The 72089-nt window shown below is 41.0% G+C and overlaps 2 protein-coding genes across 2 annotated transcripts; one reads left to right on the forward strand and one right to left on the reverse strand.

Moving 5' to 3' along the window:
- Positions 1 to 14: 14 nt before the first annotated feature.
- Positions 15 to 13119, forward strand: LOC148826789 (uncharacterized). Its single transcript, XM_088926254.1, has 3 exons — positions 15 to 591; positions 10715 to 11668; positions 12170 to 13119. The coding sequence occupies exons 1-3, from the start codon at positions 15 to 17 to the stop codon at positions 13117 to 13119; spliced, it is 2481 nt and encodes an 826-aa protein (XP_088782380.1).
- A 16115-nt stretch (positions 13120 to 29234) lies between these two features.
- LOC148826790 (uncharacterized) lies at positions 29235 to 41695 on the reverse strand. Its single transcript, XM_088926369.1, has 5 exons — positions 41663 to 41695; positions 41117 to 41456; positions 30651 to 30970; positions 30125 to 30212; positions 29235 to 30052 (listed from the first exon to the last, which is right to left on the reverse strand). Exons 1-5 carry the CDS (start codon positions 41693 to 41695, stop codon positions 29235 to 29237), a joined length of 1599 nt encoding a protein of 532 aa, XP_088782495.1.
- Positions 41696 to 72089: the final 30394 nt, after the last annotated feature.

The following is a 72089-nucleotide window of genomic DNA, read 5'->3' on the forward strand; positions in this document are numbered from 1 at the left end:
CGACTCTGAAAAAAATGGAGAATCTGTTGCTTAATCTGAAAACTGAGGCGCACTCTTTCGTGGAGACTGTGCTTAAATCGATCGTGCATGAAGTTTCGGAAGTTTTCCGAAACCGGACAGATGATTCCGAGAAGTCGATTGAAGAAAAACTCCGCCGGATCTCTCAGGTTCTGGCGAGACGGGTTATTAAAATCACGTCTGTCGAAAACGGTTTCGGGGTCGAAATCGCGCAAATGAAGCAGGAAAACGAGCTTCACTGTTTCGTGGAGGTTTTGCTCAAATCGTTCGTGTATGAAGTTTCAGAAGTTTTCCGAAACAGGATGTCTGACTCTGAGAACGAGTTTCAAGACAAACTCCACAGCGTCTCCCAGATCCTGGTGAGTCGGGCCGTGATTAATATCACACTGTGTGTGGAGGACAGTTTCGGGACAGAAATAACGCAAATGAAGGAAAACGAGACCTTTAAAGTGCGACTGCAGCTGTGGGAGAAGGAGTCGGGAGCAGGAGGAGATCAGGGAGGGACGGATCATGTTGGACTCATGCCTCCCTGTGAAATCACTGCAGAAACTAATGAAGAAACGGAGCTGTCGGGTAAGTGCGATGACTTATGTAGTAATGTCTGTGTTTAAAAACGGTGTTTTTAACTTCCTCACTGTTGAATCTGTAGTGGAGAGATGCAGAGCGAAGTAGGAAAGGTTTGTGATGTTGCCGAGGGATTCTTTTCTGCGAACTAAACTAGTTGTGGTCTAGTTATATTCTCATTAAGGTTATTGCTGTTCTTTGAATGTGGCCAGAAACTCGGTTTTGTCTAAGTATTATTGAATTTGTCATCAACTGATACACTTTCTTTATGTGAAAACCAATTTAGGAGACTTTGGAGTCTTGGAAATATGTTTGTGGGCAGATTATTTATCGACGTGGCGGTAACTATCTCTTCTGTGCAGTGTTTATGTACCTTATTGTACATTAAAGCAGTGTCCAGTCAGCCAGTGTGTCTGTATGAACCCCTATCTCTCTCAGTGCAGTGTTAATGTACTGGAGTGTCTGGTCAGTGTGTCTTTATTAACCCCCCTCTCAGTGCAGTGTTCATGTACTGGAGTGTCCAGTCAGTGTGTGTGTATGAACCCCTCTCTCTCAGTGCACTGTTAATGTACTGGATTGTCCGGTCAGTGTGTCTGTATTAACCCCCCTCTTTCTCAATGTAGTGTTAATGTACTGGAGTGTCCAGTCAGTGTGTCTGTATTAACCGCCCTCTCTCTCAGTGCAGTGTTAATGTACTGGAGTGTCCAGTCAGTGTGTTAAATACTGGCAGTTTAGACAGAACAAATGTTTTCGTAAAATTACATCCCCGACTGTCCTCTGCTGCCCTTTTCAATCTTCTGCTGAGCACAAAAGAGTCTTAAGAAAATGATTACATGATCAGCTTCCCCTCCTAGACCCTGTTAATTGCTGCGATGAGTTATTGCTTTGTGCTCTGTTTTGCCATCTTCTGAATATAGTCTGAGGAATACCCAATGATGAACTAATGTAGCTGGTGTAGTAAAGCAGGCTTAATTATTTTAGAACCACTAATGTCAAGACAGCGCTTGCTTTTCCCCCACAATTGGAAACTAAAATATTATTTTTTATGGTTTTAATACGTGCATATTTTATGTAAAACAAAATTACATAAATTGGACAACCTTCGGTTCAGGAGCAAGTAAAGGTTTATTCCCTGCCGGAAAGAGAAGAAACAACATTTCAGCTGTTGAAGAAGGTTTTGACGCCCGAAGAAGGCTCCACAGCCGAAATGTTTATTTTTTTCTCTTTTCAGCACAGGAATAAACCTCTACTTGTTCCTTTGCAGCCTACGCATGCTGACGCAGCTCCCCACCTGAATTACTTTAAGTATTCATGCTGTATATATTATTTACATCTGTAGATTATGTGTTACTTTCAGATTCATCCTGTTTGTGTTCTAGGTTTTGATGTACAGATTTGATTTTGTCACCCCATTTTGATAAATATAATATTGGTTTACCTGCAGTATATTTTGTAGATGGAATATTTAATAGTAGACGTATTCAGTAGTACAAAGCTTTGAGGTCCTGCCTAGTTTGTGTTGAAAGAAAGCGAATGAATGAGTTATTTTCCCCAGACTGTGATTTGTGTACCGGGATAGTCGAGTTGAAATGTATTTAGCTACGCAAAAACGGCGGTATCACCACGTTTTCCTTTGTTTACTTCGCCCATTTGGAGTTCAGTCTGCTAAAGATGAATGAACACAACGTGTCACTCCCTTTTGGTTCGGGGACAGACGCGATGAGATTCAATTTCATCAGCCTGCGAATGGAGAAAGGAAAACAAAAACATATTTAAGAAATTCTGTCCACATGCACTGAAGTCCACACTTCTTACGCTGCGTCATGGAGATGTGGACCTGGAGGAAGGGCTTAGGGTACAGTTTGGAAATTGGGACGTGGTCTTATAATGTTAGTGAATAGGGAGGACAAGTTATGCCATGAATCAATAAATGTGTGTTGAATGTCTTATAAACCCTCTTAACATTGACACAGGAGCAGGATTTGTGGCTGCTGCGGTTCGGAGCCTCGCATTGTCTTGCAAATGTGCTCATCTGTGTGACAATGAACCCTTTCTCAGTCTGTCTGGGGGGTGGGGCTCAATCTACTGTCTCCCTTCCTCGATTTAACATCTGATTCGTCCTCACTACCACTACGGGCTTAAGAGCTCATGAATTTAAAGTGAATATTTAACAGGCTGTGATATGTATATATAACCAATATAAATGTCAATATAATTTACATATTACTGAGAAGTTATCATCAGTGAATGATTTTAAGATTTTAATGATAAATATCTATTGTACGTAGTGACTTTAAAATCTTTGTATATAAAATTTCAGATTAAAACAAAGTTTTTGCATATTCTTGTGTGTATATATATGGTTCAGCCACAGAACCAGGAGAACATGTCTCCTTCTTCTTATAATATTATTGTGGTTTTGTTTTTGTTACTGAGAGATCTTGGTACATAGTATATATATAAAACCATTTTCCATTGTAATTCAAGGTTGTGGATCGCTGAAAGTCTAACACACAAGAGAGAATGGTGATATACATAGAAAAATTGGTACCAGATGATTATTTGTAGCGGCTTCCTGAATATTTGTCCCACAAGAGACACTTTTTTGTTGAAACTATCAGGTTTTGATGTACTTTCATGTGAACTCTTGCTCTTAAGATGGTAAGAGATTGCATCTGGTATTGCATGTAATTAAATGGTGATATTTTTATTTGCTCTGTTTCCTATATAAGGAAAATATAGTATTTGCTCAGTAGAGGGGCAAAGTTTTTAGTAGTGTCGTGGGAATTTTCTCTAAACACTTAAACACGCAGGAAGAGATTCTGCATTCAAATAGTATGCTCTGTGAAGTTGCCCCTCCTACAGACAGCACAAACAATGAAACCCACGTGATTTGTTAGTGCTATGTTTGTGCCGTTGAACCTAGCTTCTGTGCTGCTTTCGTTCCCAAGATATAGCGCTTTGTTTTTTCGGGGTCGTGACGTCACTCAGCCCCCTTCAACGTCGTTGGGGAACCAGAACGGTCTCAATCGTTAGTGCTGTGTTTGTGCCGTTGAAAGTAACTTCCCAGCTACTTTCTTTCACGAGATATAGTGCCTTCTTTTTGGGGTGTTGTGACGTCACTCAGCCCCCCTACAACGTCTTAGGAGAACCGGACCGGTCTCATTCGTTAGTGCTGGGATTGTGCCGGTTTGTGCCGTTGAAAGTAGCGTTTGTGCTGCTTTCGTTCCCGAGATATAGCGCCTTGTTTTTCCATTGATCACGTGACCATGCACAGTGACTTTGATCTCGAGTAAATCCGTCAACTGAGTTAAAGCACTCTGTTACCAGCGCGAGAGTAACAATTCTGCAACTTTGTTCCTCTGTTTGCCCAGGTACGGGGGGGCGGCGGTGGATTTTGCATTTAATATCATTATCTTCTATGCGTTTGTGTGAACAGGAAAATTAAATTTGTCTCCAATATCATACCCGAATTAGAAGAGTTTCAAGTGTAGCCTTAAAAAGCGACATTAGCAAACAATTGTATGTTCTTACAAAGAGGCTTTAACAAACAAGTCTTAATACCTCATAGCATTGTCCTTTTTTAAAAATCTGAAGAAGTAATCAGTTTCATATTGTCTCCGTCTTAAGTAAACATAGGCATCAAGGGACGTGTGAAGATTTGACCTGTCTGTGTAGCCACATATTTAAAAAGACTTGAATTTGCAACTTTCTGAACCATTGTTGCTCTTTTTTATGCAAAGCCAAAGTGAAAAGGAACCAGGACTTCAGGACTTTTTTTTTAAAGGGGCACTATGTACAAAGTTTACACAAGTTCATCACACATCCGAGAAACAAGAGTCTTACCATCTCACACATGCAGACCGTGGCAATATTGGAAATTATTTTTATTTTCACAGAACAGAAGTGAACACATATCTAGGTTCTTTGGAAAAACTGGCATTATCCACGTGTTTGTATTAACAGGGGTCTTATGCACAAACATGAAACGATTAGCTCACAGTTCTTTTATTTGTATTTCTGGTCAGTCCTTGGTGTAGAATACAGCATGAGGGCACACCTTGAGCTCTGAAGACACAGATATGACTGCCTTTGTTAGATCGCCAGATTTCTCCCAGGTGAAGTCGTGCCTTTTGCAATATGCAATGTAATGACCCAGGACAGGTGGGCAGAATGCAGTGACACCTCTTAATTTGAAACTCCCATTTAATTCCAGGTTATGTGGAAAATCTGAAAGTTGACTCTCAAAGATATTTTGAGACTGGACAGTGTTTTCTTCATGACTCAGCCAATCTCCCACGTCACAGTCAATGACAGGATGTTGCCCAGTTGACAAGCTGTGCTCTACAGTACCATTACACAAGATGTGTTCTGATAAAGCTGGGTCACAAACTTGCATTTCTATCAGAGTGTTCTGCACATCTGTAATTTGAACAAGTGTTAACAACACTTTTGCTATGATTTCTGAAATATTACATTCAGCTCTCACTTATTGTAGCTCTGACTCTGTTTTCATTGCACCAAAGATGTCCCTCACAATTTTAGCTCTTAGAACATAAACATCTTTGTGCACACCTTTCTGTGCCAAATGTTTCACCAGTTGAAATATTTCTATGCTATCTACAGCCTGATTAACATAGCTGCTAGAAGACCTACTATCACAATAGTCACTGCATAGGCACTGACATCAAATGCACAAGTGTTCAGTACATTCCACTCACTTTTACTGGGGGCAGGTCTCTGCTGCTTCCATTCCTCATCAGAGCCACTACAGCCTTTTTCACATGAATAGAACAATCTATGTTGTAACCACTCAGAACGAGGCACAAGATAAGAAGATGGTTTCTGTTTTTTAGGTGGTGCAGCAAGCCCTCTCCAATTTTCCAAACAACTCAGATTTGATGGATACACCAGTTCTTTGTCCTTTTTGAGCTCTGTCTGTTTTTCAGAACTCATAACAAGTGTTCCGCTCTGCTGTTCTAGAGAGCTGGATGTGGTAGCACTGATAATGGCCCTCTCACACTGCTGGGAAACACCATGAGCACCCATTGATATTCTCATACCTTCTATGGGTGCTAGGTGCTTCATAAGGAACCTGTCAACTCATGCTTCAGCACTGATTGTTTTAGGATTTTGAAATCCGCCTCCACACTGGCTGAACTTGCAGTGATGTTCACACTTTTGAAAAGTGGAACCATTAAGCCAGTCCAGAGTGGGAGATATCAAGCAAGCCTGGTGAGATGAGGAACAATCTCCGGTAGGAAATGCAGGTTATGTCTATCACCACTGTCCACAGCAAGCAACCTGCATTCTTCACAGATTTCTGTTTCCCAGTCTTTCAATGCTGTCGGGCATGCATCAAGGGTCCAGCTTGGCTCTTGGTCCCCAGTTGCACCTATTTTTTCTAGAATTTCATCAGAAGGGAAAACATCGTATCCTTGTGCTATTTTTTTGTTCTAAGTGTGAGGTTTTAAGTGTGATTTGATCTGTTATGCATGTATACATTGATTCTTTTTTACCTTTGCAGCCCTGCAGCACTTGGGTATATTCTTTTGTCAGGTTATGTCTGGCAGCACAGCCTGAATGTTAGTACTGTTAAGTTCCTACCCTCCTAACAGTGCCTGTGGGTGATGAATCCTGGAATGAAGGGCAAATATGTAGAATGAGTACTATGGTGCAACAACATACATTGTTTAAAATACAAAAAAACAAATCCTGTCCTCACATCGACTTTCGTAACCAAACAATGTGTAAAATGTTTAACAATGTCAGAATAACAATGAACAATGCAGAGCTTTAATCCAGTACATTTCCTTGGTCTCTTAAGTGTGGTAACAGTGTAACACACCAGATGATGCATTTTTATACTTCCTTAATATACTCTGTTGTGTGAGGGGATAACTTAATAAAGCTCACAAAACTCATTTTATCCTGTTCTATGCTCTGTGAAGGCAGACCTTAATCCATTGTCAAATGGTTAACTCTACTACATTTACTACAATAGTGGAATCACCAGTTTCGTGCCTGCTGCTTCTGGGACATGATACAATCAATGTAAACCGTGCAAACATTCCCAAAGATGCTCAGAACTTCACAGAGGCAGGTACTTCAACGTGCATTATAAACCCCTCTCCCTCTCTACAGGTAATCGAACAATAGAAAGGCAACAGCTCCTTAATAAGCTATTGCATGCAGAAGGTCTGATATCTACTTTCATACACAATTAAGAATTAACAATCAAAAATCACAAATATGTAGTGCATTATCTGGAATTGGACCGCTCAAGGTTTTAAAAAAATCAAGCAAATGATGAGTAGTTTAAATCCCCAGAAAGAAATAAAGATGAATGCAAAACACTGTATATTGCTTAGAACTGAAGTCTCAAACAACAAATCGTGGCGAGCTTTACACTTCTCTTTTGTTAGCTCCATGATGTCACCCTTTAATCTTAGTGTTCATGTGATGGCCAAATCCCTAGCTAGACCCATGGCCCGGGTATTATGGGAAATGTTTAATGCAAAGTATAGAGAAGTCCGATTAACACTCAGAAATGTAACAAAAAATGAATTTCACCAAACCTGGCTTAAACTGTGCTTCTTCCCAATTTTTACGTGATTTATAATAATATCCTTTCAGTTACATAGTGCTTCTCTGGAAACCCCAGTGAAAGCGCTCTACAGGTAATGGGGACTTCCCTCCACCGCGTAAATGAAAATAACTAGGTTTTTTACATTGTTATGGATTACAGTTTAAGTGCACATCAAAAAGTCTCTGTATATGTAGATAGAAATTGATAAATTAATATTTTTTAGAGCTGCCTACTCACGTTAACTGCAAAACCAAGGCCCATCACCACTTCTTTCATTTATGATATGTTTTTAAAGCATTGCATTCACCACTTAATCATTTCTGCTTTCACATCAGCAATTTCTAACATGTCAGAGATTTTTTGGGGTTCAGTTCTCCTTGTAACACTAACAGAAACAAAACATTATAATTTAATTTCAGAAGTGTGACAAATCCTTCAAGTTTCACTTGCATGTGTAGAAATATCATGATAACGGCAAATGCAGCTTACTAATTTTTGTGGTATTCCCCACGATATAAACAAGTTTCTCAAATATCTTTACTTTAAAATAAATTCATGGGAACGTCAACGTTGCATCATAATTACAGTATAGCATTTCTAGTTTGTAAAGTAACTTACGATTTGGAAGAAGAGGTCTTCGCCAGAGATGCAGATAATAAATCAAACATCAACTGCAAAGGCTGGGGTCAGCTGATCAAGAGATCACAATTGAAAGATCTGGTGGTCTTGAACTTGCGGTTTTGTATGGTGCCGACGACACAGAGTGACGTCACGGCCAGAAAAAGAAGGCGCTATATTAAAATGTAAAACATCCACCCCCACCCGACCAGACAGAGTCGGAAAACAAATTGCATTCATTGTTTTCATCACATCCAGTAATTTCAGTACTGAGTGTGTTGGTACCTGTAAATGTCCTTGCAGTCATATTTGTGTATTCAGAGGTCAAGGTGTGCCCTCATGCTGTATTCTACACCAAGGACTGACTAGAAACACAGATAAAAGAACTGTGAGCTAATCGTTTCATGTTTGCGCATAAGATCCCTGTAAATACAAACACGTGGATAATGCCAGTTTTTCAGAGAACCTAGATATATGTTCACTTCTGTTCTGTGAAAATAAAAATATTTTCCAATATTGCCGCGGTGTTCATGTGTGAGATGGTAAGACTCTTGTTTCTCGGATGTGTTATGAACTTGTGTAAACTTTGTACATAGTGCCCCTTAAAAAAAAAAGTCCTGAAGTCCTGGTTCCTTTTCACTTTGGCTTTGCATAAAAAAGAGCAACAATGGTTCAGAATGTTCCAAATTCAAATCTTTTTAAATACGTGGCTCGACAGACAGGTTGAATCTTCACACGTCCCTTGATGCCTGTTTATTTAAGAAGGAGACAATGCGAAACTGATTACTTCTTATGATTTTTAAAAAAGGTCACCGCTATGAGGTATTAAGACTTGTTTGTTAAAGCCTCTTTGTAAGAACATACAATTGTTTGCTAATGTCGCTTTTTAAGGCTACACTTGAAACTCTTCTAATTCGGGTATGATATTGGAGACAAATTTAATTTTCCTGTTCACACAAATGCATAGAAGATAATGATATTAAATGCAAAATCCACCGCCTCCCCCTACCTGGGCAAACAGAGGAACGAAGTTCCAGAATTGTTACTCTCGCCCTGGTAACAGAGTGCTTGAACTCGGCAGACGGGGTTATTGGAGGTCCAAGTCACCGTGCATGGTCACGTGATCACCGGAAAAACAAGGCGCTATATCTCGGGAATGAAAGCAGCACAAATGCTACTTTCAACGGCACATACACAGCACTAACGATTGAGACCGGTCCGGTTCCCCTAGAACGTTGTAGAGGGGCTGAGTGACGTCACCCCCTGAAAAAGAAGATGTTATATCTAAGGAACGAAAGTAGCTGGGAAGTTACTTTCAATGGCACAAACCGCCACAAATGCAGCACTAACGAATGAGACCGGTCTGGTTACACTACGATCTTGTAGTGGGGCTGAGTGATGTCACAACCCCGAAAAAACAAGGCTCTATATCTCGGAATTGAAAGCAGCACAAATGCTACTTTTAACAGCACAAACGTAACACTAACGAATGAGATGAGTTTAATCATTTGTGCTGTCTGTAGAGGGGCCAACTTCACGGAGCCAATTAACCCCACTCTCTCAGTGCAATGTTAATGTACTGGAGTGTCCAGTCAGTGTGTCTGTATGAATCCCTCACTCTCAGTGTAGTGTAAATGTACTGTAGTGTGCAGTCAGTGTGTCTGTATTATGTAAATGTAATGTATTATTATTATTTCTGTATTCTTACTTTTTACACAGTAATTAGGTTTCTGACAAAGCTTGTATATCTAAAATCACGTATTATCAGAAACCCACTTAAACTCTATTATTCCTCTATGCTTAAACAACCCAAATTGATTGCGAGAATACTAGACGTGTGGTTGTGTAGCTTAAGGCTTACAGCTTTAGCTTGAAGCTTTTAAGATCACATGGCCTCAGCTATCATTACTATGTTAATGTTACTCATATATACATCCATACCAAACCTTATGCTGATGTGGCTGTCTCTATTCTAATTGCATCTCTGACATAAGAACTTGGATGACTCAAAATGTCCTTCATCTTAACTGTGACAAGACTGAAGCCATGCTTATTGGCACCACCCATCAACTTTGTAAAATCAGTGTGAAACCCTATCTGTGGATGGTCTTGTACTTGAACTTCAGTCTAAATTGAAAAACTTGGGGATGATATTTGACGTTCGACCCACATGTGCAGCGTGTTGTCAAAACATCTTTCATTCCCCTCAGAAATATTGCTCGACTATGCCCTGTGTTATCACTAACTGTGGCTGAAAAGTGTTGTCTAATCTTGAATCGACTGCTGTAATGCTCTACTCTCTGGGGTTTCTAAATCCACATTGAACAAACTCCAGTATGTCCAAAATTCAGGAGCCAGAACCCTGACCACGTCTAGTGCAAATGATCACATTACTCCTATCCTGGAGTCCTAGCACTGGCTTCCTGTCAAGTTTCATATCCACTTAAAAATCCTCCTGCTCACCTATAAGACTCTCCATGTCTTGGCTTGGCACCTCCATACTGGTCTGATATTATCACCCTACTCCCTACCTTGCAATCTTCGCTCTTCTAATTGTGTTCAACTATTTGTTCCCCAGTCTGTCTACACTCTATGGGTGACATGGCCTTCTCCTGTTTTGCCCCAAGCTCTGGAACTCTCTCCCCAAGGATATTAGAGAGTCACCTTCTCTAAACTCCAAATCCAGACTCAAAAACTTTTTCTTCAGAAGAGCCTTTATTTAACTGTTCTGTACCCCTCTGTTCCTACTGTACTTAGTACCACTGTCTACTGTCTCCTTTAACTGTGTATTCTCATCGTGCTAATTTTGTGTATTTTTTGTAATTGGCATTCTGTAAAATGCTTTGAGAAGCCACCTCTAAAGGTATAAAGCTATAAAATAGTTTTTTCTTATAAAGGTCGTGTCTTCTTGTCCTGTGTTTACAGGCTCAGAGGCCAGTGTTCTTTCCGACGCTGGGGAAAGGGCTCTCCTTGAACAGCAGGAGGAGTGGGGCTCCAGTCTGATGCAGGAGACAGAGCTCACTGCCGCAGCAGGGAAAGAGGCACTTAGTGAGCAGCACACAGACAGCAGACAGAGTGTGGAGGATCTGGACTCTGTGCCCATGATGAAGACGGAGCCTGAGAGTGAGACACCTGGGCTCTTAGTATGTGATGATTTCACAGAGAAGATGAATAATCTGGACACAATCAATATTACACAAAGTTGTAATGAACTGGGCTGTGTCTCTGTACAAGAGCACAGTGAAGAACTGGATGTTTTAAATCTTACAGAGCAGGATATGGATCCCAAGTTGATTGACCCTGCAGAGCAGCAGACTGATGTCCCTGGTGAAGAGAACAGTACTGAGTTACAGCACCGAGAGGAGAGTCAGTACAGGGAGGAGCAACAGCAGGTCCTACAGGGCTTGATAATAATTAGGCCTTGTTCTGTTCAAGTGGAGAGACTGTCACTGCAGAGTCTAAAACAATCATATGATCCCTTAGTATCTGACGACTTTACACACAGGTTTAATAATCTGGTTACTGAGAAAATTGTTGAAAGTTTTAATGAACTGGAGAGTATGTCTGTTCTTGGGCAAAAAGAGGAACAGCTGAATGAACTGGGTGGTTTTAGTCTCAGAGAGCTGGGGATGGAGTCCCAGATGATTCACACTGCTGAGCAGCACACTGAAGGACACGATGGAGAAAACAAATATCAGTTTCAGCACACAGAGCAAGACCATTCCATGGAGCATTTGCAGAATAAGAGACCCCAGCATGATCACAGGATGAGGAAGAATCACTCAAGGCCTTGCTCAGATGGAGTGGACAAACTGCCATTATGGCACAGGGAGAAGCAGCGTTTCTGTCAGTCTAGCATTTCAAAACCCTACCAGCACCTACCAGGAGAGAGACAGTTCAGCTGTAGTCAGTGTGGGAAGAGTTTTATTCTATCACATGACTTAAAAAGGCACCAGCGCATTCACACAGGAGAGAGACCGTTCAGTTGCAGTCAGTGTGGGAAGAGTTTTAGTCAATCAACTAACTTAAAAACCCACCAGCGCATTCACACAGGAGAGAGACCGTTCAGCTGCAGTCAGTGTGGGAAGAGTTTTAGTCAGTCAAGTAGCTTAATTATCCACCAGCGCATTCACACAGGAGAGAGACCGTTCAGCTGCAGTCAGTGTGGGAAGAGTTTTAGTCAGTCAAGTACCTTAATAACCCACCAGCGCATTCATACAGGAGAGAGACCGTTCAGCTGCAGTCAGTGTGGGAAGAGTTTTAGTCAGTCAAGTAAGTTAGTAACCCATCAGCACATTCACATAAGAGAGAGACCGTTCAGCTGCAGTCAGTGTGGGAAGAGTTTTAGTCGGTCAAGTAACTTAGTAACCCACCAGCGCATTCACACAGGAGACAGACCGTTCAGCTGCAGTCAGTGTGGGAAGAGTTTTAGTCAAATAAGCCACTTACAATCACACCAGCGCATTCACACAGGAGAGAGACCTTTCAGCTGCAGTCAGTGTGGGAAGAGTTTTAGTCAGTCAAGTAGCTTAATTATCCACGAGCGCATTCACACAGGAGAGAGACCTTTCAGTTGCAGTCAGTGTGGGAAGAGTTTTAGTAAGTCAAGTCACTTAAAAAGGCACCAGCACATTCACACAGGAGGGAGACCATTCAGCTGCAGTCAGTGTGGGAAGAGTTTTAGTCAGTCAAGTAAGTTAGTAACCCACCAGCACATTCACATAGGAGAGAGACCGTTCAGCTGCAGTCAGTGTGGGAAGAGTTTTAGTCAGTCAAGTAGCTTAATTATCCACCAGCGCATTCACACAGGAGAGAGACCATTCAGCTGCAGTCAGTGTGGGAAGAGTTTTAGTCGGTCAAGTAACTTAGTAACCCACCAGCGCATTCACACAGGAGACAGACCGTTCAGCTGCAGTCAGTGTGGGAAGAGTTTTAGTCAAATAAGCCACTTACAATCACACCAGCGCATTCACACAGGAGAGAGACCTTTCAGCTGCAGTCAGTGTGGGAAGAGTTTTAGTCAGTCTAGTGACTTAAAAAGGCACCAGCGCATTCACACAGGAGAGAGACCGTTCAGCTGCAGTCAGTGTGGGAAGAGTTTTAGTCGGTCAAGTAACTTAGTAACCCACCAGCGCATTCACACAGGAGACAGACCGTTCAGCTGCAGTCAGTGTGGGAAGAGTTTTAGTCAAATAAGCCACTTACAATCACACCAGCGCATTCACACAGGAGAGAGACCTTTAAGCTGCAGTCAGTGTGGGAAGAGTTTTAGTCGGTCAACTGACTTAATAACCCACCAGCGCATTCACACAGGAGAGAGACCATTGTAGCGGCAAGGTTACTCTCTCCCTCATCTCAAGTGGTGCTTGATAGAGAGAGGCCATTCCATTTGGTTCACATTTAAGGTGTTTTTCTAGCTGATAAGAGTGTTCTGATAAGGAACAACTCCCAAAGTTGAGACACGTGAATGGTCATCGCTGGTGCCTCACTCTCTGGGAGATTCCAAGGGAGAGTCTCATCCCAGAGTTCATGGTTACTCATCCTCACACGGGGCAACAATAAATGTAGGCATCCTCTCACAAGGCACCAATAACTGTAGGGGTTTGTGCATTTACTGGGACAATTGTTAATTGTATCAGTAAGTCACAAAATGATTCTCGAATGCCCATGGAACTTTCAACCAATGAGCAACCGTAGTTCCTCCAGGTACAACTCCAGCTCCTCCTGGACATCCTCAGACTCAGCTCAGACAGTCACGTAATGGCCAGTATGTCCCAGTGCCAGGACTTTTCCTTGTTCTAAGAGTTGAGAACGGAGGTTGCCAGCGCGTAACCAAAGGATCCACCCGAGGTTAGCCCAGCATCAAGCCTTGTGAACCCACCGTGAACGCTCACCTGATCAACAAGTGAACTACGGTCGGAACTGTGGACAGCTGAATATCAGTATTCAGGACTCGCGCTACATCGGGAACGAACCGGTCTTCTTCCTGTCTAAAAATTGTGCAAACTCTGCTAGTTTCAGCCAACACTAACTAGCCGGTCTTCAGAGAGCATCAGCAGCGCACTGCAGCAGAAATCTCTCCCTCCTTCTCCTTCTCTCACGTGGAACCAGCACTGCCTTGCACCGGGCCAGAGAGCGCTGATTGGACACGGCAACAGCCTGCCACTGCTTCTTTGTATCCGCGGGAGATCTGAATCCCCATAGAGCGGATGAGTATTCAACTTTCTGCATTACAGCTCGAGAATTCAATGGTTACCTCAACCTGAGTTGATAGCAATTTAATTCCTATGAGTCATGTACTTGCTTTTGAGTATCTAATGTACAAGTTGTAACAAAGTTTATTTACAAAACAGTCTAAATGAATGATATTACGGAATGTATGTCTCTCTTGGTTTGTAACTCTTCGTGATTGAATATATACCTTTTGTATACTGCTAAACCCCTCTATAAGATCTGTTATGTTTATGCACATTTTTTGAATTAATAAATGTATTGTTGTGTATTAGCATCTGCGTGTGTGCGTTGTTTGAGTTATCCTGCAAGGTTGATTCTAATAGCCATCAAAAGAATAATTTTTGTGACTTGCTGCTACAATTAATAATTGTCCCAGTTAAGCACAAAACCCCTACATTTACTAGTGCCACGTGAGAGGATGCCTATAGAGTGAAGGACAGGAACATGTAAAATGATTAATATACATTAATATACCCATCCACTCAATTCAGGGTTGTGGTGGAACTGGAACAATCCTGGCAAGCAGTGGGTGCAAAGCACAGTATCGCCCATAATGTGACACCAGTCCTCCTGCAGCACCCAGGGGTGGTAAAGAACATGACAGTAAGAATACTTTCAAACAACAAAAAGAGTAAATTACATATATATGGGATTTTTACAGTTTGGTGTATTCATTTTTATTTTCTCACTATTACAGGTCGAGGAATGGATGCAAAGAAAGTGTTGTGTCAACACATGGGCACAAAAATGGTACTAATTGCTGTTAAAGAGCACAAAACCTCAAACAGCAACTATCTTCCTTTGCATTGAGTAAAGAAGAGGAACATGTAAGTTGATGGCTACGTTAATATACCCATCCACTCGATTCATGGTTGTGGTGGAACTGGAACAATCCTGTTCATCACAGGACTCACTCACACCACAGCCAATTTTCACAGAAGCCAATTAAAATCCATGTCAATACAGAGCAACAGACCTCCACCTCCATAGCTTCCATGTTGTACAGTATTTTGAGAAAATCTGGCATGTACCTTTCTTGCATTTTATTTGTGTTTTATCAGATGTTTAATCTTAAAGTAAGCTGTAATGCCCAGGTCAGCAGCTGTGAAGGGAGACAGAGAAGTTTTTCATTTCATCTGTGGGAAAGCCAATTCACAGTCCTTCCAAAGACCTGAGAAGACTGCATGAGAAGTAAGCAGAATAATATATTACTTTAATTTCTGTGGTGTCATGCCCCACACTCTACCTCGGAAACGCATTTCTATCCCTGTCACACCCCACACTCTCCCTCGCAAACGCCGTTGCATTCCCAGAACCACTGTTTCATAATCTCATCCCTGATTGAACCCATCACATTCTCACATGCACCAGATTCCTCAAATTCTCACTCCCTAACCAATTATCCAATCACACCCCTTTCCTTTCAGTATTTAAACTCCCCTCACACACATTCCCACGCTCACTATTGAGAAGCCTCTTGTAGTATTCTCCAGTGCGTTTCCAAGCCTTTCGACTGATCTCCTGTTACGAATCTTCTGCCTCCACCTTTTGACCTCGCCTTCTGGGTTTTGACTTTTGGATTGTTTTTGGATTTCTCTCATTGCCATACCCTTTACCTCCCTAATCGACCTTGCCTTCTGGATTGTGTCTTTTGGATTGTTTTTGGATATCTCTCGTTACCGGACCCTTTGCCTCCCTTATCGACCCAGCCTTTGGCTTTCATCTTTGGATCGTCCCTTTGCTACTCTGCGTTCTGTGGGATTCCTGTCACACATAAGGATTCTCCAATTCTACCTATAGGTTCCCTGACACAGACGATGGGAGTCCTGGTGTCCATTTGGCGGCGCAGCTGGTGAAAACGCTGCCTGTACTGTGTGTGTTGTGGGTTGCCGGTGTTTCTGAGAGAAACGGGCTGTTTGTGTGGGAAGATGCTCTTTCCTCAGGAGGGGAAAAGTCCATCTGGGGCTCAGCTGGAAGAACCGAGCTGGAAGGAAAGTTCTGGAAGTGCGCGTCTCCTCTCCGTCTGCTTCAGTCCCAGTTACTGCGACACCAGGACAGAACAGGAGTGACGAGCGAGTCTTCTTTCCTACACGGGGTATTAGAGGGGTTTTTAGGAAACAGAACAGAGAGAGAGAAAAGGACCAGTGGGAGAGAGTCCAGAAACTGACTGATGAATCTCTCAGTTCTTGTCTTGATCCAAGTTGTACCCCGTCCCAGTTTAAACTGGTTTACAATGTGGGATTTCTGCCCTGACACGACCCTACATGTGTCTCCACAGGAGACGGGAGTCCTGTAACGTGTTTTTAGACAGAAACCCGCCAGAAGAGACACATAAGAACCTCGAGGAGAGGTCAGAGTGGGGAGAGTTTCTGGACAAGTATAAAAACCCTGAACTTCGCTTTTGTAGCGGCAATGCTTGTTAATAAGACAGAATTAAGCGTTGGTATGCTCCTAAAGGAGGCCCCATCTCACCCTCCATCTCTGTGGTGCAGCCACAGAGAAAGAATTCATGCAAGCTGATTTAAGATGTTTTTCTTTTGATAAGAAGCAAGCTCCCAGACGGGGATGCAATTAGCTAAGCCTGGCTATCATGATCAATGGTCATCCACTGGCGCCTATCAGTCTAGGGAGTGCCGAATGGACATCTGGACTGCATTCCTAAGTGTCAAGAGTAAGTGACTTATATCTCACCTTGACCAACCAATCAGGGACTGGCAGGGCATGGTAATACCACGTGGGTCTCCAATGCCCGCCAAACTCTCAACCAATCAGCACACATCTGGGTCTTGATCAAAAAGGGAGCGCAAGCTCAGTTCTGGGCTCTCCTTGGCCATTTTCGCGCATGCTCAGAGACAATCACGTGACAGCTGCTGTTGTCTGCAAAAGGACTTGGACTTTGTTCTAAGCGCGAGGCCGAGGATCCCGTACGTACTCAGAATTCTACCAACGTGAATGCTCCGCTTGATCAATGGCAGCCTACAGTTGGACCCTTTGTCGACAACCTGAATAGCTTATTCAGAAGCAGCGCTGGACCGGGAACAAACCAGTTTCTTCCCAGGCAAAAGAGTGACTTGTGAGGACTCGCGGTCACACTCTGTGCATAGAGACTTTCTACTAGCCAGCCGGACTGCTGGTAGATCCCCTCGGAGCAACGACTGCCCTGCGCGCCGCAGTCAGATTCCTCCGCCCGTCCTACTCCGAGCTGCACCTCGACTGGTTGGCCGGTAGCCAGAGGACGCCGACACAACGCCCATTGGACAACCGCTGCAACAGAGGCTGCAACAGAGCCTGTCAGCTGGTTTGGTGTTCGTGCTGGGAAATTCCAAATCCAAAGTGGATAAGTAAACCCCATGTTCTACATTGTGTCTCGAGAATTTAATTGTACCTCAACACAAGTTGTTATCAATTTAATTCATGAGTAATGTATTTACTTCCGAGTTTAGAGTAACAGTGGGTAATAACACTGATTAGCGATTTGGTAACCGAACGATATATATTGACATATATTCTCTGTTGTGTATCTCTTTGTGTTTGCATCTCTTCGAGATTATATACCTTGTATATTGATAACCCTCACAGTAAGGTCTGCCGCTCGTATCCAGGCAGACTAGTATATGTTTGGTGTACAGTTTATATTAATAAATGTACCTCGTGTATTGAACCCGTGTGTGTGCGTTGTTAGTTGTTCTGACGATTGATTTTCTATAAGCCCCAACAAACAACTCGTGATTACTGCTACAATTGATAATTGTCTCAGTAAACTCATCAAACCACTACATTTAATGGCATCCCTGGGTGGGCAGTTTAGAATGAAATGAGAATCAATCGCACAGAATAACTGATATTGCTGTGAGTTTAAGTTCAGCACAGCACCACGGCTTCTATACGCGAATACCGGGTGTGCTGATAACTGCTTAAAGAAATCCCCCTGTTTTCAAGCGTTTAGTGTAACGTGTGCTGATTGGAAATCCATCTGCTCGGGTGTTTAGATTCCATATTGTATTTTGGTAAAAGAAAATAAAAGTAATACTCTTAAAGTTTCTCTGATGTAATGACAATGGCTGCTAAAATGTCTGAAGTGGAGTCGCTTATAAGTACTATTTCTAGCGATGACAATCCTGGTTACTGGAGCGGTATCGAAAAGTTGAACTTTGATGATATTGAGAAGCTGCAAGTAGATTTAGTAGCTAAGGTAGCGAACCAGCTTAACACAGGAGGGTCCGTGAACGCAATTCAGGTCCTATCGAGTTTCGCATTAAATCTAGCTAAACAGCTGGAACTGTCTTTGTCCGAGCTGACAAAAGCTTCAGGGAAAGCTAGAAAGATATAAGGCGGAGCGAGTTGAGTTGTTGGATATAATCAGAGAAAAGAGAGTGAAAAATGAGGAAAGTGAAGACAGACTCAGGGAAGTTTTAGGTAAATTAGATGACCTGTCTGCTAGAGAAACTGCGGCTGAGGTAGCTAGGAGAGACCTGGAAGCGAGCTTGAAAGAAAAAGAAAAAGAAATTGAGAGTTTAAATGAGCTCAGCCAGAAAAAGCAAAAGGAGTTAGATGCTGCCGTACTGGAAGCAAAACAGGCTAGATTCCACTTGCATGCCAGCCCACCTAGCAGCCCGGAGCACTCACCCAGCGCGCCGGGAGGAGGTTTCTCCCGGCCAGGGTCTGTGGTCGGATCGGCATGGGGGAGATTGCCGAGCCCTGCGCGAGACGCAGGGGCGATGCAATTCAGGCATAGACCCCCTGCTCCTGATCACGGCCGTCCCCCTGCCTGCAGAGAAACCGTAAAAATTAACCTCCACTCCCTGAGGCAGTTAGCCAAAGATGTAGAAAGGTTTGACCCGTCAGTGTCAGGGAATAATGTGGAAACCTACATCGATGAGCTGAGATATACTTTGCAGTTTATGCCCGGAGCGTCCGAACAGGAAAAGGCTATGTTGGTAAGGAAAACTACTAGCCGAGCGGTCCACGAGTGGATGTCTAGACAAGGACCGGAGGTCTGTAATAGCTTTGAGGAGCTGTGTCAGGCAATGATCGGAGAATTTTTGGCTTTTATCAATCCCATAGCTGCCGTGGCCGCTGCGCACCATATTAAGCACGAAAAAGCTGAAGCCCCTCGCGACTATTATGAGAGGCTTGGCGCACTTATTTTGCAGGGCGGAATGAAGAGGGTTGCGAAGAGAACATGAATTTCAAAGGTTTATTCATTGCTAATCTGCATCCCTCAATCAGGAAAATGATTGTGATGCACACTGATGCAAAAGCGATGAAAATGGCTGACATTAGAAGGTTGGCTCAAAAAGCCTGGGGAGCTGAAGTCTCTGCGTCCTCAGAGCGAAAACCTGCTAAAACGGCTGTGTTCGCCACTAAAGCCAGCAGGGTTGACGACTCGCCTCAGCTCGAGGGAGCTGAGGTTCCTGAGCCCGCTAAGCCCCAGCGCAAAATAGGCAGGCAGGACCGCACTAAGCGTCAGAGCCGCTGTGAGCGCTACGGGGAAGGCAAGGGCACAGGCAGAGCCTATCATAAGGCTGGACGAAGGGAGTCGACTGCAACCCGCCTGGCCAGGCTTGAACAAGCCCTGCTTGAGAGATCAGGACAGGGTAAACCTTCTGCACTGAATGCCGGAAGCGTGAATGAGCTTAGGGGGACCACGCCCCCTTCCACTGGAGGAGGCGGGGATCCATCCCAAACCCCTCCCTCAGTCTATCTGATTGGGTGGGAGGGTTCCTGCCTGGAAGAAGCCTGTGACTCTGAGTTGGGCGCTGACCCCGCCCCTGAAGTCAAAGAAAAGGCAGGCTTCCAACAATTCTTAGGGAATCTCAGCCAGAAAGGCAAAGCAAGGCGTATTTATATCAAGGTTTCTCTTGAAAACGTCTTAGATAGAGAAGCACTGATTGACACTGGGGCTGAAATTAGTTTGATGTTTCAGCGAGCTCAAACGAGTAGCTCAAAGGAAAAGGCATCAGACTTAAGGTAGAACCGTGTAAGATAGATATTTCCAGCTATACCCAGGATCATACCAGGATCACACACCGAGTGTGGGTGGCACTTAGGTTTGGGCCAATGAACGTGGTGCATCCTGTTTACATCTCTAGGTTTAAAACAGAGCCACTACTCATTGGCCAAGACCTGCTTGACAGGCTAGAGCCTCTGGTGGACTGCCAGCGTGGAAAATTGTGGGCTCAGGTCAAAAATCCTAAGCCTGTCGTACAGCAAAAAGGGGGGTTCAGTGGTTATGCTGTGATCACACAGTGCCCACTGAACACTATAGCTGAGTTGGAGGATCCTCCTGGTTTCTCTGGACGAGAAATAAATGTCTCCTCTTGCTTTCCAAAACTACAGGGAAGTCCTGCCCAGGCCAGCACTCCCACGGTCTCCCAACTACAAGAGCAGTGCTCCGAGCAGCTGCTTGACCCGCCAGGTAAAGCACACCCCTTTTTCATCCCTGAAGAAGAGTGGATCTCCCTGTCCGGTAATGAATGGGAGTCCTTTCTGTGCGCCCTGGTACCTCAGGGGGACCAGGACTACCACCCCATGGTGGTGGGAGGGGTCCAGGTGGCAGAAGTGCAGGTTGATGATGTAATTTTCAGCCTCAGCTCTGAGAAGTCCATAATCAGTGAAGGTCTGTTCGAGGACCTGTCGCAAAGCCGTCAGGTGACCCTGGTGACGCAATCACAGGTTCTGTGGTGGGCACCCCCACCTCATAGGTCCATTTGGAGCAAAGGAAGCTGTGCAGCTTCCATCTCCATCGGAAAAAGGAAGTTTGCTCACTACTTCCAGGTAGCACCTCAACTGACCCATTCGGTCTCTATTGGTGCAGACCTGTTGGTTCGACTGGGCGCCCAGCTGGACACAGTAAACAGTGTGCTGTGGACACGGGTGAACCCAGATGCCCACTCTCTAAGCAGCGACCCCGAGAACATTCGGTCAGGTCAAACGATTCCTCAGGCCTGCCAGGTAGTAAACGAATCAGACCTGATCGTTCCTGCGTCAACAGCAGGGTTTCCGGTACGCCTTGTCCTAAAGAAGGACAATAACTCCCCACTGTGGCCGGTGCTGAAACCCAATGGTAAGTGGCGTCTGACCATTGACTACCGGCAGCTGAATAAACAGGTTCCTTTGTCACGATGGCCAATGATCTACCTAGATCAGGAGTTAGCCAAGGTGACAACAGCGAAATATTTCACCACAGTGGATGTGGCCAATGGGTTCTGGACCCTTAAGGTAGAACCGACAGACCAGTACAAACTGGCCTTTTCCTTTGGAAACAGGCAGTTCACCTAGAATCGATGCCCCTTTGGGTATTCCAACTCCCCAGCGGCGTTCAACATATTTCTGCACAAAGCCATGAGTGATGCAGCCGCCAGGGGCAACCTGGTCTATGTGGACGATATTCTGATGCGGAGTCAGACCTGGGAAGAACACATGGCCGAGATCAGGCATGTGTTGACCCAGCTCTCCCGTGCAGGGGCCAAACTGTCTCTGGCTAAGGGACAGTGGTGTAGGACCCAAGTGGAGTACGTGGGACTATTGGTTGGAGCCCAAGGCATACAGCCACAGTCCAGCAGAGTCCAAGCTATCCAGAATATGAGGTCGCCCACTAACCTGTCTGAACTGCGCAGCTTTCTGGGAGTATGTAATTATTCCCGGCAGTTCATTGAGGATTACGCTGAAATAGCAAGGCCCCTCCACAAGCTGTTGCAGAAAGACGTGCCCTTTGAGTGGGGACCTTCCTCAGAACAGGCTGTGATGGAGCTGAAGCGGAGACTCGGTAGTGCACCGTGCTTGGCCTACCCTGACAAAAATAAGGTCTTCTACCTTGAAGCAGGGTTCTCAGAGCACTGCCTTGGGGCTGCTCTGAGTCAGGAATATGACCAAGAACGAAGGGTGGTAGCGTATGCCAGTCGAGCCCTGAGCCCAGTGGAGCAAAAGTTCTTGGACTGCGAGAAGGCCCTGTTGTCTACGGTCTGGTCGGTAGAACACTTCCGTAGTTAGGTAGGGGGACAAAAGATCATTATCGAAACCTGCCACCAACCTGTGACATTCCTGCATAGCCAGAAACTGAAAGCGGGCAGGGTGTCAAACAGCAGGATTGTGGCATGGATGATGGCCCTACAAGGCTATGAGATAGAGGTACGTTATGCACAGAGCAAGAAAATGTACCTGGGACAGGGCCTGGCTTTGGGCCAAGTGTGTCACGGCTGTGACACTGACATGGAAGCTCCAGAAATGATTCCCGCTGCTGAGCTACCGAACAATCATCGGTACTACGATGAGAACGTGGGCCAGGGCTTACCCATGGCCTATGTTGACGGTTGCTCTTTTCGCCACGAACAGCAGGTGCTAGCAGGGGTAGGAGTAGTCTGGCAAGACAATACTCCCTTTGGGCCGACCCGCTATAAGCTAGGACCAAAGACTAGTCAGTATGCGGAAGTAGCTGGGGTGCTGATCACCCTCCAGCAGGCCCTGACAAATGGCCTTAAACAATTTGTCATCTGTAGTGACTCGAACTACGCCCGACATAGCTTCGTGTCCCATCTTCCGTATTGGAAGGGTAACGGCATGAAAGATGCCCGGGGCAAGGAAGTAAAGAACAAAGAGTTGTTCCTGGCCAGTGACAAGCTCACGACCGAGGCTGGAATGATGGTTTACTGGAGGAAGGTGAAGGGACCCGACAAAGACGGGAATGATGAGGCCGACCGGCTGGCCAAATCTGGCGCCTTAGAGGGTGAACCCTGGCAGTTCCAGCAGGAATGGCTACCCCCAGAAACCGTGGCTGAGGTCAAGGCGGTCACCCGAAGCAGGGCTAGACAGGATGTCGGAGCTGACCCTCAATCTGTAGTGCTTGGGTCACAGGGTTTTAACACCGATCTTGCGGAAATGCAGAAACAGGACCCAGCAATTGGGCAAATGTATCAGCATATCGCTGACCCAGTGCGTCAACCTCTTTCAGAGCAGGTGCTGAGCCAGTCTCCGGAGCTGAAGGAGCTGGCAGAGGTGAAAGACCACCTAAAAATTATAAAGGGGTTGTTGGTTTGTGTACCAGTTGCACAAGGTGTCCCGAAGTGGGTAGTTCCCCGCTGCCATCGGGGGGTCATGATCCAACACACTCATGACGAGCCCTGTGGGGGCCACCGGGGAATCAAGGCCACGTACGACACTATCCGGCAGGTGGCATTCTGGCCTCACATGGGCCAAGACATCGGCGCGTATGTAAAGGGGTGTCTGACGTGTAGCCAGTTCCAACCATCACGGCCCTTGCACCGTGCACCACTCCAGAAAAAGGGCATGACATTCCCCTGGTCCAATCTACAAATGGATTGGGTGGGGCCGCTGGTGAGGTCATCCAGAGGGAACAAATATTTCCTCACTGTTAAGTGTGCATTCACAAAATGGATTGAGTGCCTCCCAGCACCCAACGACACGGCAGAGACAACTGCAGTGCTGTTGGTGAACCATGTGTTCAGTCGATGAGGACTCCCCCTGACCGTGGACTCGGATCGGGGAACCCATTTCACAGCTACAGTAATGGCAACCCTGTGGAATATGCTTGGGGTCAAGGCCCAGTTGAATATCTCCTACCACCCTCAATCCTCGGGCCAGGCAGAAAGGGCAAACCGAACGGTGGTTAGTATGCTCAAAAAGTTTGTCTCCACCAACAGTAGGGACTGGGACATTAAGCTGCCCCTGGTTCTGATGGCCATCCGAGCCACGCCCCATTGCTCTACGGGGGTCCCACCTTTTGAGATGATGACAGGTCGGAAGATGACTCTTCCCCTACACTGTCTTTATGGGGTGGAGGACCTGAGCACGACGGGGGCTGCTACGGCCCATCATTATGTGTCAGACCTGCGAGCACATCTGCAGGCAACCTTTGCTTTTGCCCAGAACAATCTGGGAAGGAGTGCAGAGGGTAGGAAAGCATACTATGACCGAAAGGCAGTTAACCAGGAACTCCAAGTAGGAGACAAGGTCCTGTACTTCCAATTTGCCAAACCCACAGGGGTGGCCCGGAAGTTCTTACCCAGTTGGACAGGACCCCACGAGATTGTCGATAAGGTATCACCGGTAGCTTATCGAATTCGGATTGAAAAAGGAAAGCAAACTCTGGTCTACAAGTGGGTGCATCGCAACCACCTCCGGTTGTATCGCTCACCTCAAATGGCGCCGGAGGACACAGAATAGGGTTAAAAGTCTAAACCCGATCAAGAGGGGGGTGCCCCTTTGTAGCTGCAGGTAGTTAGGTACTGTAGTGTAGGTCCTCCTAGGAAAATATATTCAAAATTATAGTGGAATTGTACCATGTGCCTCATCTGTGTTCCAGAATGGGAATCCTAAAACTGCCATGGCTGGTCCTGACAGTGCTGTGGATCGCCTCGACACAGCCCCTTGAAGTTGTGGAACCCGGTCCTCCTACCGGCATAGTCCTGCAGGACGCTCCCGGATTGTTGTTAACAAATTGCAGAACATATACTCAGCGAGTGTATGTGCGGCTGGACCCAAGTGATGTGTTTCGGAAGCACATCAACATGAACAGTAGGGTGTCCTATCATGGCAGGCAGTGGGCTAAGGATGCTGTATGGCGTGCCCAGCTAGACACTATACACATGCTCCGCCAGCTGAGGAAGGCAACAGTCAGCCAGGAGGAGATGACAGGCCTCAGCCGCCCCAAAAGGTTTTTGGGGGGTCTGATTGCTGCGGCCTCCGCCGTGGGTTCGCTATTTTCAGCTGGTCTGTTTGCTGCTAACACTGTCACCCTGACCACCCTGAGAAGGCAGGTGTCTGGGTTACTTAAGGAATTGCCAGAAATTCAGGACAGGCTGTATCAACAGCAGCAGCGGCTGGAAGGCCTAGGGAAAACCTTACAGGGCACAATATTAGCAGTAAACCTTCATGCAGCAGTGTTAAATAACACCCTCCACACCGTGGGCAGGATTGTCGACGTGTTACAGTGGGATTATGCTTACGTGCAACAGGTCAAGATGCTGATGCAGGATTTGCTTAGGGAGCTTAGTGCCACGATAACTAGCCTAGCCATGGAACAGATTCCAACTTACTTGGTTCCACTGTCCTTAGTAGAAGAAGTGCTTAGGACAACCACTTCTGAGATGGTGCAGCCATTACAGGTACATCTTGCATACAGTCTAGGCAGTGCCATTCCTATACATGTCAACCCCGAAGCCAAGGAAATAGGTTTCCTGTTGAACCTTCCCATCGTGAGTGGCAAGGATATCTATAGACTCAAGTCTATATCGAACGTTGGCTTCTGGAGGGGGGACATGCATGTGAAGTTGACCACCCCACCGCTCGTAGCTTACCAGGAGGATGATCCAAATTTGTATCTTGTTCCAAACCTGGAACTGTGTATATCAACCAAGGATATCCACTGGGTATGCCCAAGTAAGCTATTCCTTAGGGACACAACTCAGAGGTTGTGTGGTATCAGAAAGGGGGCTGCCACTGAAAAGTGTAAAGCCACAGTGACGAGCAGAAGTGAGGTTAACGAACCCCAGGTTGAGCAGGTGGGAAAGAAATGGCTGGTCAGCACACCACAGTTAACTGTTACAATAACCTATGACAGACATGATACAGCTACCGAAGTGCAGCTACCCAACCAAAGTTCCTGAAGGAGCTATAGTGCATCTCAACGATTTAGCACTGTATCACCTGGAGTCAGAACTGTATGAAACGGAACTCGAGATTGTGGACGCTTTTAGAGGACACAGCGTTGACTTGGATGAGAGAATCCAAGAGACAGTAAGTCTTGAGGGTGTACAGGTAGTCGAATTTGTTCTTAACGACACAAGCTTAAAAACTACACTGGTAGGTCCCAAGCACAGTCGTTGTGGATCCTCTGGGGCGCTAGGAACAATAAACGTGGTCATCTTGACACTGCTGCTGGGTAGCTGGATCATGGCTGGGGTAATGTGTTGAATGCTGTTCTCTTGTATCAAAGCCTTGCGGGGTAGTTTGAATGAGACAAAGGGAGTAATGGTTTATCACCGAAATCAGGTAACCACTCCCAAACGTCTGCCTGCTGCAGAGCTATCCGATACTGATAGTGAACTGCCGGAAGTTTAAGGTCTAGAGCTAATGATGATGCCCAAAGCCTCATTCCTAGGTACCTTATAACAGAGAGCAGGTATACGCAATGTTCTTTCCAACACTATTTCCTGTACAAATTCTCGAGAGGTAATGTGAATATTGGGTGGTAGAATCCACCGTGGTGCAACAAACATCACTTAACTCTGTTTTTGTTTGAAGGCAACAACGCCTCAGGACCTCGTGACCTTCAAAAAGGGGGGATATGTAGCGGCACTGCTGGTTAATAAGACAGAGTTAAGCGTTGGTATGCTCCTAAAGGAGGCCCCATCTCACCCTCCATCTCTGTGGTGCAGCCACAGAGAAAGAATTCATGCAAGCTGATTTAAGATGTTTTTCTTTTGATAAGAAGCAAGCTCCCAGACGGGGATGCAAGTAGCTAAGCCTGGCTATCATGATCAATGGTCATCCACTGGCGCCTATCAGTCTAGGGAGTGCCGAATGGACATCTGGACTGCATTCCTAAGTGTCAAGAGTAAGTGACTTATATCTCACCTTAACCAACCAATCAGGGACTGGCAGGGCATGGTAATACCACGTGGGTCTCCAATGCCCGCCAAACTCTCAACCAATCAGCACACATCTGGGTCTTGATCAAAAAGGGAGCGCAAGCTCAGTTCTGGGCTCTCCTTGGCCATTTTCGCGCATCCTCAGAGACAATCACGTGACAACTGCTGTTGTCTGCAAAAGGACTTGGACTTTGTTCTAAGCGCGAGGCCGAGGATCCCGTACGTACTCAGAATTCTACCAACGTGAATGCTCCGCTTGATCAATGGCAGCCTACAGTTGGACCCTTTGTCGACAACCTGAATAGCTTATTCAGAAGCAGCGCTGGACCGGGAACGAACCAGTTTCTTCCCAGGCAAAAGAGTGACTTGTGAGGACTCGCGGTCACACTCTGTGCATAGAGACTTTCTACTAGCCAGCCGGACTGCTGGTAGATCCCCTCGGAGCAACGACTGCCCTGCGCGCCGCAGTCAGATTCCTCCGCCCGTCCTACTCCGAGCTGCACCTCGACTGGTTGGCCGGTAGCCAGAGGATGCCGACACAACGCCCATTGGACAACCACTGCAACAGAGGCTGCAACAGAGCCTGTCAGCTGGTTTGGTGTTCGTGCCGGGAAATTCCAAATCCAAACACAGTGGATAAGTAAACATTCTACATTGCATCTCGAGAATTTAATTGTACCTCACACAAGTTGTTATCAATTTAATTCATGAGTAATGTATTTACTTCTGAGTTTAGAGTAACAGTGGGTAATAATACTGATTAGCGATTTGGTAAGCAAACGATATATATTGACATATATTCTCTGTTGTGTATCTCTTTGTGTTTGCATCTCTTCGAGATTATATACCTTGTATATTGATACCCCTCACAGTAAGGTCTGCCGCTCGTATCCAGGCAGACTAGTATATGTTTGGTGCACAGTTTATATTAATAAATGTATCTCGTGTATTGAACCCGTGTGTGTGCGTTGTTAGTTGTTCTGACGATTGATTTTCTAAAAGCCCCAACGAACAACCTTGTGATTACTGCTACAATTGATAATTGTCTCAGTAAACCCATGAAACCACTACACTGTCATGTTCTTTACCACCCCTGGGTGCTGCAGGTGGACTGGTGTCACATTATGGGCGATACTGTGCTTTGCACCAACTGCTTGTCAGGATTGTTCCAGTTCAACCACAACCCTGAATCGAGTGGATGGGTATATTAATGTATATTAATCATCTTACATGTTCCTGTCCTTCACTCTATAGGCATCCTCTCACGAAGCACTAGTAAATGTAGGGGTTTTGTGCTTAACTGGGACAATTATTAATTGTAGCAGCAAGTCACAAAAAATATTCTTTTGATGGCTATTAGAATCAACCTTGCAGGATAACTCAAACAACGCACACACGCAAATGCTAATACACAACAATACATTTATTAATTCAAAAAATGTGCATAAACATAACAGATCTTATAGAGGGGTTTAGCAGTATACAAAAGGTATATATTCAATCACGAAGAGTTACAAACCAAGAGAGACATACATTCCGTAATATCATTCATTTAGACTGTTTTGTAAATAAACTTTGTTACAACTTGTACATTAGATACTCAAAAGCAAGTACATGACTCATAGGAATTAAATTGCTATCAACTCAGGTTGAGGTAACAATTGAATTCTCGAGCTGTAATGCAGAAAGTTGAATACTCATCCGCTCTATGGGGATTCAGATCTCCCGCGGATACAAAGAAGCAGTGGCAGGCTGTTGCTGTGTCCAATCGGCGCTCTCTGGCCCAGTGCAAGGCAGTGCTGGTTCGACGTGAGAGAAGGAGAAGGAGGGAGAGATTTCTGCTGAGGTGCGCTGCTGATGCTCTCTGAAGACCGGCTACTTAGTGTTGGCTGAACCTAGCAGAGTTTGCACAATTTTTAGACAGGAAGAAGACCGGTTCGTTCCCGATGTAACGCGAGTCCTGAATACTGATATTCAGCTGTCCACAGTTCCAACCGTAGTTCACTTGTTGATCAGGTAAGCGTTCGTGGTGGGCTCACGAGGCTTGCTGCTGGGCTAACCTCGGGTGGATCCTTTGGTTACATGCTGGCAACCTCCGTTCTCAACTCTTAGAACAAGGAAAAGTCCTGGCACTGGGACATACTGGCCGTTACGTGACTGTCTGAGCTGAGTCTGAGGATGTCCAGGAGGAGCTGGAGTTGTACCTGGAGGAACTACGGTCGCTCATTGGTTGAAAGTTCCATGGGCATTTGAGAATCATTTTGTGACTTACTGCTACAATTAACAATTGTCCCAGTAAATGCACAAACCCCTACAGTTATTGGTGCCTCGTGAGAGGATGCCTACATTTATTGTTGCCCTGTGTGAGGATGAGTAACCATGAACTCTGACCTTGGGGTTGTAAACCACTTGGGATGAAACTCTCCCTTGGAATCTCCCAGAGAGTGAGGCACCAGCGATGACCATTCACGGGTCTCAACTTTGGGAGTTGTTCCTTATCAGAACACTCTTATCAGCTAAATCATCACCTTAAATGTGGACCAAATGGAATGGCCTCTCTCTAGCAAGCACCACTTGAGATGAGGGAGAGAGTAACCTTGCCGCTACAATGGTATCTCTCCTGTGTGAATGCGCTGGTGGGTTATTAAGTCACTTGACCGACTAAAACTCTTCCCACACTGACTGCAGCTGAAAGGTCTCTCTCCTGTGTGAATGCGCTGGTGTGATTGTAAGTGGCTTATTTGACTAAAACTCTTCCCACACTGACTGCAGCTGAACGGTCTGTCTCCTGTGTGAATGCGCTGGTGGGTTACTAAGTCACTTGACCGACTAAAACTCTTCCCACACTGACTGCAGCGGAACGGTCTCTCTCCTGTGTGAATGCACTGGTGGATAATTAAGCTACTTGACTGACTAAAACTCTTCCCACACTGACTGCAGCTGAACGGTCTCTCTCCTGTGTGAATGCGCTGGTGGATAATTAAGCTACTTGACTGACTAAAACTCTTCCCACACTGACTGCAGCTGAACGGTCTCTCTCCTGTGTGAATGCGCTGGTGGGTTTTTAAGTTAGTTGATAGACTAAAACTCTTCCCACACTGACTGCAGCTGAACGGTCTTTCTCCTGTGTGAATGTGCTGGTGGATAATTAAGCTACTTGACTGACTAAAACTCTTCCCACACTGACTGCAGCTGAACGGTCTCTCTCCTGTATGAATGCGCTGGTGGGTTATTAAGGTACTTAACTGACTAAAACTCTTCCCACACTGACTGCAGCTGAACGGTCTCTCTCCTGTTTGAATGCGCTGGTGCCTTTTTAAGTCATGTGATAGAATAAAACTCTTCCCACACTGACTACAGCTGAAAGGTCTCTCTCCTGTGTGAAGGTGCTGATAGGATTTTGAAATGCTAGACTGACAGAAACGCTGCTTCTCCCTGTGCCGTAATGGCAGTTTGTCCACTCCATCTGAGCAAGGCCTTGAGTGATTCTTCCTCATCCTGTGATCATGCTGGGGTCTCTTATTCTGCAAATGCTCCATGGAATGGTCTTGCTCTGTGTGCTGAAACTGATATTTGTTTTCTCCATCGTGTCCTTCAGTGTGCTGCTCAGCAGTGTGAATCATCTGGGACTCCATCCCCAGCTCTCTGAGACTAAAACCACCCAGTTCATTCTGCTGTTCCTCTCTTTGCCCAAGAACAGACATACTCTCCAGTTCATTAAAACTTTCAACAATTTTCTCAGTAACCAGATTATTAAACCTGTGTGTAAAGTCGTCAGATACTAAGGGATCATATGATTGTTTTAGACTCTGCAGTGACAGTCTCTCCACTTGAACAGAACAAGGCCTAATTATTATCAAGCCCTGTAGGAGCTGCTGTTGCTCCTCCCTGTACTGACTCTCCTCTCGGTGCTGTAACTCAGTACTGTTCTCTTCACCAGGGACATCAGTCTGCTGCTCTGCAGGGTCAATCAACTTGGGATCCATATCCTGCTCTGTAAGATTTAAAACATCCAGTTCTTCACTGTGCTCTTGTACAGAGACACAGCCCTGTTCATTACAACTTTGTGTAATATTGATTGTGTCCAGATTATTCATCTTCTCTGTAAAATCATCACATACTAAGAGCCCAGGTGTCTCACTCTCAGGCTCCGTCTTCATCATGGGCACAGAGTCCAGATCCTCCACACTCTGTCTGCTGTCTGTGTGCTGCTCACTAAGTGCCTCTTTCCCTGCTGCGGCAGTGAGCTCTGTCTCCTGCATCAGACTGGAGCCCCACTCCTCCTGCTGTTCAAGGAGAGCCCTTTCCCCAGCGTCGGAAAGAACACTGGCCTCTGAGCCTGTAAACACAGGACAAGAAGACACGACCTTTATAAGAAAAAACTATTTTATAGCTTTATACCTTTAGAGGTGGCTTCTCAAAGCATTTTACAGAATGCCAATTACAAAAAATACACAAAATTAGCACGATGAGAATACACAGTTAAAGGAGACAGTAGACAGTGGTACTAAGTACAGTAGGAACAGAGGGGTACAGAACAGTTAAATAAAGGCTCTTCTGAAGAAAAAGTTTTTGAGTCTGGATTTGGAGTTTAGAGAAGGTGACTCTCTAATATCCTTGGGGAGAGAGTTCCAGAGCTTGGGGCAAAACAGGAGAAGGCCATGTCACCCATAGAGTGTAGACAGACTGGGGAACAAATAGTTGAACACAATTAGAAGAGCGAAGATTGCAAGGTAGGGAGTAGGGTGATAATATCAGACCAGTATGGAGGTGCCAAGCCAAGACACGGAGAGTCTTATAGGTGAGCAGGAGGATTTTTAAGTGGATATGAAACTTGACAGGAAGCCAGTGCTAGGACTCCAGGATAGGAGTAATGTGATCATTTGCACTAGACGTGGTCAGGGTTCTGGCTGCTGAATTTTGGACATACTGGAGTTTGTTCAATGTGGATTTAGAAACCCCAGAGAGTAGAGCATTACAGCAGTCGATTCAAGATTAGACAACACTTTTCAGCCACAGTTAGTGATAACACAGGGCGTAGTCGAGCAATATTTCTGAGGGGAATGAAAGATGTTTTGACAACACGCTGCACATGTGGGTCGAACGTCAAATATCATCCCCATGTTTTTCAATTTAGACTGAAGCTCAAGTACAAGACCATCTACAGATAGGGTTTCACACTGATTTTACAAAGTTTTACAAAGTGGAGTCCCAAAGTTTTACAAAGTGCCAATAAGCATGGCTTCAGTCTTGTCACAGTTAAGATGAAGGACATTTTGAGTCATCCAAGTTCTTATGTCAGAGATGCAATTAGAATAGAGACAGCCACATCAGCATAAGGTTTGGTATGGATGTATATATGAGTAACATTAACATAGTAATGATAGCTGAGGCCATGTGATCTTAAAAGCTTCAAGCTAAAGCTGTAAGTCTTAAGCTACACAAAGACACGTCTAGTATTCTCGCAATCAATTTGGGTTGTTTAAGCATAGAGGAATAATAGAGTTTAAGTGGGTTTCTGATAATACGTGATTTTAGATATACAAGCTTTGTCAGAAACCTACTTACTGTGTAAAAAGTAAGAATACAGAAATAATAATGATACATTACATTTACATAATACAGACACACTGACTGCACACTACAGTACATTTACACTACACTGAGAGTGAGGGATTCATACAGACACACTGACTGGACACTCCAGTACATTAACATTGCACTGAGAGAGAGGGGGGTTCATACAGACACACTGACCAAACGTTACAGTACATTATCACTGCACTGAGAGAGTGGGGTTAATTGGCTCCGTGAAGTTGGCCCCTCTACAGACAGCACAAATGATTAAACTCATCTCATTCGTTAGTGTTACGTTTGTGCCGTTAAAAGTAGCATTTGTGCTGCTTTTAATTCCGAGATATAGAGCCTTGTTTTTTCGGGGTCGTGACATCACTCAGCCCCACTACAAGATCGTAGCGGAACCAGACTGGTCTCATTCGTTAGTGCTGCATTTGTGGCGGTTTGTGCCATTGAAAGTAACTTCCCAGCTACTTTCGTTCCTTAGATATAACATCTTCTTTTTCAGGGGGTGACATCACTCAGCCCCTCTACAACGTTCTAGGGGAACCGGACCGGTCTCAATCGTTAGTGCTGTGTTTGTGCCATTGAAAGTAGCATTTGTGCTTCTTTCATTCCCGAGATATAGCGCCTTGTTTTTCCGGTGATCACGTGACCATGCACGGTGACTTGGACCTCCAATAACCCCGTCTGCCGAGTTCAAGCACTCTGTTAACAGCGCGAGAGTAACAATTCTGCAACTTCGTTCCTCTGTTTGCCCAGGTAGGGGGAGGCGGTGGATTTTGCATTTAATATCATTATCTTCTATGCGTTTGTGTGAACAGGAAAATTAAATTTGTCTCCAATATCATACCCGGATTAGAAGAGTTTCAAGTGTAGCCTTAAAAAGCGACATTAGCAAACAATTGTATGTTCTTACAAAGAGGCTTTAACAAACAAGTCTTAATACCTCATAGCGGTGACCTTTTTTAAAAATCATAAGAAGTAATCAGTTTCGCATTGTCTCCTTCTTAAATAAACAGGCATCAAGGGACGTGTGAAGATTCAACCTGTCTGTCGAGCCACGTATTTAAAAAGATTTGAATTTGGAACATTCTGAACCATTGTTGCTCTTTTTTATGCAAAGCCAAAGTGAAAAGGAACCAGGACTTCAGGACTTTTTTTTTTAAGGGGCACTATGTACAAAGTTTACACAAGTTCATAACACATCCGAGAAACAAGAGTCTTACCATCTCACACATGAACACCGCGGCAATATTGGAAAATATTTTTATTTTCACAGAACAGAAGTGAACATATATCTAGGTTCTCTGAAAAACTGGCATTATCCACGTGTTTGTATTTACAGGGATCTTATGCGCAAACATGAAACGATTAGCTCACAGTTCTTTTATCTGTGTTTCTAGTCAGTCCTTGGTGTAGAATACAGCATGAGGGCACACCTTGACCTCTGAATACACAAATATGACTGCAAGGACATTTACAGGTACCAACACACTCAGTACTGAAATTACTGGATGTGATGAAAACAATGAATGCAATTTGTTTTCCGACTCTGTCTGGTCGGGTGGGGGTGGATGTTTTACATTTTAATATAGCGCCTTCTTTTTCTGGCCGTGACGTCACTCTGTGTCGTCGGCACCATACAAAACCGCAAGTTCAAGACCACCAGATCTTTCAATTGTGATCTCTTGATCAGCTGACCCCAGCCTTTGCAGTTGATGTTTGATTTATTATCTGCATCTCTGGCGAAGACCTCTTCTTCCAAATCGTAAGTTACTTTACAAACTAGAAATGCTATACTGTAATTATGATGCAACGTTGACGTTCCCATGAATTTATTTTAAAGTAAAGATATTTGAGAAACTTGTTTATATCGCGGGGAATACCACAAAAATTAGTAAGCTGCATTTGCCGTTATCATGATATTTCTACACATGCAAGTGAAACTTGAAGGATTTGTCACACTTCTGAAATTAAATTATAATGTTTTGTTTCTGTTAGTGTTACAAGGAGAACTGAACCCCAAAAAATCTCTGACATGTTACAAATTGCTGATGTGAAAGCTGAAATGATTAAGTGGTGAATGCAATGCTTTAAAAACACATCATAAACGAAAGAAGTGGTGATGGGCCTTGGTATTGCAGTTAACGTGAGTAGGCGGGTCTAAAAAATATTAATTTATCAATTTCTATCTACATATACAGAGACTTTTTGATGTGCACTTAAACTGTAATCCATAACAATGTAAAAAACCTAGTTATTTTCATTTACGTGGTGGAGGGAAGTCCCCATTACCTGTAGAGCGCTTTCACTGGGGTTTCCAGAGAAGCACTATGTAACTGAAAGGATATTATTATAAATCACGTAAAAATTGGGAAGAAGCACAGTTTAGGCCAGGTTTGGTGAAATTCATTTTTTGTTACATTTTTGAGTGTTAATCGGACTTCTCTATACTTTGCATTAAACATTTCCCATAATACCCGGGCCATGGGTCTAGCTAGGGATTCGGCCATCACATGAACACTAAGATTAAAGGGTGACATCATGGAGCTAACAAAAGAGAAGTGTAAAGCTCGCCACGATTTGTTGTTTGAGACTTCAGTTCTAAGCAATATACAGTGTTTTGCATTCATCCTTATTTCTTTCTGGGGATTTAAACTACTCATCATTTGCTTGATTTTTTTAAAACCTTGAGCGGTCCGATTCCAGGTAATGCACTACATATTTGTGATTTTTGATTGTTAATTCTTAATTGTGTATGAAAGTAGATATCAGACCTACTGCATGCAATAGCTTATTAAGGAGCTGTTGCCTTTCTATTGTTCGATTACCTGTAGAGAGGGAGAGGGGTTTATAATGCACGTTGAAGTACCTGCCTCTGTGAAGTTCTGAGCATCTTTGGGAATGTTTGCACGGTTTACATTGATTGTATCATGTCCCAGAAGCAGCAGGCACGAAACTGGTGATTCCACTATTGTAGTAAATGTAGTAGAGTTAACCATTTGACAATGGATTAAGGTCTGCCTTCACAGAGCATAGAACAGGATAAAATGAGTTTTGTGAGCTTTATTAAGTTATCCCCTCACACAACAGAGTATATTAAGGAAGTATAAAAATGCATCATCTGGTGTGTTACACTGTTACCACACTTAAGAGACCAAGGAAATGTACTGGATTAAAGCTCTGCATTGTTCATTGTTATTCTGACATTGTTAAACATTTTACACATTGTTTGGTTACGAAAGTCGATGTGAGGACAGGATTTGTTTTTTTGTATTTTAAACAATGTATGTTGTTGCACCATAGTACTCATTCTACATATTTGCCCTTCATTCCAGGATTCATCACCCACAGGCACTGTTAGGAGGGTAGGAACTTAACAGTACTAACATTCAGGCTGTGCTGCCAGACATAACCTGACAAAAGAATATACCCAAGTGCTGCAGGGCTGCAAAGGTAAAAATGAATCAATGTATACATGCATAACAGATCAAATCACACTTAAAACCTCACACTTAGAACAAAAAAATAGCACAAGGATACGATGTTTTTCCTTCTGATGAAATTCTAGAAAAAATAGGTGCAACTGGGGACCAAGAGCCAAGCTGGACCCTTGATGCATGCCCGACAGCATTGAAAGACTGGGAAACAGAAATCTGTGAAGAATGCAGGTTGCTTGCTGTGGACAGTGGTGATAGAGATAACCTGCATTTCCTACCGGAGATTGTTCCTCATCTCACCAGGCTTGCTTGATATCTCCCACTCTGGACTGGCTTAATGGTTCCACTTTTCAAAAGTGTGAACATCACTGCAAGTTCAGCCAGTGTGGAGGCGGATTTCAAAATCCTAAAACAATCAGTGCTGAAGCATGAGTTGACAGGTTCCTTATGAAGCACCTAGCACCCATAGAAGGTATGAGAATATCAATGGGTGCTCATGGTGTTTCCCAGCAGTGTGAGAGGGCCATTATCAGTGCTACCACATCCAGCTCTCTAGAACAGCAGAGCGGAACACTTGTTATGAGTTCTGAAAAACAGACAGAGCTCAAAAAGGACAAAGAACTGGTGTATCCATCAAATCTGAGTTGTTTGGAAAATTGGAGAGGGCTTGCTGCACCACCTAAAAAACGGAAACCATCTTCTTATCTTGTGCCTCGTTCTGAGTGGTTACAACATAGATTGTTCTATTCATGTGAAAAAGGCTGTAGTGGCTCTGATGAGGAATGGAAGCAGCAGAGACCTGCCCCCAGTAAAAGTGAGTGGAATGTACTGAACACTTGTGCATTTGATGTCAGTGCCTATGCAGTGACTATTGCGATAGCAGGTCTTCTAGCAGCTATGTTAATCAGGCTGTAGATAGCATAGAAATATTTCAACTGGTGAAACATTTGGCACAGAAAGGTGTGCACAAAGATGTTTATGTTCTAAGAGCTAAAATTGTGAGGGACATCTTTGGTGCAATGAAAACAGAGTCAGAGCTACAATAAGTGAGAGCTGAATGTAATATTTCAGAAATCATAGCAAAAGTGTTGTTAACACTTGTTCAAATTACAGATGTGCAGAACACTCTGATAGAAATGCAAGTTTGTGACCCAGCTTTATCAGAACACATCTTGTGTAATGGTACTGTAGAGCACAGCTTGTCAACTGGGCAACATCCTGTCATTGACTGTGACGTGGGAGATTGGCTGAGTCGTGAAGAAAACACTGTCCAGTCTCAAAATATCTTTGAGAGTCAACTTTCAGATTTTCCACATAACCTGGAATTAAATGGGACCTTCAAATTAAGAGGTGTCACTACGTTCTGCCCACCTGTCCTGGGTCATTACATTGCATATTGCAAAAGACACGACTTCACCTGGGAGAAATCTGGCGATCTAACAAAGGCAGTCATATCTGTGTCTTCAGAGCTCAAGGTGTGCCCTCATGCTGTATTCTACACCAAGGACTGACCAGAAATACAAATAAAAGAACTGTGAGCTAATCGTTTCATGTTTGCGCATAAGACCCCTGTAAATACAAACACGTGGATAATGCCAGTTTTTCCAAAGAACCTAGATATGTGTTCACTTCTGTTCTGTGAAAATAAAAATAATTTCCAATATTGCCACGGTCTGCATGTGTGAGATGGTAAGACTCTTGTTTCTCGGATGTGTTATGAACTTGTGTAAACTTTGTACATAGTGCCCCTTTAAAAAAAAAAGTCCTGAAGTCCTGGTTCCTTTTCACTTTGGCTTTGCATAAAAAAGAGCAACAATGGTTCAGAAAGTTGCAAATTCAAGTCTTTTTAAATATGTGGCTACACAGACAGGTCAAATCTTCACACGTCCCTTGATGCCTATGTTTACTTAAGACGGAGACAATATGAAACTGATTACTTCTTCAGATTTTTAAAAAAGGACAATGCTATGAGGTATTAAGACTTGTTTGTTAAAGCCTCTTTGTAAGAACATACAATTGTTTGCTAATGTCGCTTTTTAAGGCTACACTTGAAACTCTTCTAATTCGGGTATGATATTGGAGACAAATTTAATTTTCCTGTTCACACAAACGCATAGAAGATAATGATATTAAATGCAAAATCCACCGCCGCCCCCCCGTACCTGGGCAAACAGAGGAACAAAGTTGCAGAATTGTTACTCTCGCGCTGGTAACAGAGTGCTTTAACTCAGTTGACGGATTTACTCGAGATCAAAGTCACTGTGCATGGTCACGTGATCAATGGAAAAACAAGGCGCTATATCTCGGGAACGAAAGCAGCACAAACGCTACTTTCAACGGCACAAACTGGCACAATCCCAGCACTAACGAATGAGACCGGTCCGGTTCTCCTAAGACGTTGTAGGGGGGCTGAGTGACGTCACAACCCCCCAAAAAGAAGGCACTATATCTCGTGAAAGAAAGTAGCTGGGAAGTTACTTTCAACGGCACAAACACAGCACTAACGATTGAGACCGTTCTGGTTCCCCAACGACGTTGAAGGGGGCTGAGTGACGTCACGACCCCGAAAAAACAAAGCGCTATATCTTGGGAACGAAAGCAGCACAGAAGCTAGGTTCAACAGCACAAACATAGCACTAACAAATCACGTGGGTTTCATTGTTTGTGCTGTCTGTAGGAGGGGCAACTTCACAGAGCATACTATTTGAATGCAGAATCTCTTCCTGCGTGTTTAAGTGTTTAGAGAAAATTCCCACGACACTACTAAAAACTTTGCCCCTCTACTGAGCAAATACTATATTTTCCTTATATAGGAAACAGAGCAAATAAAAGTATCACCATTTAATTACATGCAATACCAGATGCAATCTCTTACCATCTTAAGAGCAAGAGTTCACATGAAAGTACATCAAAACCTGATAGTTTCAACAAAAAAGTGTCTCTTGTGGGACAAATATTCAGGAAGCCGCTACAAATAATCATCTGGTACCAATTTTTCTATGTATATCACCATTCTCTCTTGTGTGTTAGACTTTCAGCGATCCACAACCTTGAATTACAATGGAAAATGGTTTTATATATATACTATGTACCAAGATCTCTCAGTAACAAAAACAAAACCACAATAATATTATAAGAAGAAGGAGACATGTTCTCCTGGTTCTGTGGCTGAACCATATATATACACACAAGAATATGCAAAAACTTTGTTTTAATCTGAAATTTTATATACAAAGATTTTAAAGTCACTACGTACAATAGATATTTATCATTAAAATCTTAAAATCATTCACTGATGATAACTTCTCAGTAATATGTAAATTATATTGACATTTATATTGGTTATATATACATATCACAGCCTGTTAAATATTCACTTTAAATTCATGAGCTCTTAAGCCCGTAGTGGTAGTGAGGACGAATCAGATGTTAAATCGAGGAAGGGAGACAGTAGATTGAGCCCCACCCCCCAGACAGACTGAGAAAGGGTTCATTGTCACACAGATGAGCACATTTGCAAGACAATGCGAGGCTCCGAACCGCAGCAGCCACAAATCCTGCTCCTGTGTCAATGTTAAGAGGGTTTATAAGACATTCAACACACATTTATTGATTCATGGCGTAACTTGTCCTCCCTATTCACTAACATTATAAGACCACGTCCCAATTTCCAAACTGTACCCTAAGCCCTTCCTCCAGGTCCACATCTCCATGACGCAGCGTAAGAAGTGTGGACTTCAGTGTATGTGGACAGAATTTCTTAAATATGTTTTTGTTTTCCTTTCTCCATTCGCAGGCTGATGAAATTGAATCTCATCGCGTCTGTCCCCGAACCAAAAGGGAGTGACACGTTGTGTTCATTCGTCTTTAGCAAACTGAACTCCAAATGGGCGAAGTAAACAAAGGAAAACGTGGTGATACCGCCGTTTTTGCGTAGCTAAATACATTTCAACTCGACTATCCCGGTACACAAATCACAGTCTGGGGAAAATAACTCATTCATTCGCTTTCTTTCAACACAAACTAGGCAGGACCTCAAAGCTTTGTACTACTAAATACGTCTACTATTAAATATTCCATCTACAAAATATACTGCAGGTAAACCAATATTATATTTATCAAAATGGGGTGACAAAATCAAATCTGTACATCAAAACCTAGAACACAAACAGGATGAATCTGAAAGTAACACATAATCTACAGATGTAAATAATATATACAGCATGAATACTTAAAGTAGTTCAGGTGGGGAGCTGCGTCAGCATGCGTAGGCTGCAAAGGAACAAATAGAGGTTTATTCCTGTGCTGAAAAGAGAAAAAAATAAACATTTCGGCTGTGGAGCCTTCTTCGGGCGTCAAAACCTTCTTCAACAGCTGAAATGTTGTTTCTTCTCTTTCCGGCAGGGAATAAACCTGTACTTGCTCCTGAACCGAAGGTAGTCCAATTTATGTAATTTTGTTTTACATAAAATATGCACGTATTAAAACCATAAAAAATAATATTTTAGTTTCCAATTGTGGGGGGAAAGCAAGCGCTGTCTTGACATTAGTGGTTCTAAAATAATTAAGCCTGCTTTACTACACCAGCTACATTAGTTCATCATTGGGTATTCCTCAGACTATATTCAGAAGATGGCAAAACAGAGCACAAAGCAATAACTCATTGCAGCAATTAACAGGGTCTAGGAGGGAAAGCTGATCATGTAATCATTTTCTTAAGACTCTTTTGTGCTCAGCAGAAGATTGAAAAGGGCAGCAGAGGACAGTCGGGGATGTAATTTCACGAAAACATTTGTTCTGTCTAAACGGCCAGTATTTAACACACTGACTGGACACTCCAGTACATTAACACTACATTGAGAAAGAGGGGGGTTAATACAGACACACTGACCGGACACTCCAGTACATTAACAGTGCACTGAGAGAGAGGGGTTCATACACACACACTGACTGGACACTCCAGTACATGAACACTGCACTGAGAGGGGGGTTAATAAAGACACACTGACCAGACACTCCAGTACATTAACACTGCACTGAGAGAGAGAGGGGTTCATACAGACACACTGGCTGACTGGACACTGCTTTAATGTACAATAAGGTACATTAACACTGCACAGAAGAGATAGTTACCGCCACGTCGATAAATAATCTGCCCACAAACATATTTCCAAGACTCCAAAGTCTCCTAAATTGGTTTTCACATAAAGAACGTGTATCAGTTGATGACAAATTCAATAATACTTAGACAAAACCGAGTTTCTGGCCACATTCAAAGAACAGCAATAACCTTAATGAGAATATAACTAGACCACAACTAGTTTAGTTCGCAGAAAAGAATCCCTCGGCAACATCACAAACCTTTCATACTTCGCTCTGCATCTCTCCACTACAGATTCAACAGTGAGGAAGTTAAAAACACCGTTTTTAAACACAGACATTACTACATAAGTCATCGCACTTACCCGACAGCTCCGTTTCTTCATTTGTTTCTGCAGTGATTTCACAGGGAGGCATGAGTCCAACATGATCCGTCCCTCCCTGATCTCCTCCTGCTCCCGACTCCTTCTCCCACAGCTGCAGTCGCACTTTAAAGGTCTCGTTTTCCTTCATTCGCGTTATTTCTGTCCCGAAACTGTCCTCCACACACTGTGTGATATTAATCACGGCCCGACTCACCAGGATCTGGGAGACGCTGTGGAGTTTGTCTTGAAACTCGTTCTCAGAGTCAGACATCCTGTTTCGGAAAACTTCTGAAACTTCATACACGAACGATTTGAGCAAAACCTCCACGAAATAGTGAAGCTCGTTTTCCTGCTTCATTTGCGCGATTTCGACCCCGAAACCGTTGTCGACAGACGTGATTTTAATCACGACCCGTCTCGCAGAACCTGAGAGATCCGGCGGAGTTTTTCTTCAATTGACTTCTCGGAATCATCTGTCCGGTTTCGGAAAACTTCCGAAACTTCATGCACGATCGATTTAAGCACAGTCTCCACGAAAGAGTGCGCCTCAGTTTTCAGATTAAGCAACAGATTCTCCATTTTTTTCAGAGTCGATCTGGAAGACACAGACAAGTCCTGCAGCTGCAGCGGCTGCAAACACGTGGGCTTGAGCACAGAAAGCGAAATGTGGTCAAAGAGAGGACTTCCGGGTTATCAGATGAACTTCCTTAGTGACCGTTGCTATAAACCACAAAAATATAATTCGAATAATAAAAATCTAAAAAAAAATAGTCCAGAATAGATGTTTGCGTTATATTATAGTGTAACGTATACAGTCGACATTTTTTTATTTTTATTAAATGTGTAAATAATTTACAAATACAACTAGAGGAGCAGAAACAGATACAAGAGAAAAAAAACACGAACAGAAAAAAAATTAACTGGCAGAAGTAACGAAGTAAATTATATTTTTTACATATATCAAATGTTTTCCTTGCTTAAGCATTTTTTTCATTTTTATAGAATTTAAATAATATTTCAACTCCATCTGGGAGTATTATTGGACCATTTTGATTTATGAATGTGAAATTTACTCAGAATGACTAATAAATTTGCTATAAATAAATTCTTTTTTAAAAAAGTTATCTTACACAGTACAATATCAAAGTCCTTAAACCTAAAAAAAAACACCTTTAAATGCCTACAAACAAAACTCTGCAAGTCCGTCCAAAACAACTTCACAAATACACACCTTACAAGAAAATGTACCAAAGATTCCTTTTCAACCCGACAACGCACAAATCATCCTGCTCATGCTTAAATTTAGACAGTACTTATTTAACTGGATAAAACCTATGAACAATTTTAAATTATATATTTTTAGCTTTATTTGTAATACAATATCCATCAGGATTTATCCAAACTAACTTCCAATTTATATTTTCAAATGGTGCACTCTGAAAAGATCAACTTGACACACACACCTTTCCTGTATAAAATAAAATTCATCTCTCATTTTTTTACAAAACAAATTGCTTTTCTTTTTACAACATTTCGAATACCGTTAATTTAATAGAAACATCTACCTTAATTTCTTATTTATTCCGCACGTCTGCAGTCACTGTTTACATGTCTGCATTGTTTACTTGTACGTTGTCTACTGTTTGTACAGTATACAGATGCAGCCATTCAAAATGCGCGGGCGATACCGCATTATTTTGCGGTACGCTGTACGCAGTCTACCGCAAGCTACCGGTAAATACAGCGAGTTACCGTAAATTCTCCTATAATACGACAAGCAAAATAATAGTATCCGGAATTTCCGCAAGGTGGAGCTAATAAAGCTCAACCTCTCATGTTTGAGCTGTGGCCATCAAAGTCTTTAACGAAGATATTACTAATAGTATTAATAATGAATGACCTTGGACAAGCTGTAAGTGTAAACTCAAAGTATTGCCCTGGTCAACATTCTTTTTTTCATTGACCGTCTTTGTAAAAGTAACACCACAGTATTTCGCAATCACGCATTTGTTTCCAATCATGCAAAGTACAGTGATTCACCATGCCTTTCTCATGCTCATAAAAGAGATTGATTTAGGAACATAAACATATTACCATATGCAAACTGTACTGTATACAGTATGTATATGTATATTTAATGTCTTAACTGTGCCCGTTTAAGTATTGAATATTCATATCTAATTTTACCACTGAAGGGAAATCTTAGTAGCTGAGCATAAAAAGAATAGGAGCATACTGCAACGCGTGTGAAGGCCATAAACAATATTAATTTTGAAACATAAACATACGGTATATGGCTGGTCTCGGTACTTTAAAGAAAACATACACGAAACATGGTTTCATTATGACCAGAATCGGTCTCGAGATATTTTTAACTTGATTTACAGTATTTGAGAGGTATGTCTTAACACCGATACTACAGTGCTTAAGTACTGCTCACGTATATGTTTCTAGGTTTATATTATGCATTTCATACGGTCAAATTACTTTTGAGCAACTAATAAGAAGTGCGAAACGGTATGCGTTTTAGTTTCGTTTTGTGCTGGGACCCGTGGATTGATTAGAGATATCAAGTACATACAAGTCATTTTTTAAATGTTGTAGTTCGTCTTGAAAAAATGTTACGAGTACATCATCTATCAACAATTACACAGGTTCTGTTTCCATATTGCGGATTTTGGTTACGTAATATTATTTTCTAGATTTCACCTTGTGAATATATGATTTGGGGAAACAGAGCCGCAAAGAAGTACATTATGGGTTGTTGTTTTTTTTTTGCAGTTTTATCTAGAACAAGCGATGCTTAAACCTTTGTCTGATTCTTGTGAAACTATCCACACGACAGTTACAGTACCTAGGAGTTGACTTCAGTGATGTCACTGATGGGATGTTTCTAAAAATCCATCCTCTGTAAAACGTCTTCTCTAGTTGTCCTGCATATGTATTCGCTAATGAAGCTGTGTGTTCTGAGCCTGGATCTCTACATTTCTGTATGAACCAGCTTAGAGGGCTAAAGACAGCTTGTGTTTAAATTGAGTGTAAGGCAATTTATGCTTCTAAAGTCATGGTCAGCATTTATTATTGTACTGTGCTGTAAACTTGTTCTGTGCCAAGTCACATTATTTTATAGCGTTATCAAATCCGGTGGCGCTGTGTGTTAGTTTCCTGACTCCCATGTCACATGGTCTGTGATTGGAACCTGTAAAACCAGTTTAATTCGTCACAGCCAGCACTCCGGTTGTAAAGTAGAAGCAGGCGAGATTTCCAGCGAAAAACACCTCCCCCTTCTTCAGGTGTGAGGGTCTTCTGCTCAGAATGAAACGCTAAAATGTAATGTAGGCTCTGAATGGGTTCAATTATGATTTGGGCTTGATTAAGGTCGCTGCCTTTCATCTAAAACCCTACTTGAATCCTTCTAAACTAAAAATCAGTGTTAGTGAGTTCTAACTAAAGAGGTATCCAGGTAATAGTGAAACGGGCGGACAGTCTGGGGAGATCGCCCGTTTTCCATGTAAATAGTTCCCTGGTTCCGCACCCCTTGGTGTTTCTCTCGCTCTCTCTCGGGTCACCTGATCATTAGCTCGAAAGATTTGAGTGCTTTGTGTATATTCTAATGGTAGTGGGGGCAGGGTGTGTGGGAGCAGGTTTGGTTGAAATTGCATTGGAGATCTATGTTCTTCACACCTGAAACATTTTCTCTGAAAGCATTTTCTTCGCAGTTTAACCAATCTTGTTACAGCATGTTACAGTTTACTATTATTAACCATATTAATTTTAAGTGCTTAATGTAAAATCTTGTAAAAATATATTTTCATTGTTCAAATATACATTAAGTCTGACTATCATATAATAAGTTAAATACAAAACTAAAGAAAAAATAGGGTTAAATATAATTCAAAATATTTTGCTAACAATGTTAACTGTTTAAGAATAATAAAATGTATTAACTAAGGAGTAGGATGGCACAGTTGTTAGTATGTTTTTTGTTTTGTTTCTTTTTCATAAATACAACAGTAGTACCTGATGTCTCAGTGGCTTTCAAAATTAAATTATGCATGCAAACCTGTGAACTAGAAAGATAACTAAGCTATCCATCCATTTATAATGGTGGCAAAGTGGTTAGCATTGTTATCTTGCAGCACTGGGATCCTAGGTTCAATTCCTGCCATCCTGTGTGTGTGGGGTTTACACGTTCTCTCTGGGTTACATGGTTTTTCTCCATATGTGTGATATGACTCCCTCTTGCACTCCAAAACATACTGGTAAGTTAATTGGTTTATGGAAAAACTGGCCCTGGTGTGTGTGTTTGTGTCTGTCTGTCCTGTGATGGACTGGCGCTATGTCCAGGGTGTATTCTGCCTTGTGTCCGTTGCTTACTGGGATAGGCTCCAAATCCTCTGTACTGGATAAAGAGATTAGAAATGGAAGTAAAGGCACTGTGTGGATGGAACTATACACAGTGTTAGAAACCCACTATGAAATGGCAGCATCTCACTGAGAATAAAACATTTTATAGTGCTGGCTTAAGGAAACAGCCTTTCCACCTCTCTTGCACATCAGTATCCATACCTAGTTATTTAAACAAATTGCCTCTAATTATAAACATCTTAATATGCTGGCTCTGTGGATCCGCATCAGCTATGTTTGCCCATTCCTTCAATTCATGTGCATCGAACACACAGTTCAATGCCAGCAACTACACATAATCTAAAATACAATCCTTATTTCAGTATCTATGCAAACATATAGTCTGTTAACTTCATCATCTTCATCAAAAGTATGCCTAACCCCATTAGGAAGTGTTCTTGTTATAAGTGTATTCCTCAGCTTTCCCCAAATTATCTTCTTCCTGCCAACATCTCTAGTCTTTTGTCCTGCAATAACTCAGCCAACACTTAAATCTCCAAAAGCTGCTTGTGTTAATTTCTTTAAATCACAAATATCATGTGTAAATACTGGCCATGTAATACTCTGCATTGTGGAATAATAGTTTATTTTAAAGGGAACTAGAGAAACTAAGAACTAGAGAAATCAAGAAAGGCTTTTTTTCTAGAATTAATAAATGCACATCCTGTTCACTGGGGAAATTAAATCCACACTGAGCAATCTTCAATATGTTCAGAATATGACAGCAAGAATCCTATCAGGGATGCATTACACCTGTTTTCAAGTCCTTGCACTGGTTACCTATCAGATTTCGAGTCAACTTCAAAATCCTTATCCTCCTTATATACTGTCCTACAACTGTTATTATTGATCTCCAAATTATTGTACTTGACATGACTTCATTCAGCCTTTCCTGAATGTCTATGACAGGCAGAGAGAGTGCTGTTTCTGGTGCGATCTTTTGCAGCTGACATTTCACTGTTTTAAACGAACAAGAAATTAGATTGCTCATAAATCACTTATTCTATATAAACACAGCGTAATTGCCCTCCAAAAATCCTCTTTTTCTTGTTCGTTTTAGAGACCTTGATCGAAACTGATTTTAGATGTCAGAAAGGATTTATTTTCTCTGTATTTCCTACATTGCTTTGTCGAGATTTTAACTTTATATCTAACTTTATATCTATGCTCAGATTTCAACTATAAATCGTACAGTAATTAATAGCAGTAAATACTGATGTTTATACATAAAAAAGTCATGCCTTGGAGTATAGACCCCCAAAGGAATGCCATAGACTCAAACTGCAAATAAACACATACAGAAAGAAAGTATTTGTATTGTAATTGCAAATCCTGGTACTGTATGAGTGATTGGTATGACTTTCCTCATTACAAATCTCTTATTAGAATTTAAATTTCTCTGTAACTCCAGGTCAGAACAGAGAAAATGTAACTGCCTTAAGGAGTTTACGATTATGAAAAATAGAAGGATAAGCATGATACGTATGTCTTCTGTCATTTTCTAAGTCATGTTACTGAGCACCAAATCTTATTGAGAATATGAATCCATTTAAGGTTTATACCATTAAAGTAACGGTTTATTCCATGCTGAAAATGTTTGTACCAGACTTTTTTGAGGCCTGTTTAATTGTGTCTGAAGTCTGATGTTGTAAATTTTATTGTTAAAAAGATCCATGAAAATGTCACTACTAAAGTTAGCTGGTACTGTTGGTATTGTAAGTGGCAAGTAGAGCTCATATTTTAGATTTTGTGTAGTTGCTAGCGTTGAACTGTGTGTTGGATGCACATGAATTGAAGGAATGGGCAAACATAGCTGATGCGGATCCACAGAGCCAGCATATTAAGATGTTTATAATTAGAGGCAATTTGTTTAAATAACTTGGTATGGATACTGATGTGCAAGAGAGGTGGAAAGGCTGTTTCCTTAAGCCAGCACTATAAAATGTTTTTTTCTCAGTGAGATGCTGCCATTTCATAGTGGGTTTCTAACACTGTGTATAGTTCCATCCACACAGTGCCTTTACTTCCATCCATTTCTAATCTCTTTATCCAGTACAGAGGATTTGGAGCCTATCCCAGTAAGCGACGGACACAAGGCAGAATACACCCTGGACATAGCGCCAGTCCATCACAGGACAGACAGACACAAACACACACACACCAGGGCCAGTTTAAATCTAACCTCAGAACCTTTCTTTTCAGAAGACTTAGTGTCTGTATCTGCTTCATTTTCTAATTTTGGTAGCACCTCTAACTGCTTGTCTTTCTTATATGCATTTACTTTGTAATCTGTGGTCCTTTTATCTGTTTTTACATCTACTGTATTGCTTTGAGATGCCACCTTTAATTGTGATATATCAAATAAAGTTTTTTATTATTGTTATAGGGAAACATGATCAGATTTTACCTGGTTCAGAAAAAAAGATCTAAAGTATACTAGTTTGTCACTCTTCTCATTCCCTTTGCTAAATGACTTTTCATACTAATCTGATCAATCTAACTGCCAGTTTTCTGTGCTTTCTCTATCCTGCTAGATTTGCAATTATTCTGAAAATTTTCTTCTTGAAATAACTCATTTCTAAATACCTTTTTTCACTGTTAACATCTTGCAGCAACTCTGCGACAAAATATACACTCTGACAATTCATCCTGCTACCAACATTAAATAAAACAAATCTTAAGATTTCTATATTTATGTCTTTATTTAGTGGTTTCATTAATGACAAAGGCTAAACCTTCTTGGAAAAATGTCTTTTATGTGTTGCGGAAAAAACTGACTTGCTTTAACAAAATATGTTTACAAATCCTTTCACCTGGCATTTTCGTAGTTAGAAATTATGGAACGCTCTGTTAAAAGCAAGGGAGTTTTTAAGTCCGTTGCAGTTCTTTTTCAACATGAATATAATTATATCGTTATTAATTTCTTGAGATACGCGATTCCATATTATATTCCCTTTTAATCAAATTCTAAAAGTATGCTTGTTGACTCCGGTATCACGTTAGTCAAAGACTTCGAAGCTTAAAATGTTTAGGGAGAAATGGAATACTGGTGTGTATTTTTTTCTTTAAAGTACCAAGACATGTTTATGTTTCAAAATTAATATCGTTTATGACCTTCAGATGCGTTATGCTCCTCTTCTTTTTATGCTCAGCTACTAAAATTTCCCTTTAGTGGTAAAATTCCATATAAATATTCAAAACTAAGTGGATTGAAATGTGCACAGTAAAGACATTAAATGATTAAATCTTTTCACTACCAACCAATGCACCTCGAGTGCCCCTGTCGGTCATTTTGGCCAGCCAATCACTTACCGCGGTGCCCTGCGGGTTGGTTACTGTACCGCGGGTTTTTACTGCTCATTTTGAATGGCTGCATCTGTATTGTCTTGATGCACTGTCTGTACTTTGTGTAAAGTATCTATATCTATGTTCTCGCAGTCTCCTTCCTCACCGCTCCTGCTCGCTCGACACTCAGTCTCTATGCCTGGGCTCGTTGAATCTCTGTCCAAGTCTTTTGGATCTTAATGACTATATGAACAAAAAATAATTTCAGGTTTACAAATTTGACAATATTTCACCTATAAGGCTCTGCATGGCTTGGCACCTCAGTACCTGTCTGAACTATTATCGCCCTACTCCCCACCTCGCAACCTTCTCTCTTCTAATTCTGCTCTCCTAACTGTTCCCCAAGCCCATCTACATTCTGTGGGTGATAGGGCCTTCTCCTGTTATGCCCACAGCCCTGGAACTCTCTCCCCAAGGATATCACAGAGTCACCTTCTCTAAACTACTTCAAATCCAGACTCAAAACCCTCTTCTTTAGAAAAGCCTTTACTGAACTGGTTCCATTCTTCAACCCTCTGCTTTTCTTAGTACCACCATCCACGGTCTCCTCTATACAGATGCAGCCATTCAAAATGCGCGGGCGATACCGCATTATTTTCCAGTATGCTGTACGCAGTCTACCGCAAGTTACCGGTAAATACCGCAAGTTACCGGTAAATACCGCTAGCAAAATAATAGTATCCGGAATTTCCGCAAGGTGGAGCTAATAAAGCTCAACCTCTCATGTTTGAGCTGTAGCCATCAAAGTCTTTAACGAAGATATTAATAATAGTATTAATAATAAATGACCTTGGACAAGCTGTAAACTCAAAGTATTGCCCTGGTCCACATTCTTTTTTTCATTGACCGTCTTTGTAAAAGTAACACCACAGCATTTCGCAATCACGCATTTGTTTCCAATCATGCAAAGTACAGTAATTTTTAAGAATCGATTCACCATGCCTTACACATGCTCATAAAAGAGATTGATTTAGGAACATAAACATATTACCGTATGCAAACTGTACTGTATACAGTATGTATATGTATATTTAATGTCTTAACTGTGCCTGTTTAAGTATTGAATATTTATATGGAATTTTACCACTGAAGGGAAATCTTAGTGCCTGAGCATAAAAAGAATAGGAGCATACTGCAACGCGTGTGAAGGCCATAAACGATATTAGTTTTGTAACATAAACATACAGTATATGGCTGGTCTCGGTACTTTAAAGAAAACATACACGAAACATGGTTTCATTATGACCAGAATCTGTCTTGAGATATTTTTAACTTGATTTACAGTATTTGAGAGGTATGTCTTAACACCGATACTACAGTGCTTAAGTACTGCTCACGTATATGTTTCTAGGTTTATATTATGCATTTCATACGGTCAAATTACTTTTGAGCAACTAATAAGAAGCGTGAAACGGTATGCGTTTTAGTTTCGTTTCGTGCTGGGACCCGTGGATTGATTAGAGATATCAAGTACATACATGTCATTTTTTAAATGTTGTAGTTCGTCTTGAAAAAATGTTACGAGTACATCATCTATCAACAATTACACAGGTTCTGTTTCCATATTGCGGATTTTGGTTACGTAATATTATTTTCTAGATTTCACCTTGTGAATATATGATTTGGGGAAACAGAGCCGCAAAGAAGTACATTATGGGTTGTTGTTTTTTTTTGCAGTTTTATCTAGAACAAGCGATGCTTAAACCTTTGTCTGATTCTTGTGAAACTATCCACACAACAGTTACAGTACCTAGGAGTTGACTTCAGTGATATCACTGATGGGATGTTTCTAAAAATCCATCCTCTGTAAAACGTCTTCTCTAGTTGTCCTGCATATGTATTCGCTAATGAAGCTGTGTGTTCTGAGCCTGGATCTCTACATTTCTGTATGAACCAGCTTAGAGGGCTAAAGACAGCTTGTGTTTAAATTGAGTGTAAGGCAATTTATGCTTCTAAAGTCATGGTCAGCATTTATTTTTGTACTGTGCTGTAAACTTGTTCTGTGCCTAATTACATTATTTTATAGCGTTTTTATAGCGTTATCAAATCCAGTGCTGCTGTTAGTTTCCTGACTCCCATGTCACATGGGCTGTGATTGAAACCTGTAATACCGGTTTAATTAGTCACAGCCAGCACTCCGGTTGTAAAGTAGAAGCAGGCGAGATTTCCAGCGAAAAACACCTCCCCCTTCTTCAGGTGTGAGGGTCTTCTGCTCAGAATGAAACGCTAAAATGTAATGTAGGCTCTGAATGGGTTCAATTGTGATTTGGGCTTGATTAAGGTCGCTGCCTTTCATCTTGAAATAACTCATTTCTAAATACCTTTTTCACTGTTAACATCTTGCAGCAACTCTGCGACAAAATATACACTCTGACAGTTCATCCTGCTACCAACATTAAATAAAACAAATCTTAAGATTTCTATATTTATGTCTTTATTTAGTGGTTTCATTAGTGACAAAGGCTAAACTTTCTTGGAAAAATGTCTTTTATGTGTTGCGGAAAAAAACTGACTTGCTTTAACAAAATATGTTTACAAATCCTTTCACCTGGCATTTTCGTAGTTAGAAATTATGGAACGCTCTGTTAAAAGCAAGGGAGTTTTTATGTCCGTTGCAGTTCTTTTGCAACATGAATATAATTATATCGTTATTAATTTCTTGAGATACGCGATTCCATATCATATTCCCTTTTAATCAAATTCTAAAAGTATGCTTGTTGACTCCGGTATCGCGTTAGTTAAAGACTTCGATGCTTAAAATGTTTAGGGAGAAATGGAATACTGGTGTGTATGTTTTCTTTAAAGTACCGAGACCAGCCATATACTGTATGTTTAAGTTCCAAAATTAATATCGTTTATGGACTTCACACGCGTTGCAGTATGCTCCTATTCTTTTTATGCTCAGGCACTAAGTAAAAGGAGATGCTTCATATTGCTTGACTAATTTTAAAAACTAAGTTAGAAATGCAGACGCTCCCTCGGTGCGCTGGCTCTTACACAGTGCCTGTCTGCCGTAAGCGTTACAATATACATACCCAACACTGCTTGTACCCATCTGTCATGCAAATAAAACACCTTGAATTGAATTGAATTGAGGGGAGAGGGGGGGAATACTAAAGCCAATACTGGCTCAATACCCTCGATGGGCTTTGACGTGCTAATGCGTTGGTTTAACAGTCCGGGTGTGGCAGGCTTCCAATGTCAACTCGACTCGATTGGAAGACAATGAACGTATTTTGTGATATTTAGAAATATAAATTTGTTTGGTGCGAGTGAGGTTTTATTTAATCTCTGACCAAGGGAAACGTTTCATTTTTTCAAAGAAATGTTTGTTAAAAAATAAAGTCATAGTTCTATGGGATTCAATCACAGACCATGTGACATGGGAGTCAGGAAACTACTGTAACACACAGCGCCACTGGATTTAATAACGCAATAAAAACGCTATAAAATAATGTGACTAGGCACAGAAAAAGTTTACAGCACAGTACAATAATAAATGCTGACCATGACTTTAGAAGCATAAATTACCTTACACTCAATTTAAACACAAGCTGTTTTTCTGTATGAACCTCTAAGCTGGTTCATACAGAAAATGTAGAAATGCATTAGACTGATTATGATTAAAAAACACATAATTAAACACGCGTTTGCGATTTAAATCAGAACACGATTTAAATCAATATAAATGTTTATATTGTAACGCATACTGTCCAGCTTCCATTTCTCTATAAAAATTTACTCTGTTGCACACACACACACAATAGAAGGAGGAACCGCTGTCAGAAGGGAAGATATGTTCAAAATATCGTAAATATCGATCATGTTGCGATATTTTGAAATATAAGTCAATTGATTGTCCATAATATCGCTATTCTATTTTTTCGAAGAAATGTTTGTTAAAAGAAAAGTCTGGCACCAGCTGGATTTGAACACACAACGTGCCCATTGGTAGTCACGCACCTAGACCAGTCGGCTATAAGACAGCTCGTATGAATAGGCAGGTGAAACAGCCCTACACAGCCCTGCCGCAGCACACGAATACCGTTATTAAATTCTTTAGATACGCGATTCCATATTATATTCCCTTTTAATCAAATTCTAAAAGTATGCTTGTTGACTCCGGTATCACGTTAGTTAAAGACTTCAAAGCTTAAAATGTTTAGGGAGAAATGGAATACTGGTGTGTATTTTTTTCTTTAAAGTACCAAGACCAGCTATATACTGTATGTTTATGTTCCAAAATTAATATCGTTTATGGCCTTCACATGCGTTACAGTATGCTCCTATTCTTTTTATGCTCAGCTACTAAGATTTCCCTTCAGTGGTAAAATTCAATACCTACAACGGGCACAGCAAAGACGTTTACTGTAAGTCTTTCTACGACAGACCAACGGACCACGAGTGCCCCTGTTGGTCAACCAATCACGTACTGCGGTGCCACGCGTCATCTTGCGTCATACTGAGCGACGTCACCTGCGGTACGTGTCTGTGACGCGCACTTTGAATGGCTGCATCTGTATATTGTAATTGTGTTTTATCTTGTGTATTTTTATTTATTGTTGTTGTCATTCTGTAAAGAGCTTTGAGAAGCCACCTTTTAAGGCGCTATCCCCATGTACCCCATGTATTAAGAAGACCCCCCTATTCCAGTATATTACCTGTAGTGTTATGTTCAAAAAATCATAAAAAAATAAAGAACACTTTCACAACCCAAAGCAAGGTTGTATGAGGTGAGGGGGGCTGTCTGCTGTGTAAAACACTTGGTTGTAGCATTGTGAATGTTGTGCTTCAAATGCTATTGAGTCATGAAGAGGACCTCCCTATCCCAGTGTATTGCTTGTCTAATAGGTGCCGTATTGAAAAAATCATAACAAAAACTGAAGGAGAGGTTTCACAACCCAAAGCAAGGCTGGGAAAGGTCAGAGGACCTGCTTAGTGTGTAAAACACTTACTTGCAGCATTGTGGGTGCTGTGGTTTAAATGCTATTGGCTTGTGAACAGCATCCCCCTATCCTAGTGCACAGTGCCACATTCAATAAAACCATGAGAAAAAGAGATTCACAACCCAAAGCTCTGCCAGTCTTCTGTGTAAACAATCATGGACATCATGATTTGAACATCATGGGTGCTGTTTTTAAAAAGCTGTTGAGTAAAGAATAGGAATTTTCCTGCAGAATGAAAACAGGAAATAAAGAAAGGGTTTCAGAAATAAAACAAAGCTTTATTCCCGTGCTGACAGTCTGGGTAATTGGAAACTGCTGTTCTGCTTCCTATGGTCATATATGGGTTTTTCGCATGAAACTCTATTGAGCAGTATTTCTGCGTTGTGAACGTATGTATGTATACAGCGGTCCCCCAGTGTTCCAGATGGTGCGTAATTGCGCATCAATCAAAACCCCGACTGTCAGAAAAGGATAATTAGCTCACTGATATGTTTATGGAGGGGTTGTGAAAATTTTCAAAGTCGTGGTCTTTAAAATGCATTTGGTTTGAAGGCGTTCTGTGTTATATGATATGTGATATGGACACAAGAATATTCGTGCGTGGAATAAAAAGACAAACTGAAGGCTGTGAGAACATTCACAATGTACTTTATACACAGAGCAATTGTATATACAAAGCAATTGTTTCATAAAAACGCTACAGGCGTGCCAAAATCGTTTTTGAACTTCAAGCTTACTTTACCCAAAAGTGATGAAGACACAGACATTCAATGAAAACGAATTTGATTCACTCAAGGCTCCGCTCTTTTGTTGTGATGTCATTTTAATTAATGTTAGCTGTGATTAGATGTCGTTTTTGTCTCTTTTAACTTAAGAGTTAAAGAGTTTAAGAGTCTGCTCCTTTCTTCCTGGTATAGAAATAACATGTTCCATGTTTACAACCACCACTATAAATTATTTGTTCAGCTCTAACGCCTGTCTGCGTTGACAAGGCATCTCAAAATGACATATTAAATAAGAACACGATCCTTCCGGTTACCATTCCTGTGGTTGGAGCGTTGTTTCGCCCTTTTTCGTTCTTCTACAATATTTACAGACAGGGCTTTATCACTGGAGTTGTACAGAAGAAGCGTGCATCGGTCCATGAAAATCATCAGTACTGCTGTTGTTCTATGCGTAGTTTAACCGAGAGCACTTAAAAGATGCAAAAAGCTTTCAAAGAAAACATAATTGAAAGACAGTAGAGTAAGGAGGTAAAAAAGCACTCCCCCGTCGAGGAATTAACCACCGTCGCCCGTGTGACTGGATATAAAAATAACTGATTCGTTTTTGCCCAGTCTCTGGAAGCTTCAATGCGATTATTTTTCCTGCCTTATTTCTTCATTCCCATGAATTTACTCTGTAGTAGAGGAAACACGAAAGTGGGAAATTGCAGGCATTCTCAATTAGCACATACCACTGGGGATGTAGCTCAGTGGTAGAGCGCATGCTTCGCATGTACAGATGCAGCCATTCAAAATGCGTGAGGTATTTCGTGGCATATCCCGGTGGGCGTGTTGCAGTATCACGCGGTATGACGCAGTTAACGTGGTGTCACGTGGTAAACTATCCGGCGTCGCCTTGTAAACCCGCCAGGGGGAGCTTAACCTCTCATGTACAGCATTTGAGCCTTTAATTTTGAACTGTGTATTACAGCATGTTAATCATCAGTCATTAAAATGTTGGTATATTTTATGAAAGCAAGATTGCTCAGTTGGACAAAAGTACACAACCTACCTTTATCAGAAATATTTATGCATCAAAGCCTTTACTGAAGATATTACTAATAGTATTAATAATGGATGACTTTGGACAAGCTGTATACTCAAAGTATAATTTCTTTAGCACATTTGTACAAGCACTTGGAATCTGTCCAAGCCATACTTTGTCAGGCATTTTGTTTTACTTCAACGGGCATAAAAACTTCCTTGCTTTTAACAGGGCGTTTCATAATTTCTAACTACGAAAATGATTTAAAATGCGACACCTATCATTCAACTAGAGCTTAAAATATCACAAGGATCCTCAAGAGCACAGCAAAGAGTGTATTAAAAGACACTTGTATTTATCAACGCTTTCTTTTCCGTATACCAGATGTTATGGAACCACTTCAGAGGGGTGTCAGCCAGTCAGATTCCAGGAATCGGCACTTTAAAGGAAAAATACACACCGGTATTCCATTTCTCCCTAACGATTTTAAGCATCAAAGTATTTAACTAGCATGTGAAATAGCGTGTGAAAAAGTGGTAGTTTTAAGCTTTTCTGCTAATATAATATGGAATCGCGTATCTAAAGAATTCAATAACGGTATTCGTGTGCTGCGACAGGGCTGTGTAGGGCTGTTTCGCCTCCCTGTTCATGCAAGCTGTTTTGTAGCTGACTGGTCTAGGTGCGTGACTACCAGCTGGCAGGTTGTGTGTTTGAATCCAGCTGGTGCTGGACTTTTCTTTTAACAAACATTTCTTCGAAAAAATAGAATAGCGATATTATGGACAATCAATTGACTTTTATATTTCAAAATATCGCAACATGATCGATATTTGCGATATTTTGAACATATCTTCCCTTCTGACAGCGGTTCCTGCTTCTATTGTGTGTGTGTGTGCAACAGAGTAAATATTTATAGAGAAATGGAGGCTGGACAGTATGCGTTACAATATAAACATTTATATTGATTTAAATCATGTTCTGATTTAAATCGCAAACGCGTGTTTAATTATATGTGTTTTTTAATCATAATCAGGCTAATGCAACATAAATTGATACAGTATCTTTGTCTTCTAAGTATCTTAATAAACTTTCAGCATAGCTTTCTACCCGTCAAGATTTATATTTCTTGGGATTTTGGGATCAAACGTGGAAGGATTAGATTATAATCGTTTTTATTTGTCAAATACGTGATTGTATTTCTGAATGTTATGTGACACCTACAGTAGTTCACTGCTTTAAATACATCGAATTAAGAAAGTGTGTAGCACTTTAGATCTTTTTTCTGAACCAGGGAAAATCTGATCATGTTTCTCTATAACAATAATAAAAAAACTTTATTTTACATATCGCCTTTAAAAGTGGCATCTCAAAGCAATACAGTAGATCGAAAAACAGTTAAAAGGGACCAAATTAAATACCAGACAATCGCAAACGCATTTTCAATAAAATTATTTTATTCATTCAGCAGTTTGTGAGAAGAACATCCAGCAGGGAGAGACACACACACCAGTTTTCATTGACAAAATTGTTTTTTTTCAATTCCTCTTGTCTAACAGGAATGTTTTGTTTGTGGACAGACTGTTAGACAAGAGGAAAAGACCGCCTCCTCCTACGAAGCATTAATCGCGTATCTAAGGAAAATTGCAGTATACCTTTGTTCATGCACATCATTATACAGTACAGTATCTCAATTTGTATTTCGATAAAAAAAATCGTTTGCCCAGCCACTACTGTTGTTATTGTTTTTATCCTGTAAAGCGTTTCCTTTTTCTGCGTTTTCCATTTCCTTTTTCTGATCACTCGCTTTCTGGATACACATCTCACCTGTCCTGTTCTTTGTTTTCCTGGTTTACTGATTATGCCTGCTGTGGTCCACTCCTACCCTCACACCTAAAGAATACTATTTTAAATTTCTTGGCGCAGTTCATTAACCCTTGTATGTGCTGTCCGTGCCCAAAATGCAATTAAAAAAAAAGTAAAAAACCGTGCTCAAAATGCAATTTAGAGCTTATTAAGATACACTCCACAGGCAAAATTAAAGACAAAATTAAAGACGATTAAAATCTGTAATCTTTCCACTTGTACTGTGAGTCATCGGACGTTTCTGCTTTGTGTAAGGATGGTGAGAAAGCTGTGCTCAATGTATTTAAGGGACTTAAAAGTAAAAATACTTCATATTGCTTGACTAATTTTAAAAACCAAGTTATAAATGCAGCCGGGTGTAAATATCAAAGTATACATTCCCAACAAGAATTGTACCCATCTGTCATGCAAATAAAACACCTTGAATTGAATTGAGGGAGAGATGGGGGTAGTGGGACAGAGATACTGTAGACAGACTCAAGGCAAATAAGATACTTATGGGTACGCAGGCATTCATGACAGCAACATACGAAACGTTTGCACGTACTGTATAGTGAAGTTATTACTTGGTTTTCAAAGTGCAACGAAATACAATATTGTTGTTGCTGCTGTTCTGGTTGTTTTTATCCCGTAAAGCGTTTTGAGAAGCCACCTTTAAAGGCGATATATACTGTAAAACCACTGATTCTTATGGAATGTGTTCCGCAGGAGATTCAAATTTTTATTTATTTATTTTTTAATTGCGTATCTTAGGAAATCTCAGTATAACTTTGTTCATGAACAGTGGCATGTTACATTATCATTCATTTTTTTAACAAGGCTCGCAAGCTAATGTGAATCGAAACCTGTCTTGCTAGCTTTTAAAGTCGTGCATGTGTAAACTGTACTAGAGGGCATGCAAGTTACTCTGCCCCTTTCAGCTGCAGGGAGTCCCTCTGCTGCAACACACAGCAGACAGAACGGGAGACTATTGCCTTTCATATCTGACACCAGTGAAGTAAAAGGGGTGTCTAAAGGGGTGATTTCAGACCACATTTTAGTTACTTTATTTTGTTTACTTTTAACATTTCTGTAATTTACAGTAGATGTCACAATAGAAGCCCGAAGCCTATTATACTCAGTCTAGCCTTGGATCCTCTGAGTCCCTTGACTCAGTTATTGCATATTAATTTCTTGAGATACGTGATTCCATATTATATTCCCTTTTAATCAAATTCTAAAAGTATGCTTGTTGACTCCGGTATCGCGTTAGTTAAAGACTTCGATGCTTAAAATGTTTAGGGAGAAATGGAATACTGGTGTATATGTTTTCTTTAAAGTACCGAGACCAGCCATATACTGTATGTTTAAGTTCCAAAATTAATATCGTTTATGGACTTCACACGCGTTGCAGTATGCTCCTATTCTTTTTATGCTCAGGCACTAAGATCTCCCTTCTGCTTTGTGTAAGGATGGTATCAAGAGCAATCTTAAGTGGTGAGAAAGCTGTGTTCAATGTATTTAAGGGACTTAAAAGTAAAAGAAGATGCTTCATATTGCTTGACTAATTTTAAAAACTAAGTTATAAATGCAGACGCTCCCTCGGTGCGCCGGCTCTTACACAGTGCCTGTCTGCCGTAAGCGTTACAATATACATACCCAACACTGCTTGTACCCATCTGTCATGCAAATAAAACACCTTGAATTGAATTGAATTGAGGGGAGAGGGGGGGAATACTAAAGCCAATACTGGCTCAATACCCTCAATGGGCTTTGACGTGCTAATGCGTTAGTTTAACAGTCCGGGTGTGGCAGGCTTCCAATGTCAACTCGACTTGATTGGAAGACAATGAACGTATTTTAGCCCTAAATGAATTAATAGCAAACATGGTTTACATAAAATACATTTTTCCAAGAAAGTTTATAATAATACGATCTATAGTTGAAATCTGAGCCTACTTTAAAAATAAAGGAAAAGCATTTTCAGAGAGCAATCATGCTGTGTTTATGTAGAAAAAGCGATTAGGTTTATGAGCAATCTAATTACCTATTCGCTTAAAACGCTATTAAAAATTTACTCTGTTGCACACACACACACAATAGAAGCAGGAACCGCTGTCAGAAGGGAAGATATGTTCAAAATATCGCAAATATCGATCATGTTGCGATATTTTGAAATATAAAAGTCAATTGATTGTCCATAATATCGCTATTCTATTTTTTCGAAGAAATGTTTGTTAAAAGAAAAGTCCAGCACCAGCTGGATTCAAACACACAACCTGCCAGTTGGTAGTCACGCACCTAGACCAGTCAGCTACAAGACAGCTCGCATGAACAGGGAGGCGAAAAAGCCCTACACAGCCCTGTCGCAGCACACGAATACCATTATTAAATTCTTTAGATACGCGATTCCATATTATATTCCCTTTTAATCAAATTCTAAAAGTATGCTTGTTGACTCCGGTATCGCGTTAGTTAAAGACTTCGAAGCTTAAAATGTTTAGGGAGAAATGGAATACTGGTGTGTATTTTTTTCTTTAAAGTACCAAGACCAGCTATACACTGTATGTTTATGTTCCAAAATTAATATCGTTTATGGCCTTCACACGCGTTACAGTATGCTCCTATTCTTTTTGTGCTCAGCTACTAAGATTTCCCTTCAGTGGTAAAATTCAATACCTACAACGGGCACAGCAAAGACGTTTACTGTAAGTCTTTCTACGACAGACCAACGGACCACGAGTGCCCCTGTCGGTCAACCAATCACGTACTGTGGTGCCACGCGTCATCTTGTGTCATACTGAGCGACGTCACCTGCGGTACGTGTCTGTAACGCGCACTTTGAATGGCTGCATCTGTATGAGGTCCTGGGTTCAATCCCTGGCATCTCCACGTGCTTTATATTATTGTGCTCACATCGCAATCTTCTGTTGAGTGAGAACTCTTTGTTGGTGTTCATAGAGAGCCAGGTTTACACAATTAAGTTCAGTCACACACGAAGTGCTACAGTGTTGCTCTGCTGTTTTAGATGTACCTCCAAAGCATTTAGTTCTGTTAACTACAACAAATGATTTGAACTAATTTAACGTCATATTCAGGAAATCCAGAGAACGTCTCCACAGTTGTCGTGGCTGTTGAAGAAATCACCTGTTAAATCTCACCCGGGATTACTTGAGAAATCATTCAGCGAGCGAGTCCTCCCTCTGGACTCCGCACTAAACTGAAAGCTGCGCGAATTCCTCACTCCGTGTCCTGTACTGTTACAGGTGCTCTCGTGTAGATGTGGGGCACAGCCATAAGGACACTTTGAACTTTTTCCATATGTGAAGGAAAATTCAAAAGAGCATGAAAAGTATGGATTGTACTAAATGACTAAACAACGACTTTTGATGATTACAAGAGATTCAAGAAACACAACCGTCCGCACACGGGCTTGGATCCTGAATGTTTAAGTTAAGACAAAGCGAAGGATACGAACTGTAAACTCTCTTACAGTTTGTGAAATAAAACAATTTCTTACTTTCTTAATAATTTCTTACTGCTGATAGACAATTTATTGCATTTTAACAAAATCACAATTACAAACATTTTGGGTTAAACTGTTATTCACACACTCTAACGAAGATAAACGTTAGTGTCTTCCGGTGTGTGAGCCCATTTCTAATAAGAATAAAAAATAAGTTATATAAATTGAATTGTTCTACTTTTTATATTTACATAGTCTTATTAATATTTTAGTTAAATATTTTCTTCTGTAGTAATACTAGTCTCGATTTACAATTTTTGGACATTGTGCATCTTAAATAATTTTGTTATTAGTTTCGGTTTTGGAAAATCGCGCCCAGAAGCTACCAAAACTGATAATGTTCACAAGATGTGTAATGCAATAGCAGCCTTCTGGGTGAAAAACAAAAAATATTTCTTGGTATGAATCCTAGCTCATTTATAGGCGGCATTCTAGGACTTCTCGCTTCAGAAATCCTGTCAATGCATCGTACGTTTCTACTCCATCAATATCAGCAGTGTTATCACTACCAAACGCTAAGAATAGATCCTGGCAATACTTCATGAGATCTTCTTTGGAAAATTGTTTATTTCATTTTTAAAAAATATTTTCAATACCATCCAAAAAGTCGAAGGTTACAATTGCATGCAACTGATGAGATCTCTCTTCGATGGAAGAGATGGATCCACAAGAAAAACACGTTTCTTGTGGATCCAGAAGAGGACCATTATGAGGCTCAAAATATGCCTGTCTCTTTTTTTTTAGGACGAATTGATTATTGAGGTGTAATCATTGGTTCAAAACCCAAATCATCTGGTATTGCTGTTGTTTCTTTGATAGTTTCTTCAAATCCTTCAATTGATCTTCGATATCGAGGGATAATATCATACAAGTTGTGGTTTTCTTTTAATCACCAATTTTATTAAAATTTCACCTTCTTTTACAGATGTCTTGCATGTATCACAAGATATAACAGTCTCCTTGCATCCTCAGGTCAAATGTTTTAAAAAGTACAACAAAAGTACAATATACTAAACAGCATTTATGGTTACATGTATATTAAAATGAAGGTACATATACCAAGATATTAAAATACAATTGTACAGTCCAAACCTAATAATGCTTGTGAAGTTCTCCACCAAATCTACACTGTAATTTTGAAGTATTATAGCTGAGAATGCAAGGTGAGTATGAAGATCAAATTCTAATTAATTTCTTGGAAGCTGCTGATGTTGGTCATTATTGAGCATTCCAGATCATATTCACTTAAGTACTAAATTGATTACTTCTTGTAGCTTTAAACGTGCACAATATTTGCATTTCTTGCAAATATCAAGATGTTTAAGGTGTCACTGAGAACAATAATCGAGTTTGAGCAGATATTATGCTTACATGGGAATCACAAGACGTGCTCCTCTAGGTGGGCTTGAACTACCAATCTTCCGCTTAAGAGAAAGAGTAACAAGAACCAATGTTTTGCCAAGTAATTTGAAGACCTAGATAAAGAAACGTGGCGCAGAATGAAGAAGCATGGACAGGGTTTGAACCCTCATAGCCCAAAAGTCCACCTAATATACGATGTTAATGGAGGCATACATGTTTACATGGGATAGTTACTCCTGCTCCCAAACCAATATGCTGCAGTAATATATGATAATGGTACTGTCACTGCTTTTGAGCCATGTGTTTCAGCTGTCAGCCTACTATACCATGTTCAACCAACGCTAGTAATATTACTGTTGTAGTAGAGGAGCAAGAGAGGTGCAGTCGGTAGAGCTGGTGACCCTTAAGTTCAGAATTGTGGATTCAAGGGTCATTTGTGTCCTTTATGATCCCTCTAATCTTTTAGTAGGACAGTTCAAGCAGGACGTGATAGCATACAGTGACAACCCAATGTCTTATGTGCTTTGTGTAATTCAGCTTTCTTACCACTTTGGGGTTCGATTCAGATATCGTTGTTAAAGCAAGGGGCGAGCAAAGGCTTTCCTAAATCAAGGTTGGTCTGCTCACAAGTAAATAGAAACACTTGAGCGTTTACTGTTTGAAGACCGCACTTTGTCAAAATACTGCTGTTTCTTAATTTTTGACATTATGGTATTTAGACGGGGCAAAGTAGTGTAGGCCTTGTGCAACTTTGATTAGCGTTTGTTATTCGGTTTTGAGGTTTGAGGAGCGTAATGCAAATCGAACTGGTGAATAGAAAATGAAACAGGAATCACTTCTTGGGCTAAGAAATCCAAGAAGCATGGAAACCCGTGGATTTTAACAATACAGAACACTCACAAATTGCAGTGTTGCTGCTTTCATGTTTCGGTCCTTGACTTTTGAATGCATACCTTACCGGAAATCTTTCTTCACTTAAAGACAGCTCAAAAAGTTCTTAAGGCAGAAATCGGAGCCCATCTAAAAGTTCCTTTCTGCTTATCATATTTAAGTATTGACGAAGCATTTTCCTGCCCATCATGTTATTGAAAAGCGGTTTCTCTGTTTTCCTCCTATTGTCATTGTCAGCACAATAAGACAGGAACAATGCACAAAAAATAAAAAAATGTAGCTGTCAGAAGTGGGATTTAATCCCATGTTTCCATTTGGAGACCAGAACACCCAACCAAGATGAAAGACATCAGTTCTCAAGTCTGACACCTTAGACCACTCAGCCAACCTATGACAAAAGCTGTGCTGAATTCACCAGTAGTTCACTAAACTGAGTTTCTTCCTTGAACAGATTTGCTTGTCTACAGAGTAAATTGCAAAGTCCAGGTGTGCAAAGCTCATGGAGACTTATTCACAAACACTTACTGCTGTAATAAATGCAAAAGGATCTTCCACAAAGTACAGATGCAGCCATTCAAAATGCGTGCGTTATTTTGCGGCATACCCCGGTGGGCGTGGCGCGGCATCTCGCAGTGTCACGCAGTGTGACGTGTTAATCGCGCGTCATTTGACGCTCTGCCGGAAACTATCCGGCGTCACCTTGTAAAACCGCCAGGGGGAGCTTAACCTCTCATGTACAGCATTTGAGCCTTTAATTTTGAACAGTGTATTACAGCATGTTAATCTTCAGTCATTAAAATGTTGGTATATTTTATGAAAGCAAGATTGCTCAGTTGGACAAAAGTACACAACCTACCTTTATCAGAAATATTTATGCATCAAAGCCTTTACCGGAGATATTACTAATAGTATTAATAATGGATGACTTTGGACAAGCTGTATACTCAAAGTATAATTTCTTTAGCACATTTGTACAAGCACTTGGAATCTGTCCAAGCCATACTTTGTCAGGCATTTTGTTTTACTTCAACGGGCATAAAAACTTCCTTGCTTTTAACAGGGCGTTTCATAATTTCTAACTACGAAAATGATTTAAAATGCGACACCTATCATTCAACTAGAGCTTAAAATATCACAAGGAAAAATACACACCGGTATTCCATTTCTCCCTAAACATTGTAAGCTTCGAAGTCTTTAACTAACGTGATACCGGAGTCAACAAGCATACTTTTAGAATTTGATTAAAAGGGAATATAATATGGAATCGCGTATCTCAAGAATTTAATAACGGTATGATTATATCCATGTACTGCGGCAGGGCTGTGTAGGGCTGTTTCGCCTGCCTGCTCATGCGAGCTGACTGTAGCCGACTGGTCTAGGTGCGTGCCTGCCAACGGGCAGGGTGTGTGCTCGAATCCAGCTGGTGCTGAACCTTCCAGTTTTATTTATTTATTTTTTAATCGCGTAACATATTACCGTATGCAAACTGTACTGTATACAGTATGTATATGTATATTTAATGTCTTAATTGTGCCCGTTTAATTGAATTTTAAAAAATTATTTAACACGAACATTAAGCTGTTTACATCTTCCGCCTGAGAACAGTCACCCGTTGCTACCCAACGCAGAATGGTGATTGGCTGACACCATCTGACACCCCTCTGATTGGAGAAAAAAGACGTGCTAGTTTGCTATACATACTGTAACAGGAAGAGGATTTCTTTCTATTCAAAACGTGTACTTTAAAAGTTTAAGAAGTAAAAACCTTACAGCGTACACAGATTTCTAAACTGATCAGGATCGTTATCTTTGTCTTATGCATAACAATATTCACCGCTCTGTGCAGCAAATTAATAATAAACTTTATTTTATATAGCGTTTTAAACGAATAAGTAATTAGATTGCTCATAAACCTAATCACTTGCTTTTTCTTTTTATTTAGGCTCAGATTTCAACTATAGATCGTATTATTAATACCCTTGGTGATACCCCTTGGTGTTTCTCTCGCTCTCTCTCGGGTCACCTGATCATTAGCTCGAAAGATTTGAGTGCTTTGTGTATATTCTAATGGTAGTGGGGGCAGGGTGTGTGGGAACAGGTTTGGTTGAAATTGCATTGGAGATCTATGTTCTTCACACCTGAAACATTTTCTCTGAAAGCATTTTCTTCGCTGTTTAACCGATCTTGTTACAGCATGTTACAGTTTACTATTATTAACCATATTAATTTTAAGTGCTTAATGTAAAATCTTGTAAAAATATATTTTCATTGTTCAAATATACATTAAGTCTGACTATCATATAATAAGTTAAATACAAAACTAAAAGAAAAGAAAAAGAAAAAATATAAATATAAATTTATATATATTTTAATATATTTTATATATTTATATATTATATAAATATAAATTTTTTTAAATTAAATTTTAAATATAATATTTTTTAAATATAATTCAAAATATTTTGCTAACAATGTTAACTGTTTATGAATAATAAAATGTATTAGCTAAGGCGTAGGATGGCACAGTTGTTAGTATGTTTTTTGTTTTGTTTCTTTTTCATAAATACAACAGTAGTACCTGATGTCTCAGTGGCTTTCAAAATTAAATTATGCATGCAAACCTGTGAACTAGAAAGATAACTAAGATATCCATCCATTTATAATGGTGGCAAAGTGGTTAGCATTGCTATCTTGCAGCACTGGGGTCCTAGGTTCAATTCCTGCCATCCTGTGTGTGTGGGGTTTACATGTTCTCTCTGGGTTACATGGTTTTTCTCCATATGTGTGATATGACTCCCTCTCGCACTCCAAAACATACTGGTAAGTTAATTAGTTTATGGGAAACCTGGCCCTGGTCTGTGTGTGTTTGTGTCTGTCTGTCCTGTGATGGACTGGCGCTATGTCCAGGGTGTATTCTGCCTTGTGTCCGTTGCTTACTGGGATAGGCTCCAAATCCTCTGTACTGGATAAAGAGATTAGAAATGGAAGTAAAGGCACTGTGTGGATGGAACTATACACAGTGTTAGAAACCCACTATGAAATGGCAGCATCTCACTGAGAATAAAATATTTTTTACTGCTGGCTTAAGGAAACAGCCTTTCCACCTCTCTTGCACATCAGTATCCATACCTAGTTATTTAAACAAATTGCCTCTAATTATAAACATCTTAATATGCTGGCTCTGTGGATCCGCATCAGCTATGTTTGCCCATTCCTTCAATTCATGTGCATCCAACACACAGTTCAATGCCAGCAACTACACATAATCTAAAATACAATCCTTATTTCAGTATCTATGTAAACATATAGTCTGTTAACTTCATCATCTTCATCAAAAGTATGCCTAACCCCATTAGGAAGTGTTCTTGTTATAAGTGTATTCCTCAGCTTTCCCCAAACTATCTTCTTCTTGCCAACATCTCTAGTCTTTTATCCTGCAATAACTCAGCCAACACTTAAATCTCCAAAAGCTGCTTGTGTTAATTTCTTTAAATCACAAATATCATGTGTAAATACTGGCCATGTAATACTCTGCATTGTGGAATAATAGTTTATTTTAAAGGGAACTAGAGAAACTAAGAACTAGAGAAATCAAGAAAGGCTTTTTTTCTAGAATTAATAAATGCACATCCTGTTCACTGGGGAAATTAAATCCACACTGAGCAATCTTCAATATGTTCAGAATATGACAGCAAGAATCCTATCAGGGATGCATTACACCTGTTTTCAAGTCCTTGCACTGGTTACCTATCAGATTTCGAGTCAACTTCAAAATCCTTATCCTCCTTATATACTGTCCTACAACTGGTATTATTGTTCTCCGAATTATTGTACTTGACATGACTTCATTCAGCCTTTCCTGAACGTCTATGACAGGCAGAGTGAGTGCTGTTTCTGGTGCGATCTTTTACAGCTGACATTTCACTGTTTTAAACGAACAAGAAATTAGATTGCTCATAAATCACTTATTCTATATAAACACAGCGTAATTGCCCTCCGAAAATCTTCTTTTTCTTGTTCGTTTTAGAGACCTTGATCGAAACTGATTTTAGATGTCAGAAAGAATTTATTTTCTCTGTATTTCCTACATTGCTTTGTCAAGATTTTAACTTTATATCTAACTTTATATCTAGGCTCAGATTTCAACTATTATAAATCGTACAGTAATTAATAGCAGTAAATACTGATGTTTATACATAAAAAAGTCATGCCTTGGAGTATAGACCCCCAAAGGAATGCCATAGACTCAAACTGCAAAATAAACACATACAGAAAGAAAGTATTTGTATTGTAATTGCAAATCCTGGTACTGTATGAGTGATTGGTATGACTTTCCTCATTACAAATCTCTTATTAGAATTTAAATTTCTCTGTAACTCCAGGTCAGAACAGAGAAAATGTAACTGCCTTAAGGAGTTTACGATTATGAAAAATAGAAGGATAAGCATGATACGCATGTCTTCTGTCATTTTCTAAGTCATGTTACTGAGCACCAAATCTTATTGAGAATATGAATCCATTTAAGGTTTATACCATTAAAGTAACAGTTTATTCCATGCTGAAAATGTTTGTACCAGACTTTTTTGAGGCCTGTTTAATTGTGTCTGAAGTCTGATGTTGTAAATTTTATTGTTAAAAAGATCCATGAAAATGTCACTACTAAAGTTAGCTGGTACTGTTGGTACTGTAAGTGGCAAGTAGAGCTCATATTTTAGATTTTGTGTAGTTGCTAGCGTTGAACTGTGTGTTGGATGCACATGAATGAAGCGACGGACACAAGGCAGAATACACCCTGGACATAGCGCCAGTCCATCACAGGACAGACACAAACACACACACACCAGGGCCACTTTAAATCTAACCTCAGAACCTTTCTTTTCAGAAGACTTAGTGTCTGTATCTGCTTCATTTTCTAATTTTGGTAGCACCTCTACCTGCTTGTCTTTCTTATATGCATTTACTTTGTAATCTGTGGTCCTTTTATCTGTTTTTACATCTACTGTATTGCTTTGAGATGCCACCTTTAATGGTGATATATCAAATAAAGTTTTTTATTATTGTTATAGGGAAACATGATCAGATTGTCCCTGGTTCAGAAAAAAAAGATCTAAAGTATACTAGTTTGTCACTCTTCTAATTCCCTTTGCTAAATGACTTTTCATACTAATCTGATCAATCTAACTGCCAGTTTTCTGTGCTTTCTCTATCCTGCTAGATTTGCAATTATTCTGAAAATTTTCATCTTGAAATGACTAATTTCTAAATACCTTTTTCACTGTTAACATCTTGCAGCAACTCTGCGACAAAATATACACTCTGACAGTTCATCCTGCTACCAACATTAAATAAAACAAATCTTAAGATTTCTATATTTATGTCTTTATTTAGTGGTTTCATTAGTGACAAAGGCTAAACTTTCTTGGAAAAATGTCTTTTATGTGTTGCGGAAAAAACTGACTTGCTTTAACAAAATATGTTTACAAATCCTTTCACTTGGCATTTTCGTAGTTAGAAATTATGGAGCGCTCTATTAAAAGCAAGGGAGTTTTTATGTCCGTTGCAGTTCTTTTGCAACATGAATATAATTATATCGTTATTAATTTCTTGAGATACGCGATTCCATATTATATTCCCTTTTAATCAAATTCTAAAAGTATGCTTGTTGACTCCGGTATCGCGGTAGTTAAAGACTTCGATGCTTAAAATGTTTAGGGAGAAATGGAATACTGGTGTGTATGTTTTCTTTAAAGTACCGATACCAGCCATATACTGTATGTTTAAGTTCCAAAATTAATATCGTTTATGGACTTCACACGCGTTGCAGTATGCTCCTATTCTTTTTATGCTCAGGCACAAAGTAAAAGGGGATGCTTCATATTGCTTGACTAATTTTAAAAACTAAGTTAGAAATGCAGACGCTCCCTCGGTGCGCTGCTCTGGTGCGCCGGCTCTTACACAGTGCCTGTCTGCCGTAAGCGTTACAATATACATACCCAACACTGCTTGTACCCATCTGTCATGCAAATAAAACACCTTGAATTGAATTGAATTGAGGGGAGAGGGGGGGAATACTAAAGCCAATACTGGCTCAATACCCTCGATGGGCTTTGACGTGCTAATGCGTTGGTTTAAGAGTCCGGGTGTGGCAGGCTTCCAATGTCAACTCGACTCGATTGGAAGACAATGAACATATTTTGTGATATTTAGAAATATAAATTTGTTTGGTGCGAGTGAGGTTTTATTTAATCTCTGACCAAGGGAAACGTTTCATTTTTTCAAAGAAATGTTTGTTAAAAAAATAAGTCATAGTTCTATGGGATTCAATCACAGACCATGTGACATGGGAGTCACGAAACTACTGTAACACACAGCGCCACCAGATTTAATAACGCAATAAAAACGCTATAAAATAATGTGACTAGGCACAGAAAAAGTTTACAGCACAGTACGATAATAAATGCTGACCATGACTTTAGAAGCATAAATTACCTTACACTCAATTTAAACACAAGCTGTCTTTCTGTATGAACCTCTAAGCTGGTTCATACAGAAAATGTAGGAATGCATTAGCCTGATTATGATTAAAAAACACATAATTAAACACGCGTTTGCGATTTAAATCAGAACACGATTTAAATCAATATAAATGTTTATATTGTAACGCATACTGTCCAGCCTCCATTTCTCTATAAAAAATTACTCTGTTGCACACACACACACAATAGAAGGAGGAACCGCTGTCAGAAGGGAAGATATGTTCAAAATATCGCAAATATCGATCATGTTGCGATATTTTGAAATATAAAAGTCAATTGATTGTCCATAATATCGCTATTCTATTTTTTCGAAGAAATGTTTGTTAAAAGAAAAGTCCGGTACCAGCTGGATTTGAACACACAACCTACCAGTTGCTAGGCACGCACCTAGACCAGTCGGCTACAACACAGCTCGCATGACCAGGCAGGCGAAACAGCCCTACACAGCCCTGTCGCAGCACACGAATACCATTATTAAATTCCTTAGATACGCGATTCCATATTATATTCCCTTTTAATCAAATTCTAAAAGTATGCTTGTTGACTCCGGTATCACATTAGTTAAAGACTTCAAAGCTTAAAATGTTTAGGGAGAAATGGAATACTGGTGTGTATTTTTTTCTTTAAAGTACCAAGACCAGCTATATACTGTATGTTTATGTTCCAAAATTAATATCGTTTATGGCCTTCACACGCGTTACAGTATGCTCCTATTCTTTTTATGCTCAGCTACTAAGATTTCCCTTCATTGGTAAATTCAATATCTACAACGGGCACAGCAAAGACGTTTTTACTGTAAGTCTTTCTACGACAGACCAACGGACCACGAGTGCCCCTGTCGGTCAACCAATCACTTACTGCGGTGCCGCGCGTCATCTTGCGTCATACTGAGCGACGTCACCTGCGGTACGTGTCTGTGACGCACACTTTGAATGGCTGCATCTGTATTAGTTGGGGGGGCGGGGTTCACACTTATGCAACCAGGGTGTTGTAGGTTTATTAGTTTCAATTATTTTTCCAAAATTTTTCTCTTGAATTTTGTTGGTTGCAAGGTCACATTAAGGATGGAAAGACATCTGACATGATTTATCTTGATTTCAGGCTTTACATCACAAAAACCTGCAATTTCAATAAGGGTGTGTAGACTTTTTATATCCACTGTACAGTCACTTCCTTTGTTAAGCGCCATGGGGCAACCTACTTATTGTGAAAGGCGCTATATAAAAATAAATTTAATTTAATTTAATTAATCCAGAGCATCAAGGCACTTTACAAAACATGCATAGAAAAGTAGAGTATAAATGTGTAAAACCGTAGTTTCTGAAGTAACTGCTTGGATAATCCAACTGCCACTGTTGTTACTGCTTCTGCTGCTAATACTACTACTGTTACTACTACTACCACCATGACTTCAGATTCTAATACTAATTCTGATACTAATACTCGTGCTACTACTACTGCTGTCATTACTAGTAATAGTGATAAAAACAGGGCACTCACAGATCTGTGGATGTGGGTCTGGAATCTAGAAAGTGATTCCATTCGCAAACAGCTCTGGACCTCAACACCTGTTGATGGGTCACTTCTGTCAGACACACCAGTGGAGCCCAAGCCCACCTAAACACACACTCACACACATTATCACACACTGACAGACACACATCCAAACACTCACACACAGACACTACACACTCACAGACACACACATAGACACTACGAATACTTATAGACACACATCCACACACTCACAAACACAAATTCACACACTGACAGACACCACACACTCACAAACACATACGCTCATAACTACAAATACACTATAAATAACACTAATACAAATAACAATTATATCGCAACAGTAACACTATCACTAAGACTTACACTATCATCATCACTAACACTGACACAAAATACTACTACACTTATAATACTAATAATAACAGTAATGCTATCACTAAAACTAACATGACTACTAGTGTAAATCATCTAACCTTATCTCTATAATTATCACTAATATTAACAGGAATACTAGCATTAAAACAATCAGTAGCACTATCATCATTAATACTCACATGAACACTAGCATTAATGTTAAAACTACCGATTGTACTCACACAATTATTAACATGAAGACAATATTAGTATTAGTTGCTATCCGTGACGTCACACCGCTCTTTGTGACGAAAGCGAGACACCTAGCAGTGCACAGTGACGTAGCGCCTGTCGCCGAGGTTACCATACATATGATTTGTAAACAGTAGAAAAATGCATTTAAGCTTTTACTTACACAAATTTATCAACTTGGAATATAATTTTTAAGCTCTAGCATACAATTCCTAAACAATCATTTGAATAATAATTCTTTAATT

This window comes from Atractosteus spatula, chromosome 10 (assembly GCF_055471065.1).
Source record: "Atractosteus spatula isolate fAtrSpa1 chromosome 10, fAtrSpa1.hap1, whole genome shotgun sequence".
NCBI classification, from domain to species: domain Eukaryota; kingdom Metazoa; phylum Chordata; class Actinopteri; order Semionotiformes; family Lepisosteidae; genus Atractosteus; species Atractosteus spatula.

Bases quoted from the DNA above. Each gene is read 5' to 3' on its own strand.
- LOC148826789 (XM_088926254.1), top strand. From the start codon at position 15: ATGGAGAATCTGTTGCTTAATCTGAAAACTGAGGCGCACTCTTTCGTG. The intron at 592-10,714 runs GTAAGTGCGATG...CTGTGTTTACAG, and splicing joins TGAAGAAACGGAGCTGTCGG to GCTCAGAGGCCAGTGTTCTT. The intron at 11,669-12,169 runs TACCAGGAGAGA...CCCACCAGCGCA, and splicing joins TTCAAAACCCTACCAGCACC to TTCACACAGGAGACAGACCG.
- LOC148826790 (XM_088926369.1), bottom strand. From the start codon at position 41,695: ATGGAGAATCTGTTGCTTAATCTGAAAACTGAG. The intron at 30,971-41,116 runs GTAAGTGCGATG...CTGTGTTTACAG, and splicing joins TGAAGAAACGGAGCTGTCGG to GCTCAGAGGCCAGTGTTCTT. The intron at 30,213-30,650 runs GAACTGGATGTT...GGACACGATGGA, and splicing joins CTGTACAAGAGCACAGTGAA to GAAAACAAATATCAGTTTCA.